Source organism: Trichosurus vulpecula, chromosome 7 (assembly GCF_011100635.1).
Source record: "Trichosurus vulpecula isolate mTriVul1 chromosome 7, mTriVul1.pri, whole genome shotgun sequence".
Lineage (NCBI taxonomy): Eukaryota > Metazoa > Chordata > Mammalia > Diprotodontia > Phalangeridae > Trichosurus > Trichosurus vulpecula.
The window spans coordinates 194,304,738-194,376,826 of NC_050579.1; positions in this window are offsets into that span (position 1 = coordinate 194,304,738).

Sequence of the window (72,089 nt, forward strand, 5' to 3'; positions counted from 1 at the left end):
CGTATTAAAAATATGATAGTGTTAATAGTGAGAATTATTTAAAAAAATGTGCACTGTGTGAGGGGAGTTATCAATTTTGCCTGAAGGTGAAGGGAAATGAGAAAAAGATTTTATGAAAGTAATAGTAACAGCTATGCTCAACTCAAGTACTCAGTTGGAGTGCCATTTTTTTTAAATGTGGACTTTCTTGATACACTCCCTTACTAGTGCCCCCCACCATTCTTTATATTTCTTGCCTTCTTAAATGGACAAAATCCTGAGAGCCCAGAATGAGATCAGAGAACAGCTAGTGACTCCACTTTGGCTTTAACACAGACCATGTGAAAGAGGAGCAGTATGAAATAAAGCTAGAAAGGTAGGTAGGAGTAATTATAGAGAGAGGCAAAAGCCAGACTCATTAGTTTGTTTATTCTACAAGTAATGAGGAGCCACAGCAGACCTTTGAACAAGGAAATGATATGGTAAGATCTTCTGTGCTTTAGGAAGATGGACTTTGGGGGTAACTATTCCCTATTTCACCATTATCTCATTATGACATGGTGGTGACTTTAATTTTCATAGGTTTTGCCAGAAGAAGTAAACTCTGGAATTTTGTACCATTCTGGAAAGGCATTGAGTATTGTCCTCATAATAGGTTAAGTCTGTGTAGCAGCAAGCACCCTAGCACACCCAGGAGAGCCTGCTAGCACAGGTTATTTAATCTGCTTTGAAAGGAAAGCAACTTTAAAAGGGTCAACAATCTTACTTTTAATTATATTCACTAATTCAGGGGAAAGGTCAGCACCCTTAATGTCAGAGAAAATATAAGCAGTGAAATTAGATGAACAGACAGGGGCCAACTGCCTAAATCAAAGCAATATTACCATACACTTTATATATACTACTGGATTGAGAGAGCCTTTACATGTGAGCAGTAGAAGGGGTGGGGGTTAGGGGGGTCTGAACATACGGCTACTCAGAGTCTTGACCAGGAAATCAAAAGGTCCTTCTCATAAGCAAACCCCCAAAGCAAAACCTCACCTCAGAGTAAATGTGCACTTCTGGCTAATAGGCTCTGAGCTAGAAGGCATCACAACCCTCATGACTCATTGCCTAATTACCTTAATACCAAAAGGTGTGAAAGCCTTCCTACAAGCAAGCTTCCCCCTAAGCAAGCTCCTGCTTAGGCAAGTCCCTCGCCCAGTGGGCTCTATGTAACTCAGGATGGATCACAGCTGGGCACATAGGCCTGTTAATGGTCAGGGAAGATCTTCCTATTCCATTAATGTTACAGCCTGCTATCTAAGGACCAGCTAGCTAGGTACAGAGTCTCATTACCAGGTTTAGTGATGAATCATTAGGCTCAGTGATAAATTCTTTGGCCATGACACCAAAGGAAACAAAGATAATAAATGACCCCCAGTCTCGTCTCTTTCTATTTTTCATATCACTGCGAATTGAGTATTTGAATGAAAGATGGATTTGAGGAGAGACTAGAATCAAGATCATATATAGAAGGCTATTAACGTAGTTCACATAAGAGGCAATGAGGTCCTGAAAAGAGTAATACTGCGAAATAAAACCACAGAGAATATATTTATGACTTTGCAAATGATGCACAGCTGGGAGAGGTTGCTTACACTGGATAAAAGAGTCATGATCCAAAATAAACTCTTAAAATGACAGTACAGTGACATAAACTGAATATGAAGAAACTTACTAGGGATGAATGCAAAATCTTACCCTTGGGTTCAAGAAATTAACTTCACAAATACAAAATATGGGGATATAAATAGACAACTTTTTTAAAAAAGATCTCAGGGTTTAAGTGGCCTCCAAAAATAGTATTAGAAGTAATAAGTGGAAGTTAGGCAAATTTAAACTTGATATAAGAAAATACTTCCTTGCACTTAGAGCCATCCTATAGTAGAATAGAGAGTAATGTAATGAATGGAGCGGGGGAGGGGAGAGCATTTATAAAGCACTTAATATGTTACAGGAACTATGTTAAGCACTGCAGATATGAATATAAGAAGGCAAGATATTCCCTGCCCTCAAGGAACTTATGCATTCTAATGGGGAAAGACAAAAAGGAATATGGGAAATTGGAAAGTGGAGAAGCAGCATAATGTAAAGGTGTCCAGGAAGTAGCATAGAGTCCTGGTTCCCAGCAAGATTTGGCAACTCAACTTTCAGAACCTGAGGCACCAGGGGTGAAGTCCAAAGTTCTTATGGGGACAACATGGAGATATCCATAGTGGCGGGAGCATATTTGGAGCTCATAGCCAGAAATGAGAGAAATGTTTGGGTGACAAAACAGATAGAACTGATTGGATAGGGGACTGAGAGATGGAAAAATCATGGTGGTTCTTAAGGTTTCAAACTTATATAACTGAGAGAATGGTACTGACATTATCTGGACCAAAACAATTGAGAGCAGTGGTAGGTTTCAAGGGTAAGAAGATAAATTCGATTTTGGATATGTTGAATTTGAGGTGCAATTGGAACCTCCAGGTGAAGATGCCAATCTATTAGTTGGATATGTGGAACTGGAAATTAGGAGAGGGATTGGAATTGGTGTAATGGAAAGCAAAGTGGGACATTTTGTTGTCTTTTGTTTTGGAGTGCTTCTCAGCACTAAGGCAATCAAGTACCTTTGATTGAGTCTTGCTTTTGTTTGTAGGAAGGCTCACATACTTTTGCTAGTTAGGTCACAAGAGGTGTGAAGCCTTCAAGAGATGTTGAAGGCTTGAGAGGTGTGAAATGCTCTGACCCTGAAGAAGTGTATATGTACTATGAGGTTAATATTTTGTTTGGGGCTCACGCATTGGAAGAGTGTAGGTGTGGAGACTCTGGGTAGCCATTAAGGAGTCCCCCAGCTTTGAAAACACAGATGTTGGTGCTTCTCTCTCTGGTAACTATGTATGTATAGCTTTGGTCAGACAGTGAGAAGCTTATCTGTTGATTTGTGTTGTTTGTTCTGCTTATATTTTCTCTGTAATTTCTGTTTGTGTTTTCTCTAAAGTTCAGAGTGCTAACTTTTAACCATGAACTAAGTGAATGATGTATGTATATTTGATTAAAGTGAGATTATAAATCACTTAAAGTTGCATTCCTTAGAAAAGCAGATCAAAGAACCTGTGCTAGCAGCCCTCCTGTGTGCTGGTGTTATTGGCCTTACGCAGTCACAGTAGCAGCAAGTAGCATTGTTGTTGCAATTGGATATGCAGATTCAGATAATCTGTGTGGAGATAATAATTGAACCCATGAAAATGTTTGAGGTTACCAAGGGAGACAAATCAGATGACAGAAACAGGTGGAGTACAGAATGTTGGGGAACAACATCACTTGGGTGGTACCAATTAATATGCTTCCAACATCCATTGGGAATAGCTTTTACTGGAAAAAGTTTCTAATAGAAACAAAATTAACCTTGTCTCCCTTCATAGATCTGTTATTTTTTAATTACTCAATCAACAAGTATCCATTAAATGTTAACTATGGTTCTAATAGCCAATTTAAAAACTCTCACATGGAGTTTCCACTTTCCTTTGTCTTCTATGTCTTTGTCATATATTTTTATATGATTGATAATGATTTTTGATTTTTTTAATTCTAGGACTTGCATGATGTATGGGGTACCCCAGGTGGATGGTTTCCTTTTTTTTCTTTTTTTTTTTTTTGCTATCCCAGTTCTTTTTTTTTTAATTTACTTAAAATAATTAGTTTTCAGCATTGATTTCCACAAAAGTTTGAATTACAAATTTTTTGCCCATTTCTACCCTCCCCCCACTCCAAGATGGCATATATTCTGGTTGCCCCATTCCCCAGTCATCCCTCCCATCTGTCACCCCACTCCCCTCCCATCCCCCTTTCCCTTCTTCTCTTGTAGGGCAAGATAAATTTCTATGCCCCATTGCCTGTGTATCTTATTTCCTAATTGTATGCAAAAACTATTTTGTTGTTGTTGTTGTTTTTGAACGTCTGTTTTGAAAACTTTGAGTTCCAAATTCTCTCCCCTCTTCCCTCCCCACCCACCCTCCCTAAGAAGGTAAGCAATTCAACATAGGCCACATGCGTATCATTATGTAAAATCCTTCCACAATACTCATGTTGTGAACGATTAACTATGTTTTGCTCCTTCCTAACCTATCCCCCTTTATTGAATTTTCTCCCTTGATCCTGTCCCTTTTCGAAAGTGTTTGCTTTTGATTACCTCCTCCCCTCATCTACCCTCCCTTCTATCATCCCCCCTTTTTTATCTTCTTCCCCCTTCTTTCCTGTGGGGTAAGATACCTAATTGAGTGTGTATGGTATTCCCTCCTCAGGTCAAATTCAATGAGAGCAAGATTTACTCATTCCCCCTCACCTGCCCCCTCTTCCCTTCCTACAGAACCACTTTTTCTTGCCACTTTTATGCAAGATAATTTACCCCATTCTATCTCTCCCTTTCTCCCTCTATCAATATATTCCTCTCTTATCCCTTAAATTGATTTTATTTTTTTAGATATCATCCCTTCATATTCAACTCACCCTGTGCCCATTGTATGTGTGTGTGTGCGTATATATATATATATATATATATATATATATATATATATATGCATATTCCTTTCAACTACTATGATATTGCGTCTCATGAATCATACACATCAACTTTCTATGTAGGAATGTAAACAAAACAGTTCAACTTTAGTAAATCCCTTATGATTTCTCTTTCCTGTTTACCTTTTCATGCTTCTCTTGATTGCTGTGTTTGAAAGTCAAATTTTCTATTCAGAAAACTTGAAAGTCCTCTATTTTATTGAAAATCCATATTTTGCCTTGGAGCATGATACTCGGTTTTGATGGGTAGGTGATTCTTGGTTTTAATCCTAGTTCCATTGACCTCTGGAATATCGTATTCCAAGCCCTTCAGTCCCTTAATGTGGAAGCTGCCAGATCCTGTGTTATCCTGATTATTTTTCCACAATATTCAATTTTTTTCTTTCTGGCTGCTTGCAGTATTTTCTCCTTGACCTGGGAGCTCTGGAATTTGTTGACAATGTTCCTAGGAGTTTTCTTTTTGGGATATATTTGAGGAGGCGATCAGTGGATTCTTTCAATTTCTATTTTACCCTCTGGCTCTAGAATATCAGGGCAATTCTCCTTGATGATTTCTGGAAAGATGATATCTAGGCTCTTTTTTTGATCATGGCTTTCAGGTAGTCCAATAATTTTTAAATTCTCTCTCCTGGAACTATTTTCTAGGTCAGTAGTTTTTCCAATGAGATATTTGACATTGTCTTCCATTTTTTCATTCCTTTGGTTCTGTTTTATAATATCTTAATTTCTCATCAAGTCACTAGCTTCCACTTGTTCCAATCTAAGTTTTAAGGTAGTATTTTCTTCAGTGGTCTTTTGGACCTCCTTTTCCATTTGGCTAATTCTGCCTTTCAAGGCATTCTTCTCCTCATTGGCTTTTTGGAGCTCTTTTGCCATTTGAGTTAGTCTGTTTTTTAAAGTGTTGTTTTCTTCAGTATTTTTTTGGGTCTCCATTAGCAAGTCATTGACTTGTTTTTCATGGTTTTCTCGCATCCTTCTCATTTCTCTTCCCAATTTTTCCTCTACTTCTCTAACTTGCTTTTCCAACTCCTTTTTGAGCTCTTCCATGACCTGAGATCAGTTCATGTTTTCTTGGAGGCTTTTGGTGTAGGCTCTTGCACTTTGTTGACTTCTTCAGGCCATATGTTTTGGTCTTCTTTGTCACCATAGAAAGATTCCAAAGTCTGAGACTGAATCTGGGTGCGTTTTCGCTCCCTGGCCATGTTCCCGGACAACTTACTTGACCCTTGAGTTTTTCGTGGTGGTATGACTGCTCATAGAGCAAAGAGTACTTTGTTCCAAGCTTGAGGGATTGTGTCATTGATTTCAGAGCTATTTCTATACAGCCAGCTGTGCCACCCCAGCACTCCTCCTTCCTCAAGAACCACCAACCCGGACCTGATGCAAATCTTCAGCAGGCTCTTCACTCCTGCTCTGATCTGCCACTTAATTCCTCCCACCACATGGGCCTGGGGCAGAAGTAACTGCAGCTGTAGTTCTGTAACTGCACCACCCCCACTGCCCCTGGGGCAGTGGCTGAACCTTGAACTCTGTTCCCCGCAGCTTTTCCCACTAACCTTCTCTGTTGTCTTTGGTGTTTGTGGGTTGAGAAGTCTGGTAAGTGCCACACCTCATTGATTCAGGGTGCTAGGACCTGTTCTGCCTGGCTCCTGGTCTGGCTGGTCCTGCTGCCTCCCACACTGAGCTCCACTCCCCCCCACTCCCTGCATGATAGACCTCATCCAGCGACCATCCAGGCTGTCCTGGGCTAGATCCCTGCTTCCCTCTGCTATTTTGTGGGTTCGGTAGTTCTAGAATCTGTTCAGATACATTTTTTATAGGTTTTGGAGAGATGTGGTGGGGAGCTCACTCAGATCCCTGCTTTGCAGCCACCATCTTGGCTCCACCCCTCCATATGTTTCTTTTTCTCAAATATAATCACTTATTGTTCTTCCCATTTCGATATTGCTTTTTCAACCTGCCCCTAGAGGACAAATCAGATACCCCTTCTGGGTAGAACATACAGAGTAAAGTTAGGCTTCATATAGGAAAAAGTAACTTCCCAAGAATAATAGTTGCTCTAAAACCAAATGGTCTGCCTTGGGAGATACTAAGCTCCCTAGGAATGGAGGTCTTTAATGAAAATCTCTGGGATTTTTGTAGAGGGAATTCTCTCTATTATTATCAGTTGGAATAGACAGCCTTTGAAGTTTCCTCTGGAATTCTGTGACACATATTATCCTTCAGGTTTTCCTATGACCTATCCTGAGTCATTTCCCAATCTGTACCATCACTCCTTCCAAAATCACCCCCTGGAGAATTCTCCTCATGTAGGAATCCTTTTTATTGCCAACTTATAAAAGAAAAATACTCACAAATCTCTCTTTCTATCATTTAGGGAGTGCATTGATTGAGGCTGTCTTTCATTACTCAAAGCTGTACAGTAGGCAATATTTCCAGCAAACATTTATTTTACAAATCTGGGTTAGTCCTCTGGAAGAACTGAAACATTTCATGCAATCCTTATGTTAAGCTATCACATTACTCAGATTGACATCTGAAAACAGTTTCTCAAGACACAAGGCAATGAGACACACCACAAACAAATATTTCCCATGCCTACTGTACTTGAGAGAAAGAACTTCAAAATAGAGCCATATTTCACTGTGACATACTTACATGGACTAAATGCAAATAATAATTATTGTAATCATTCCTAAATTTAGTCATCATACCAAGGGTCAGGTATTTTTACAATAGATTTTGGTCAGGTTTTTTCACTATTCAAGTGAATAGATCTAAATTTTTTGAGTTGATAAATAATTTCCAGATTGTTTAAATATATTGTGATTCAGGCAAAAAAAATAATTCATTTTTCCAATAATTATTAAACCCATGTGCATTGCGAGGAAAATTTATGAGAACACTTTTGTCTTATTTTGAAAACTCAGAGATTGATTTCTGAGCTTTTTTTAATATCCAATAACATGATCCATTATTTTAAAATGTTTTCAAATTAAAGTTTCCTTTCAAAAATACTAACAGAATTTAAGTATCTACTTAAAGTACCTCTGTTCTGGTCCTTGCTTAGCTAATCTTTCTGTATGTCTGGTCTGAGGCAAACAAGTTATATCTTTTGTAGTTGTTTTTCTGGTGGTCCTTCAGGATAATGAATGTGATCCACCTTCCAGAAGTGTCAGGGGAAACAAACGAATTCTAAGGTTTCTTTTTTGTTGTTCATTAAAATATTCATATGGTATTTTGCTATATTATTTTAATAACTAATTCCCAGGCTCATATATAGGTTTGTAGCCAATAAGTATTGATCATCAGATGTTTTGTGCTATCTGTAATTTCAATGCCCTCAAAATACCCCATCTACATCCCTTAGTTTTCCATGGCTATCATCTGTGTTTTACCATGAATCTTCCATAACAGATTTGTTTTTCCAGTTTAATTTCACATCTAGAAAATTATGCTTACTCCCCGATGACATTTTATAAGATAATCATCTCAGAGAAGCCCCATTGCAGATGCAAAAATGTGGATGTGAAAAAGACAAATTGGCCTTATTATTTTCTCCTTTAGAACTTGGAGCTTTTCTTTTAATATGAATTCTGATGGAAAATAAACAACTTTGAACACATCAGATTTAAGGCACAGAAAAAACCTCTCAAAAATACACTTCTAATTGTTTTTTTTTCTTATGTTTTTTATTTTACTTTTTTTCTTTTTTTAAATTTATTTATTTAATATATTTAGTATTCAGCATTGATTTTCACAAGAGTTTGAATTACAAATTTTCTCCCCATTTCTACCCATCCGCCCCCACTCCAAGATGGCATATATTCTGGTTGCCCTGTTCCCGAGTCAGCCCTCCCTTCTGTCACCCCACTCCCCTCCCATCCCCTTTTCCCTTCCTTTCTTTTAGGGCAAGATAAATTTCTATGCCCCATTGCCTGTTTATCTTATTTTCTAGTTGCATGCAAAAACTTTATTTTTGTTTTTGAACATCTGTTTTTAAAACTTTGAGTTCCAAATTCTCTCCCCTCTTCCCTTCCCACCCACACTCCCTAAGAAGTCAAGCAATTCAACATAGGCCACATGTGTATCATTATGTATAACCCTTCCACAATACTCATGTTGTGAAAGACTAACTATATTATGCTCCTTCCCAACCCATCCTGCTTTATTGAATTTTCTCCCTTGACTCTGTCCCCTTTTGAAAGTGTTTGTTTTTGATTACCTTCACCCCCATCTGCCCTACCTTCCATCATTCCTCCTTTTGTTTATCTTCTTCTCTCTTCTTTCCTGTGGGGTAAGATACCCAATTGAGTATGTATGGTATTCCCTCCTCAGGCCAAATCTGATGAGAGCAAGATTCACTCATTCCCCCCTCACCTGCCCTCTCCCCTCCTCCCACAAAACTGCTTCTTCTTGCCACCTTTATGCAAGTTAATCCACCCCATTCTATCTCTCCCTATCTCCCTATCTCAATATATTCATCTCTCACCCCTTAATTTGATTTAATTTCTTTTAGATATCTTCCCTTCATTTTCGACTCACCCTGTGCCCTCTCTCTCTCTCTCTCTCTCTCTCTCTCTCTCTATATATATATATATATATATATATATATATAAACACATACATATATACATACATACACACTTACATATACATATATATATACATATATATATATATATATATATATATATATATATATATATATATATATATATGCATATAACCTTCAGCTACCCTAATATTGAGGTCTCATGAATCATACACATCATCTCTCCATGTAGGAATGTAAACAAAACAGTTCAACATTAGTAAGTACCTTGCAATTTCTTTTTCTTGTTCTTTTTCTTGATTACCTTTTCATACTTCTCTTGATTCTTGTGTTTGAAAGTCAAATTTTCTATTCAGCTCTGGTCTTTTCACTGAGAAAGCTTGAAAGTCCTCTATTTTATTGAAAATCCATATTTTGCCTTGGAGCATGATACTCAGTTTTGCTGGGTAGATGATTCTTGGTTTTAATCCTAGCTCCATTGACCTCAGGAATAATATATTCCAAGCCCTTGGATCTCTTAATGTAGAGGCTGCCAGATCTTGGGTTATTCTGATTGGGTTTCCACAATACTCAAATTGTTTCTTTCTGGCTGCTTGCAATATTTTCTCCTAGATCATGGAGCTCTGAAATTTGGCGACAATATTCCTAGGAGATTTCTTTTTGGGATCTATTTGAGGAGGTGATCAGTGGATTCTTTCAATTTCTATTTTACCCTCTGGCTCTAGAATATCAGGGCAGTTCTTCTTGATAATTACTTGAAAGATGATATCTAGGCTCTTTTTTGATCATGGCTTTCAGGTAGTCCAATAACTTTTAAATTCTCTCTCCTGGAACTATTTTCTAGGTCAGTAGTTTTTCCAATGAGATATTTGACATTGTCTTCCATTTTTTCATTCCTTTGGTTCTGTTTTATAATATCTTGATTTCTCATCAAGTCACTAGCTTCCACTTGCTCCAAGCTCATTTTTAAGGTAGTATTTTCTTCAGTGGTCTTTTGGACCTCCTTTTCCATTTGGCTGATTCTGCCTTTCAAGGCATTCTTCTCCTCATTGGCTTTTTGGAGCTCTTTTGCCATTTGAGTTAGTCTATTTTTCAAGGTGTTGTTTTCTTCAGTATATTTTTCAGTATTTTTTGGGTCTCCTTTAGCAAGTCATTGACTTGTTTTTCATGATTTTCTCGCATCCTTCTCATTTCTCTTCCCAATTTTTCCTCTACTTCTCTAACTTGCTTTTCCAAATCCTTTTTGAGCTCTTCCATGGCCTGAGACCAGTTCATGTTTTTCCTGGAGGCTTTTGTTGTAGGCTTTTTGACTTTGTTGACTTCTTTAGGCTGTATGTTTTGGTCTTCTTTGTCACCAAAGAAAGAATCCAAAGTCTGAGACTGAATCTGGGTGCGTTTTTGCTGCCTGGCCATATTCCCAGCCAACTAACGTGACCCTTGAGTTTTTCAGCAGGATATGACTGCTTGTAGAGTTTAGAGAATTATGTTCCATGCCTGGGAGGATGCACCAGCTCTGTCACACCAGCACTCCTCCTTCCCCAAGCAATCCCCAACTGGGACTGGGCTTAGATCTTCAGCAGGCTCTTCACTCCTGCTCGGATCCACCATTTAATTCCTCCCACCAGGTGGGCCTGGGGCCAGAAGCAAGTGCAGCTGAACTTCTGTAGCTGCCCCACCTCCGCTGCCCCAGGATCAGTTGCCAAACCACGAACTCCTTCCACTCCCGCAGCTTTTCCCACTAACCTTCTCTGCTGTCTTTGGTGTTTGTGGGTTGAGAAGTCTGGTTACTGCCACAGCTCACTGATTCAGGGCGCTAGGGCATGCTCCGCCCAACTCCTGGTCTGGTTGGTCCAAGCTGCTCACGCTGGGCTCTGCTCCTGTCCATTCCCAGCTCCCAGCTCCCAGCTCCGTGTGGGATAGACCTCACCCAGAGACCATCCAGGCTGTCCTGGGCTGATGCCCTGCTTCCCTCTGCTGTTTTGTGGGTCCTGCAGTTCTAGAATTGGTTCAGAGCCATTTTTATAGGGTTTTGGAGGGACTTGGTGGGGAGCTCACACTAGTCCCTGCTTTCCAGCCACCATCTTGGCTCCACCCCCAAAAGAATTCTGAATGAAATGCCATACTGACAATGTGAGGATAGCCATCTTGAGGATTCAGGGATCTAATGGAATGAGAGGTAGCAAGAAAGTCAGCTTCCTCAACTTTCTCAATTACCAGAGATAGAGAAGCACCAACATTTGGGTTTTCTTCAAACCAGGGGGAGGGTGGGGCTCTTTACAAGGGCTACCTAGAGTCTCCACACCAATCTGCTTCCAGTGAGTGAGAGCCCCTACACTTCTAATTGTTAACAGGTTTATGCTGCTATGGTTGGTTCTAACTAGAGTCACAAAGCTTCTTTTCATGCCTAGAATAGTTGGTCTAAGTGCTCATTCAAGAGCTCTTTTTGGCTAACAAGCACAAGATGATCTTTAATTTTATTTTGGTTCCTGTAGGTGGATTCACATACATCATGAAGATGCTCTCTTTACTGGGATGACCCCCTCTTGGCTCTGGCCAAGCTGTGGAACCCAAGAGGACAGATTAAGGAGAATAAGGTACATCTCTATTTGTATTTCCCCTGAAGTCTTTGGCAAAGTATTGCTATACATCATCTTGAACTGGATGACAATTGTGACTCAATACATCCAAAACAGAGCTCATTATCAATCCCTCCCTCTTTCCCGATTTGCCTATTACCATCAAAGGTATTCCTATTTTCCCAGTCATTCAGGCTTATAACTATGCTGTCATTCTCAACTCTTCATAGGCACTCACCCAACATAGCCAATCCATGGTCAAATCTTGTCTTCTTAACCTTTATAACATCTTTCATTTACATCCCCTTCCTTATATATATGCTGCCTCTTGATCACCAGTTCCACATATCCAACTGCTAGATTGTCATCTTCACCTGGAGATCATGCTGGTGCCTCAGGCTCAACATGCCCAAAATTCAATTCATCTTCTTGCCTTTGAAAGCTGCTACTCCCCTCAACTTTTCTGGTTTAGATGATGGCAGTCTTTAATACAAACCCAACAAATAGGCATCCAGCCTATGCTTGAAAGACATCTTCCACTTTTGGACAGTTCTAGACATTGAAAATGTTTTGATTTTGTTTATTTGTTTTATAAAAGAAACTGAGATCGGTGAGGGGAGAGCTTGAACAATCCATTTCATTTCAGGATAGAAATTATTAGGAAGTTTCTCCTTATTACCAGCCTCAATCTGCTTCTCTGCAACTTCTACACAATGCTCCCAGTTTTGGTCCTGAGATCAAACAGAGAAAGTTTAATCTATCTTCCATATGATAGCTCTTTGAAGCCCTTAAGACAATTATCATGTAGGTTCTATTACTTCCAAGCTGTATGAACTTATGCAAACACACACACACACACACACACACACACACACACACACACACACACCATTTAAATATCTTTGCAGCAGGTAAAAATATTCCTAGTTATAGCTCTGTCTTTCTATTAACCTTTTTGTTTATCAGTCCTCTCACTCTCTCAAGCATGTTACCACTTCCTTCTTTCTTCCATCTATCCTGGTCTTAGCCACCTTAAATCTAAATATTATGCTGTGCCCACCCCTTGTTTCTCAACTTCCTCCGTTACAGAATATCAGATTTGGAAGGCACTTTAGAGATCATTTAGTTCAACTTATTCCTTTTTGAGATGGTTAGTCCAAGAGGAATCATAAAACCCAATACGATAGGAAAATCCAAATAGTAGTGACCCAATGCTCCCCTTTCTTGGAAGTGTTCAGTAGAAACATTGATAGCCTTCATAATTATCTCATTTTAGAACATCAAGCCATTTCAGCTCAGAGATTGTGGTCAGTTTCAATTCCACTTACACCATTACATGCATTAAATGGGGCCACCCTCAGCACTTATTGATGATGAAGCAATGAAAGGAGTTGAGCCAAATAGCAAAAACAAAGAACGCAAGCATGGAAACCCTCGATCAAAGAGCCAAATCTCAGAGCCTCATGTTGAGAACTCCTGCCAAGACCAAAGTGCAGCCTATCACTTAATAAAAAAGCAGCCTTGAAACAGGTTGAAGCAGAAGTCAAAACTGTTATCTCATGCACTGAGTGTGAAAAATAAATGGCTACTACTATTACAGACAGCAAAGTTATCAAATCTTAAGAGATACTTTCCATCATTCCTCACCAGCCCTTTTTTGGTACTGTCTTACACTTTCTTTGTCTGAACGTGCACACATCAATAGGAAGCTAACTTTTGTGTATGAAATGGGTAATAGAGTCATAGCTTTAGAACTAGAAGGAAACTGGGAAGCTGATTACTGGGGTCCCTTTTACTTTACAGATAAGGAAACTGAGGCCCAAGGAGGTTGTTGATTTGCCAGATGTCATACAAATAGTAAATGTTCAAGCCAAGTTTTGAACCCCAGTCTTTGAGCTCTAAATCCAATATTCCTTTCATAATCCCAAACTATTTCCTTAAACCTGTAGAAGAGAAACAAGGAAATTATCCACCCACTATATCAGATTGTCAGTGTCCTTAAAGAGGAGGATTTGCTAGCATTAATAATGCTTCTGATGCCACCAATGTGCAGGGCAGAGAAGTGAGTAGTGTGGCAATTTTTTTCTCAAATACTGGTTGAATTAGATGATCCTGAGGTTCCTTTTCTCACCAAGTTTCTGCAGTCTTATAAACATTACAAAAGAATCTGCCTTGATCCCTCCAGTGGCAGAGATGGAAAGAAATGTGTAGGATGGATGCATAGATGATGGTGGCAGTTAAAAGAGAAGGTGAGGAATGGAAATAAGACAGGCAAAGAATGCTTTGGCCTTGTTTTCAGACTTATGCTAATCCTATTAGAAAGTATTTTCCCACTTGTCATCTCCAAGAAAACAATGGATGTGCTATGTTCCAATTTGTTACAGCCATTCGGTTCTCTATTAAAACTTTTATAGTAGTTTAAAGTGATGGCAAAGAAAGAAAGGCTGGGAAAGGTATGGGAAACAGGCCAACGATTCAGGTTTCTATACTCATTTATGATAGTCTACTTGACCTTACTATTCAGATTTTCTCTAGCCATGACAGACAAACTTACATTCTAGACATACATCAGAGACTCAGTCTAATTTCAGACTCTAGGACCAATGCTAACATGATTTAGTGGGATGGGGTGGGGGTGCAGCATAGTTACAAATGATCTTGTGTCAGTAGTTCTCAGAACTGAGTCAGTCTTGCTGCTGGTCCCATTCGAAACTTGGGATCTCAATCCTCTACCACTTTCCCAATATCTAGTTTTCCTGGTCTTGACTTCCAGTCTCCCAATAGCCATATTCCTGATACCTGAAACCTACTAGATGTCAAGGGCTTATCCATTTGGAGGTCTGTTTATTTCTACTATTTGTATTTCCACCAGTCATTTGCTTTTTGTTTGTTTCCTTGTCACTTTATTGTATTCACATAACAAAACAAACATTTCCATAACATTACAATAAAAAAGATGATTGCACATAAAACTGCAAATCTACCATGTACAACTTGCTATTCCCTCCAAATATACAACAAAATTATTAGATAAATTTATTTTTTTCTTTTTTTCTTCCATCACTTTGATCTTCTAATTAAGAGATGACTACCATTAGACACAAATAGGTGTGTGTGTGTGTGTGTGTGTGTGTGTGTGTGTGTGTGTGTGTAAAATTATTATATACATACTCTATCAATTCTTTCTCTGGTTGCAGATAGCATCTTTCTTCATGTGTCCCTTATTTTTAATTTGTGTATTTATAATAGTCAAAATGACTATTCTTAAAGCAATATTGCTATTACTGTGTACAATGTTCTCTTGGTTCTGCTCACTTCACTCTTCATCATTTCATGCAAGTCTTTCCATTCCTTTCTAAGGTCAATGAGCTCATCATTTTTTACAGCACAAGAGTATCCATCATAACCATATACCAGAACTTGTTCAGCCATTCCCAAATTGAAGGAGATCATAGCAATTTCCAGTTCTTTGCCACCACAAAGAGCCACTATAAACATCCCATTCACATTCAAAATTATAATCACTATTTGTGAATTTTCTTTCTCAGCCTCTTTTTACTCTATCCCTATTACCTTATCTTTTCCTTCCACTCACCATTTCAACTATTCCTCCAAGAGTCCTCCCATCCCCTTTCCCCACCCAAACCTCAATCTACATTCCCCTCCAAATGTCTCCCATCCTCCCAAATCACAATGCACGCATCCTGCTAAAAGTCCCTCTTCCACTTTGTCCTCCCATTTTGCCACCTCTCCACATATTCAGAAGACTTCCACCCCCTTCCAGATGTACATGGTGCTTCCTCTTCAACCCAGATAAGAGTAAGGTTCCAACATTACCAGCCCTCCATCTCAACCTGCTTCTTCTGTATTAGTTCTTCCTTTCCTGCCCTATTTTTATAATTGCTGCCTTTTACCTTTTTCTACCCACTTTTATTTTTAGAATGACTCATCATACACAACTCAGCTCCAATCTTTCTTTCAAACTACCTTAGTAATGATGACAATTTTAGAAAACTGCTAACATTTTCATAGATAGATAGATAGACAGACAGAACAGACAGACATATATGAATATATAAATTTTCCATTGAGTTCTGGTGTTTTTGTTAAAAATAACTAAAAAGTTTTTCGGTTCATCGAATATCTTTTCCCATTGAAGATTATACTCTACTTCAATTGGACAGAACCCTGTGTTTTTGCTCTTCAAAATATAATGCTCCAAGACTTACAGCTTTTTAGAGGAGAAGTTGCTGGGTCTTATGAAATCCTGATAATATTTCCACAATATTTAAATTGTTTCTTTTCTTGTTGCTTGCAATATTTTCTCCTTAACCTGAGAATTTTAAAACTTGGCTACAATATTGTTGTAAGCTTTCCTCCTGGGATCTGTTGCAAACCCATCTGAACTGGGATCCTGAATCGTGGACTCCATCTAAATAGATCTTGGCTTATGGTATTCCTATTGTGCCTATACTTTTTTCTTAACCTGAACACCTGGTCCTTTCCTTTTCTAGCTTGTTCCTATTCATAGTACCTACTAGCAATATTAGTAGGAAATATAAATACATTTTCTATAATAAAAATAGATATTTCTTTCAGCAAAACATAGAAAAATAAGACACAGCTTGGCGTAGCCATTAGAGAATTGGCCTCATGTTCAGGAAGAACTGGGTTCAAGTTCCCTCTTGAACTTGGCTCTGTGACATAGTGTAAAACATTTAAATTTTCAGTGCTCTGGACAACTCTCTAAGTTTACTAACTGTAGGGAAAGTGATAACCTGAAATGGTAGAAGCAGTTTCCTTACCTAAGAGTTGCTTATTCCAATAAAATCTTAGGTTCAGTCCCTATCCCCTCATACTATATTAATGTAAAGGCACAATTACAGAGTACAATAGTTCACCTCCTCCATGCTATGCAAATCTTCAGAGGGAAGAGTACTTTACTCTCTTATCCTAACCCATGACCATCAATATCATACATACATAACTCCTCCTCAACTCTCTGGTCTGTTTGCTAGAAGAGTTCTTATTTACAGGATAGAATAATCCTCCTATGCCACACTGCAGGGACCAAACACATTTTAATTTACTGTGAAAGCAGAGAAGTAACTACAAGCTTCCAAGACCCATGCCTAGTACCACCTGCTGTATTGAGCCCTACTTCGAAATCGAAATACTCAACCCTAATGATGTAAGATCAGAATAATTGAATATCTGGTGCCATTATCCCATTCTTGGTCACATGTTTCCAGTCTCTATGAGTAGCCATTGAATATTGCCCCCTAGAGGTTAACTCAAGGTCCTTTACAGCCAAAGGTTTCAAACTCAGGTTCTTGTGAAATCAGGCTCAGTGTTCCAACTCATTTGGGTACAACTAATATAAGCATTGTTGGTGTGGGAGAAAAGTAACTTTGTCGCTATTCTCAAAAAAACATCTTTAGTTCATTGTGGTCCATTAGAAATTGGCATCACCAAAATGGCAAAATATTATTGATATTTTCTTTCATTGCACTTCTAATTAAACCAAGCACCAGAGAGGTCAGCCAAGTTGAGTTTCTTTTTTTTTGCCTTTCCTTTCAAGATATATAAACATTTCTTAGTTGACTATCTTCTCTGAAAAAATAAAATAAAATGAAAGTGCCTATTTAAAAGTATTCATTCCTTAAGTAGTTCTAGCTGTTAAGCTTACAATAATATGATTTTTAAAAATATTTTAAACTTAAATACACAATAAGAAAAGAAAAATAGCAATTTCATGTGTACAACAAAACATATGAGAAGATTGAAAATATATAGCAATAAATTTCCATATATAATATATACTATGCTAATATAGTATATATAGTATTAGTATTTATAGCCTATATAATAAATACTGCTCATTGTGTTCAAAACTGTCCATCTTTTCTTTACTTCCTTGTAAGTTTTCTTTTATCCTTTGCTGTGCACTTTTAACTTTGTTCTTTTTTCCCCTAATTCCCCTCCTCTGCCAAGATGGTACAATTAAGTGGGGGGATATGTGTTTATGTGTATACACATGTACATATATATATATACATATACACACATATACATAACATACCTACACATGTACACATACAAACATATATACACATATACACACCAAGATATATACATATATAGACATATGTGAATGTACTTACATGCATATATATATACTTAAATGTCTATAATCATACTCATATGTAGACATATACATTCATATGTATTTTTGTAGGACTATACTATACTTATTTGTCCTCTGATTCTCTGAGGGTGGATAACCTCTTCCTTTATAGTTCCAAGTGTTTCCATATTTTTCTAAGTCCACCAGCTCATTATTTTGTACATCACAGCAATATTCCTACCTTATACTCTCTCATTGTTTTAAATAGTCTAAAACAATATTGATTAATATGGTTGATACATAATACAGTTTCCCTATTTTTCTCTTGTGATTAAATCTATTTTAGATTTAACTTTGTCTGATATCATGATTACTACTCCTGCTTTTTTTCCTAATGAATTCTAGTCCTGATCTTTACTTTATGTTTGCATGTATCTCTTATTTCCTATCCCTTCTAACTCCTCTGCTTTACTGCTACCTGCTACCTTGCCCTCCTATTACTTAACCTACTCTCCTCCAAAGATCCCTCCTTTATCCTCCCATTCCTGTTAATCTAAACACCATTCTATTACCCCTAATTTATCCTAGTCCATCACCCTGCCCTCTAAAAATCCTTCCATTATTCCCCCTGCCACTTTCTATTCCCTTGGCCTTTTATTTCTTTCTGAATTTAGAAGACTTTTATACACCTCTAGATATAGATGTATTATTCCCTCTTAAACCCATTTCCAGTGAAAGTAAGGTTCCAGAACTACCAGCCCTCCTCCATCATCTAACTTCTCTGTGTCAGTTCTTCCTCTGTCACCTCATGTATATTAAATAATTACTCTTTTTACCTGTTCCTAAATAGTTTTACTTTTTTTGGACAGGGGAAGGCCAGGCAATTGGGGTTAAGTGACCTGCCCAAGGTCACACAGCTAGTAAGTGTGTCAAGTGTCTGAGGTCACATTTGAACTCAGGTCCTCCTGACTTCAGGGCTGATGCTCTACTCACTGCAACACCTAGCTGCCCCAACGGTTTTAGTTTTTAAAATCATATATTAATCAGGTATATTCCAATCTTTATTGTGAACTACCCAATGACTAATAACAATTTTAGACATACATTTCCTCATATAAAAGGTAAACAATCTGTCCCTATTAAGTGCCTTTTAATTTGTCTTTAATATGTACCTTATATTGCTTTTTTATCTTATATGTCAAATCTTCTATTAAGTTCAGTTTTTTTTAAAAAATCCTAAAAGTCTGACAATTCATGATTTTTTTTTTCCTTTTTTTCATCCAGGATTATACTTAACTTTGCTGGGTATAACATTTTTAGCTGCAGCTCCAGTTATTTTACTCTTCAATATATAGTATTCCAAGACCTGTGGTCTTTTAGTGTCACCACTACTAGGTCTTCTGTGATTCTAATTGTGGAACCTCTATATTTGAATTGTTATTTTTCTTGTTGCTCATAATTGTTTATCCTTGAGCTGGGGGTTTTTAGAATTTGATATTCCTCTATGTTTTCCTCATAGAACCTTTTTAAAGTGGTAATAAGTGATTTTTTTTCTCTTTCTACTTTCCCTTGGATTGTTCTCATTTTTATTTTTATTTTTTCCTCAATCTCTCCCATTTGATTTTTAAGGTCTTTTTTTAAGTTCTTCTATGAATTCTTTTTGGCCAGGTGACAATTTGATGTTACTCTTTAGGGTAGGAGAGCCTTTTTTTTTACTTCAGTATCCTGCTCTGAAAATGAACCCCAGCCTTCTCTATTCCCATCCTAAGTTTCTATGGTTGAATTCTTTCTCCTTTGCCTGCTCTTTTTTTTGTAGCAGCTTATTTTTTGTAATCACCTGTGTTGCTGGGGTTTGGGTGATCGTGCCTCTAGCCTCAGGTCCTCCTTCAGTTCTCCCCTCTGGCTTGAAATCTAAACCAAGAACTCTGCCTTCCTGTAAGTGTCAATAGCCAGCAGCATCCCTGCCCCTCTGCTTCTGCACTCAAACACTGCTTCTCCACTTACCAGGTGTGTGCTGGTTCCTTATTGCCCCAGGGCTGTGTTTCAGCAGCATAGCTGGGTCTGCTGTTCCTTATCAGAAGTTCCCTTAATCTTTCCTGGGTCAGATGCCTAACTCCTGACACTGTCCAGGAAGTAAAAGTTCCTGCAGCTGGGCCTGAGGCTACCTCCCAACCCAGCTAGCCTCAAGGCTGGCCACTTTCTGTTTCAGGGGAACAAAGTTGAAGGTGTTTACTCTTCACAGAGGGCAAACCTCAGTCCTGGGATTTTTCTTCAAATCTTCTGTGAATATCCCAGGATGACCACTATTTTCCCCCAACACTTGTTTATTTTTACTGCTGTGTTCACTCTGAGGTGCTATTTTATCTTGTTTATGGGGGAAATCTGGAAAGCTTAGAATTTTCTGACCTACTCTGTCATCTTCCTAGAATGCTCCCAATAATAGGATTTTTAAAAATTACCACAAACTGGGGGTGGAGCCAAGATGGCAGCTGGTAAGCAGGGACTAGCGTGACCTCCCTGCCGAGTCCCTCCAAAAACCTATAAAAAATGGCTCTGAACCAATCCTAGAACGGTAGAACCCACAAAACAGCAGAGGGAAGCAGGGCTCCAGCCCAGGACAGCCTGGATGGTCTCTGGGTGAGGTCTATCCCACACGGAGCTGGGAGGTGGGAGCTGGGACCTGGGAGCTGGGAACGGAGTGGAGCAGAGCCCAGCATGAGCGGCGTGGACCAACAAGACCAGCAACCGGGCAGAGGATGCCCTAGCACCCTGAATCGGTGAGCTGAGGCAGTTACCAGACTTCTCAACCCACAAACACCAAAGACTGCGGAGAAGGTTAGTGGGAAAAGCTTCGGGAGTGGAAGGAGTTCGCGGTTTGGTTTCCAGCCCCGGGGGCAGCAGAGGTGGGGCAGCTACAGCTGTTGTTGCTTCTGGCTCCAGGCCCACCTGGTGGGAGGAATTAAGTGGCAGATCAGAGCAGGAGTGCACAGCCTGCTGAAGATTTAAGCCCAGTACGGGTTGGGGGTTTTTGGGGAAGGAGTAGTGCCAGTGTGGCAGAGCTGGCACCTCCCCCGCAAACGTGGAACATAGAACTCTGTAGTCTACAAGCAGTCATACCCCACTGAAAAACTCAAAGGTCAAGTTAGTTGGCTGGGAATATGGCCAGGCAGCGAAAACACACCCAGATTCAGTCTCAGACTTTGCATTCTTTCTTTGCTGACAAAGAAGACCAAAACATACAGACAGAAGAAGTCAATAAAGTGCAAGAGCCTACACCAAAAGCCTCCAAGAAAAACATGAACTGGTCCCAGGCCATGGAAGAGCTCAAAAAGGAGTTGGAAAAGCAAGTTAGAGAAGTAGAGGAAAAATTGGGAAGAGAAATGAGAAGGATGCGAGAAAACCATGAAAAACAAGTCAATGACTTGCTAAAGGAGACCCAAAAAAATACTGAAAAATACACTGAAGAAAACAACACCTTAAAAAACAGACTAACTCAAATGGCAAAAGAGCTCCAAAAAGCCAATGAGGAGAAGAATGCCTTGAAAGGCAGAATTAGACAAATGGAAAAGGAGGTCCAAAAGACCACTGAAGAAAACACTACTTTAAAAATTAGATTGGAGCAAGTGGAAGCTAGTGACTTTATGAGAAATCAGGATATTATAAAACAGAACCAAAGGAATGAAAAAATGGAAGACAATGTCAAATATCTCATTGGAAAAACCACTGACCTGGAAAATAGATCCAGGAGAGAGAATTTAAAAACTATTGGACTACCTGAAAGCCATGATCAAAAAAAGAGCCTAGATATCATCTTTCCAGAAATTATCAAGGAGAACTGCCCTGATATTCTAGAGCCACAGGGTAAAATAGAAATTGAAAGAATCCATTGATCGCCTCCTCAAATAGATCCCAAAAAGAAATCTCCCAGGAATATTGTCGTCAAATTCCAGAGCTCACAGATCAAGGAGAAAATATTGCAAGCAGCCAGAAAGAAACAATTTGAGTATTGTGGAAACCCAATCAGAATAACCCAAGATCTGGCAGCCTCTACATTAAGATATTGAAGGACTTGGAATATGATATTCCGGAGGTCAATGGAGCTAGGATTAAAACCTAGAATCACCTACCCAGCAAAACTGAGTATCATGCTCCAAGGCAAAATATGGACTTTCAATAAAATGGAGCACTTTCAAGCTTTCTCAGTGAAAAGACCAGAACTGAATAGAAAATTTGACTTTCAAACACAAGAATCAAGAGAAGCATGAAAAGCCAATCAAGAAAAAGAACAAGAAAAAGAAATTGCAAGGGACTTACTAAAGTTGAACTATTTTGTTGACATTCCTACATGGAAAGATGACAAGTATGATTCATGAGACTTCAGTATTAGGGTACCTGAAGGGAATATGCATACATATATGTTTATGTATATATATGGGTGAATGTGTGTGTATGTATATATCTATGTGTGTGTGTGTGTGTTTGTGTGTGTGTGTGTGCATATATATATATATATATATATATATATATATATATAGAGAGAGAGAGAGAGAGAGAGAGGAGCATGGACACAGGGTGAGTTGAAGATGAAGGGAAGATATCTAAAAGAAATAAAATCAAATTAAGGGATGAGAGAGGAACATACTGAGAGACGGAGATAAGGAGAGATAGAATGAGGTGGATTATCTCGCATAAAGGTGGCAAGAGGAAGCAGTTCTGGGGGAGGAGGGGAGAGGGTAGGTGACGGGGGAATGAGTGAACATTGCTCTCATCAGATTTGGCCTAAGGAGGGAATACCATACATACCCAATTGGGAATCTTACTCCACAGGAAAGAAGAGGGAAGAAGAAAAAACAATGGGGGGGATGATGGAGGGGAGGGCTGATGGGGGTGGAGGTAATCAAAAACAAACACTTTTGAAAGGGGACAGGGTCAAGAGAGAAAATTCAATAAAGGGGGATGGCTTGGGAAGGAGCAAAATATAGTTAGTCTTTTACAACATGAGTATTGTGGAAGGGTTATACATAATGATACACATGTGGCCTATGTTGAATTGCTTGACTTCTTAGGGACGGTGCGTGGGAAGGGAAGAGGGGAGAGAATTTGGAACTCAAAGTTTTAAAAACAGATGTTCAAAAACAGAAAAAAATGTTTTTGCATACAACTAGAAAATAAGATACACAGACAACGGGATGTAGAAATTTATCTTGCCCTACAAGAAAGGAAGGGAAAAGGGGATGGGAGGGGAGTGGGTGACAGAGGGGAGCGCTGACTGGGGAACAGGGCAACCAGAATATATGCCATCTTGGAGTGGGGGCGGATGGGTAGAAATGGGGAGAAAATTTGTAATTCAAACTCTTGTGAAAATCAATGCTGAAAACTAAATACGATAAATAAAAAAAATTACCACAAACTAAGATTTGAATAAAAAATCTCGGATATCTGGAATCACCAAGATTTCACTCTCTAAAAACCTTATTTGCTTCACTGTTTCCATGTAAAATGAATCTTAAGACAATTCAAAATCTGCTGAATTAATTTTCCATTTTCCTTCTCCATGATCCAGTAATTCTTTTCATTTATTTCTGCTTTCTTTTTTCTTTTCCATTCTAGTTGTTGTTTAAATTTTTTCTAATATATACTCTCAAATCCCAAAATGAGTTTAGGAAGTGGGAATGTGTTAAATATTTTAATCCTGATGGCTAAAATCTCTACTTGAAAAGTGTTCCCAAAATATATGAGTCATATCTCTATCCATGTGGTAAACAAGAACAGAGAATATATGTCTATAACTGTTTTATTCACCATCCAGCCAGGTTCCTATATAGTCAAGGAAGTGGTAATCATCCATGTCACCCATGAAGGATGGCAGGATTGAAACATATAGAACATCACATCTACTCGTAAATGGATAGGATTTGTTGGCAGTATAAATTTCCCATTCCCCTCTGCTTTTCTACTTGATGAGGCCCACGCATGTGCCTAAATAGGTTTGCCCCTTTACCTTCAGGAGGTCTAATGAAGTATGAAGAACTTTTTGGTTCTTATGTTTGAAGAAGTAACCCATATAGTGGTAATACCCATAGCCTGAAGTATAAGGATTTAGGATTTCAGAATTCATCTGGGCACATGGAGACTCAGAATCTATAAATCAGTGGAATTGCTAAGGCTGTAACTGGCACAGAAGTAACCAGCAGAACTGAGATCCCACTTTGTGAAATAGTTAAAACTACCTATAGTCAATGACTATATATAGCACACTTTATATAGCACATTTTAATAACCACACTTTCCAAAATGAAAACTGAGATATGTTGTAACTCCTTTAGTGAAGTCTCATTTCTTGAAATTATTGCAAGAGTTATATCTCATTGTTTGGTCATTTCAGTCATGTCTAACTCTTCATGGCCCTATTTGGGATTTTCTTGGCAGAAATACTGGAGTGGTTTGCCATTTCCTTCTGCAGTTTATTTTATAGATGAGGAAACTGAGACAAACAGGATTAAATGACTTGCCCAAGGTCTCACAGTTAGTAAGTTTCTGAGCCCAGATTTGAACTCATGAAGGTCAGTCTTCCTGACTCCAGGCCCAGCACTCTATCCATTCTGTTACCTTCATGTATTAGTCTACAGTTCAGCAGATATATCATTTAATAGTGTGTCTATTAGAGAAGGAGAAGCTAAGGGGTAACGGATTTGGAATCCAGAGACCTGGTTGGAAACCTAGCTCCTCCACTTAACATCTACACAATCTTGGATAAGGTACTTCCCCTCTTTAATCCTCAGTTTCCTTATATGTAAAATGGATGTAATAATTACCCTGCCTTCTTCACAAGGTTGTAGTATGGATCAATGGCATTAACAAATGTAAAGTACATTGTAAACTCTCCCATACCATATCAGTATGAAATGCCACTAATCTTTTGTAGTCCATGCTTATTAGTCTTTGGTAGCCCTCAGGATGGGTAGCTAGATGGTTCCGTGGATAGAATCCTGGGCCTGAAGTCAGGAAGACCTGAGTTCAAATCTGGCCTCATACACTTACTATCAATGTGACCCTGGGTAAGTCACTCAACCTCTGTTTGTCTTAATTCACTGGAAAAAAATGGCAAACCACTCCAGTATCCTTGCCCAGAAAATCACATGGACTATATTGGCCTGATATGGTCCATGGTGTCTCAAAAAGTTGGATGCAACTAAATGATTCAACAGCCCTCAAAAAGTACAACAATTTCTCGCTAAATTAAATATTTATTAAGGAATTTATTATCATTTGCTCTTTAGAATTGAATATTAAGCAACCTTTTACTTTTTCAATTAAATAGGTAAAAGTGCTGGGTCAGAATTCTCAAGATAGAATTATTCCTTTAATAGTGACAGATAAACTTTGCAAATAATAATAATAAAGGCTAGCATTTATAAAGCTTTTAAGTCTGTAAAGCACTATACTTACATTATTTCTCTCGATTATCATAACAAGGCTCTGAGGTGGGTGCTATTATTATCCGCCTTATAAATATGAGGAAAGTGAAGCTGAAAGAGATTAAGTGATTCATTCAGAATCAAATACAAAAGGATTTTAACTGAGGTTTTCCTTACTCCAAGTCCGACACACTATCTGCTGGACCACTTAACTGCTTTACATAAAATGTTAATACAAGTTGGTTGAATGAATGAACAATAAGAAACTATTTTTTTAATTTTTACATTAAAATATTAAGGCCTGTTGCTCAGCCTTACATTTGAAACCTTCTCTCTCAGCTGTCACTCCTAATAACCTCCTTCTAACAAATCATGACTACCATTATCACCCCTGCAAGTACTTCACAAACTTTTCGATTTAACAACACCTGTGCATTTCTAAATGATACTCAATGCACTAAAAAAATTGATACAGGCAGGAAGAAAGGATTTTCAGTTGGTGAGGAAGACAATAAAGTGATTGAGTAGGTTGTTAGTCTCTACAAATAAGAGAGAGATTGTAAAAATGCTAAATAGGAAGAGAGGAGGAGGAGGAGACAGAAGAAAATTCAATAAAAGAGAGGCTCAGATAATGAGGGAGATAAAGAAGAGACCCAAAAGTGAGGAATCATAGTAGTTCTTGGCCCAAGATGAGAGTTAAATTGGGATCCAGTATGGGAAGATGGAGGAAAGGCTATAGACTAAGAAGAATGAAAAGGACCATCGAGCACATGGTTAAAAGTGGTACTACCATCAGTAAAACACACTGAAGAAGATCCAGGATTACAGGGAATGGCCCTATTTACTAAGATATGTTGGGGAAGCCTCAGTAATGTCTTGGCTGAAAAGCACTGTCCTACATTGTATTTGTTAGAAGAATGAATGGATAGATGAATGGATTTCTAAAGCTGTCTTCAATATTTTTATTCAGAAATAACTTAGAACTTACCATTAGGTTGGAAAATTACAAGTCAGATATTACAATTAGCAGCTGGATCATTTTCTAAATATATAATCGAACTCCATCAAGTAAGTATTTTATTTGTGGTATGATTTTATTTTTTCTTCATCATCACCACATTGGTGCAACCCACCACTCTACCCACTTAAAGAAAATCCATCTGGTAGAAACCTCCTTTTGTTGAAATAACAATGCTTTTAAAAACGCTTAACTACTACATTTAGCCTCTCATCACCTGTCATTCACCTGCAAAATACATCCTTCTCTTTACTATCTACCTCTTAGTTATAAGCTTAGTGGCTGTTTTACTGACAATCCTGGGGAGCTAGAAATGGCTGTTAGAAAATATCTTCATTATTTTTCCCAAAACTAGGTGTACAAGTTTCTTTTCATCCAAGGGAAGTCCAAGGGCAGGACAGGCCTGCAAGTGAAAGAACTAGCCTTGCAATTGTGAATTTTCACTAGGTGTTTCCAGTGGCTAGAATGTGCTCCTTCTTTGACACTGTCTCCTGGTTTCCTGGGCTTCCTTCAAGACTTAGCCAATATTGAACCTTGTGTAGAAAAGCCTTCCCTGGTCTCCGTTAATGCTAGTATCTTCCCTCTTAGATTGCCTCCAATTTACCCTGGTTATGTTTTGCATGTTCATCAGTTGTCTTCCCCATCAGAATATATGCTCTAAGAGGAGTATGTGTTTTTGCCTTTATATCTACAGGATTTAGCACTTAGTATAGTTCCTGGCACACAGTAAGTGCTTAGTAAATGTTTGTTGACTTGACTCACCTTCAGCTTTGTATACAATGATTGTTATAGATAGGTTTGTAACATCACCAGGAGCCTGAAAAATGAAGTTTTCTCCCTACTCAAACTTCCTACAATACTCTGAGGGCCCACCTTGTTATACTGCTATTAGAACATAAGCTCCATTTCATCCAGCACAGGGCCTTGTGCAAATACAAAATTTACATATCTGTTAAGTGAATGAATGAACCAATTCTGGAGCTTGTATCTTCACTATGCTCAGAATCAACTTTGAATTTGCCAAAAGATTGAAGTACAACTGACATTACATATGATGGTTCATCAAATTTCTAGGTGTCTATACACCATTGATTGACTAGGTACGTACCAACAATGTGATTTTATTTTTCTCTTCTATTCAACAAAACCATTTTGCTGCTCCCCAATTAATGGAAACCCAAGGAGTAGAAACATATGTTTTCAGAAATAATGATGTTTTTAGCAGAATTGATATCTCAATGTGCAAAAAGAAAAACCAACCTTGTCAAAATAACTCTGGTGGAAACTAAACAAATACCAAAAGCTATTAAGAGCTCCAAGTCTGCTTTTTTAAAGTAAATAATTAAGAGATATTACATAAGATAACTCCCTTTAGAAGGAAAAGTTAAAAGCTTGAAGTTTTCATGGGAAATATTGACCTTGTAATACAGATAAAACTATATGACAAATTTAATAGGCTACATGCTCTTTTCTGAGGATGTAGCTCTAGGGAAACATATTTCCTGCTATTATGTTTTATATGAATGTCAGTATAATGAATATACTTTCTAACTTCTATCAGAAAATCTGCATTCTTTCTTCTCAGTATATGAATTTTTAAAAGATCTAATGGAGTGATAGGCTTAGAATAGGGAAGACCCGAATACAAATTCTGTCTTTGATGCTTAATAACTATTAACTAATATTTAATAACAATTAACTTAGTAGCTTAAGTTAATATAATTTGTTATAACTTATTAACTTAATTATTTAACTTGTTAATTTAATAATATCATTTAAATTAATACTATATCATACTATTAGCATATTAATTTAACCTACTAATAACTTGATAGTCATTAACTTAATTATTATCTGATGATTAATAACTTCTAACTAATGGCCATTAGCATGTTACTTAACCTTTTGGAGCCTGAGTTTTCTCATCTTTAGAATGGGATACAATAATAATTGAATCAAAATAATACCCACCTCATAAGCTAATTATGATGTCCAAGTGAGATAATGAATGTAAATAGCTTATAAACTTCAGAGTGGACAATTAGCATCAGTTATACTTAGGTAGACTTATCTTTGAGCCAAAATAATTTCCCATAAGAATATATCTCAAATTTTAAAATGAAACTGAAGATCCAGTTTACATAAATTTACATATGCATTACAAAATGTGAGGCATATCTGTATACCAACAGTCAAGTTAAAATAATATGTATTTTAAATTTCTGGTTCTTCTAGTAATTTGTTTTGCATGATCTATCTAGTTATGTGGCTAGTAGGAGATTAAAATGGTGCCACAGAAAAGAAGAGCTATAGTAAATATTTTCAGATTATAAGGGTCTACATTCATTAAGCCCCTTGCTGCCTGTGTGACCTTAGCTGAGACACTTAAAGTCCATGGATTTCAATTTTCTAATTATTTTGATGAGGGTTTTGTACTAAATGACTTCTAAGGTCCTTTCCAACTCGAATATATAATTCTATGATCTTCCCTTGAGGGAAAAAAGCTATGTTGTTAGGAGTAAAAATATTTAAAAGTTTAGGAATTGGTGTCAGAGTACATCTGTATAAATAATGAACAAAAATTGACCTAGGGATTAGAGAGAAGGAAAAAAGAATTACTAACATTTGGCTTGAGATTTTGTTATATATGCTGTGGTCTCACTGAAGAAGTTAAAAATAGATGTATTTTTTTGGTCAGCATAGAATTTTTGGTATATAATGTTGCACTTTGTGGGTCAGGAATAAAAAGCTGCAAAGTTGACATCTAAGCCACTGACTTCACTCAATTCATCATTTCATTGTCTGGGGACAGAGAATGACATAGATATTAATATTTTCCCCCTCTCAATAGCATGGTTTCTGTCCTGTTCTTTCTAGCCATATACCCACATCACAAATACCAGTTAACCCATAATTTGAGTTTCCCTGGTTATCTAAGAAGAGAAGCCATATGTTGAATAATTCCATACCCAGAAACTCCCTCCTGCCCAGATGATGACCAATGAGCCCTAGTCTATGAGATTTATTATTATACACAGCCCTTTTTAGTGTATGGTGGACCACTTTTAAATGCTTGTACTATTTATATGGACAGCTAGGTGGTGCAGTGGATAGAGTATCAGGTCTAGAATCAAGAAGACTTATTAACATGAGTTCAAATCTAGCCTCAAACACCTACTAGCTCTTTGACCCTGGGCAGGTCACTTAAGCCTATATACCTCAGTTCCCTCATCTATAAAATAAGCTTGAGAATGAAAAGGCAAATCACTCTGGTATCTCTGCCAAGAAAACCCTAAATGAGGTCATGAAGAGTCAGACAAGATTGAAAAATATCTGAACAACAACAAAACTAGTTTAAAAGCACCACAATATCTATGATAGACTGAGTGCTGCCCATAGGGTCAGTAATACTAGGGTTCAAATCCTGTAGGTCACTTAAGGTCTTTGATACTGGGACAATTCCCTATGACTTTGCTATTAAAGTGCAGATCTACCTTGATGGAATGAGTTCCCCTCCGGATTTTTTGTGTCCTTACCATTAACAATAATTCTTTTAAAACCCATTTCCTGGCTGATCTGGAAATGTATTTTGCATGACTTGCCATTTATAATGGGCATCATATTGATTAATTTCTCAGTGGATAGGGGAAGGACTGGACAGAGGGAGAGAATTTGGAGCTCAAATTTTTTTAAAGTGATTGCTATAAATAATTAAATAATAAATAAATTAACAAATGGAAGATAGATAAATAAAAACATATTTCCTGTATGATTTTGATTGATAGAATAGTTTCACATGATGCCAATATAGATTTAAGGAAGCATTGTTGGGTTTTTACAAATGCCTACAGGATTAAATTAGCCTTCATTTGCCATGTAATCAAGGACACTTTCACTTCCTAGAATGCAATATCAAAAGTCTAAAGTATAACACAAAATATGAGCAAAATATTGACTTGGAGATAATGAACAGCACACAGATCTATCAGGAAGATGCTTTTTTATGGGTCATCAGACCTTGTATAACAGTGCCTACAAACCAAAATAAACACCCATTGGAAGGTCTTAATCATCATGGGCTTGGTTTGACTTAAAGGCATTAATAACTGGACACTGATCTAAAGAGAATCAAGCAGATGTTTGGAATCATATAAATAAAAAATCTGGATACTTGCCTACATTATTCACTTTTCATCTGGGTGTTGGTTTCAGAGTTATGTATATACAGTCTGATTATGAATGTACATATGTTGGAACAGAAAGGTTCCAAGAATTATTCTCTTTATGCAGCAGGCTAATCAGAAAAAATATATTTACTGCCTTTGCCAATTGTGCGTCAAAAGACCAAGTTAATCATTTGACCAAAGATTACAGTTCTGATGCCCAGCAGACTGCTGCCTGCATTGCCCCACCTTCTCTTGCACTGAAATTCAGACCTTGATTCACTAGTTCCCCCTACTGGTAATTACTTTTACCACCTTTTTGCTTAACCTGTGCCACTCTCACTGAGTTTGCAATGAAAGAAGATACAGGTTTTTCCCTTCATCCTTACCCAACAATTTGCTTGCTTTTAAAGTTGTTAATATACTAATGCACCATAGAGGAAAAAAACAACAGGGAGAGTTAAATTTACAAAATTGAGAAGCTAATAAAAAAAAGAAGTATCAAAAGCTAACCCTGGTTTTCTATACAAAGTAAAGAAGGAAGAGATTAAGCATTTATATGGCACCTATTATGTGCCAGGCACTGTGTTAAGTGCTTTTTACAAATATTATCTTATTTGATCCTCTCTATGAGGTAGGTATTATCATTATCTCTATTTTACAGTTGAGAAAACTGAAGCAGACAAAGGTTAAGTAACTTGCCCAGTAAGGATCTGAACTAAGGTCTTCCTGACTCTAGGTACAGTTTTCTTTCTATTATGCTACCCTCTGCAAAAAAAGAGGGAGAAAAGCTTGCCTTCCTTCTTATCATCCATCTACTTGGAGATATTCCAGAAGTTCTTGGAGTAAAATGTTAAAGTAAATCCTTGTGCTCCCAGCCAAGATAGATGCAAACTATCAAGTATTTTTAGAATCTGCTCTTAGTCTCTTCTCTGAATATAGAAGCCCAATCTTAAAGAGGATAGCTGATTATAATAATGGCATAATGAAAAGAATACTAAATGCTATTATGGCAGACCTAGGTTCAAATCCTGCCTCTTTCTAGGAGCATGACCATGACCCAGTCATTTAACTTCTCTGATTCACAATTTCCTTATCTGTAAATGAAGATATTATTATCTAAAGTATATATATATATATATATATATATATATATATGTATGTATATATATATATATATAGATATATTAAAGGGTTATTGTTAGGATCAGATATGTTAATGTACCTGAAGTGCTTTGCAAACCTTAAAGTACCCAAAGATTCATCCCATGGACTACAAACCAACCTACAAGAACTTTGCAACCACCACCTTCAATCTAATAATTTAATGTTCCTATACATCTCAAGAATCTCTTAATTTCATCCATGAACAGCTAGATCAAAAGGTATTTTTCTCCTTGGAATATGAAGATCCCGCCCACGGGTTTAAGACTAATTTTTACCAACCTTTAAGTTACCTGCTTCAGTTCTATTGGATAATGTATTGATTCTGACCCCTTAGAAATCACATTCCACCACTTGACCCATACTTTACTATTTTGGTCAGTTTGTCTAAATCAAAGTTATTTGCCAGTCATTAAGGCCATTTTACCCTTTCAATGAAACTTAGCTTCTCTACAGGATCACATTCAGGTCTTGTTGTCCTTCAAGAGTCATGTAGCCAATGGCCATGAGTTAGATCATTCTTATTTTCATTTTCTTGAGACTGCCTTACTTATGTCTGCTCTCTAAAAGGGCCCTTAGCAACTGGGAGGGCAGAGAAAAGGCAGAGACTCACCTGAGCTCTCCCACAAATCCATCTGAATAATTTCAATCATGCAATAAAATGATTCCTGGAGCAGCAGAACTGACAAAAGGACTGGGTTAAATATACTTTACCAGCCAAAGACAACTTAGAAAGACAGCAGGAAAAGTCTGCTGCACCTGAATGAGAGTGGAGCACAGTCCAGTGAAGGCCATGCTAGCACAGATTCAGCCCCAGCAAAACAGGAACAGGCCTTGGGAGCCACTGAATCAGCAATGCACAAATGGTAAGGGGGTCAAACAACTGATCAGAAGGAGATTCCAAAAGTCTCTTTTTTGGCACTGAAGGCAGCAGTATTCTGTTGCTTTGCCCATACTTGGATTTGGGTTACAGCCCTGGGTGGCAGTTCAAATGCAAAGAGGAGCACTAGCTCACCAGAGCTTGCAGCCATAGCAGAGTGAGGACCCCAGTCACAGTTCCAGAACAGAAAAGAGTATTTGTGGCCACTCACAGAGAAGAGCACAGGCCAGGAGAGTAGTAAATATCTCTCCTTAGATCATACCACCTTGGAAGAACTGAAAACTTACAAGTCCCTAGAAGCATCTCTGAAACATAGCTGCACAAAACTCCTAACACTTGGGACGGTGTGCCCTCCACCCTGGAAACAGAGCTCCACTTTAACAAAAAATTAAAAGCCAACAAATAAACTGGGGAAAATGAGCAAACAACAGAAAAAATTCTGACCATGGGATGTTACTATGGTGACAAGGAAGATCAAAACACACACTCAGAAGACAACAAAGTGAAAGCTCCTACATCCAAAGCCTCTAAGAAAAAGATGAATTGGTCTCAGGCCATCGAAGAGCTCAAAGAAGATTTTGAAAATCAAAAGAGGGGATCCAAGATGGTGGCTGGAAAACAGGGACTGGTGTAAAGTACCTGCCAAGTCCCTCCAAAAACCTATAAAAAATGGCTCTGAACCAATTCTAGAACTGCAGAACACACAAAGTAGCAGAAGGAAGCAGGGCTCCAGCCCAGGACAGCCTGGATGGTCTCTGGGTAAGTTCTATTCTGCACAGAGCTGCGAGCAGAGCAGAGCCCAGCATGGGTGGCACAAACCAACCAGACCAAGAACTGGGCAGAGCATGCCTTAGTGCCCCGAATCAGTGAGCTGTGGCAGTTACCAGACTTCTCAACCCACAAACACAAAAGACAACAGAGAAGGTTAGAGGGAAAAGATGATGGGAGTGTAAGGAGTTTGCAGTTCAGCTTCCAGCCCTGGGGGCAGTGGAGGTGGGGCAGCTACAGATCTACAGCTGCAGTTGCTTCCGGCTCCAGGCCCACCTGGTGGGAGGAATTAAGTGGCAGATCAGAGCAGGAGTGCAGAGCCTGCTGAAGATCTAAGCCCAGTCTGGACTGGGGGTTCTTGGGGAAGGAGGAGTACTGGTGTGGCCGAGCTGGTGCATCCCCCCAAGCTTGGAACACAGAACTCTTTACTCTACAAGCAGTCATACCCTGCTGAAAAACTCAAGGGTCAGATAAGTTGGCTGGGAACATGGCCAGGCAGCGAAAACACACCCAGATTCAGTCTCAGACTTTGCATTCTTTCTTTGGTGACAAAGAAGACCAAAACATACAGACAGAAGAAATCAACAAAGAGCCTACAACAAAAGCCTCCAAGAAAAACATGAACTGGTCTCAGGCCATGGAAGAGCTCAAAAAGGATTTGGAAAAGCAAGTTAGAGAAGTAGAGGAAAAATTGGGAAGAGAAATGAGAAGGATGTGAGAAAACCATGAAAAACAAGTCAATGACTTGCTAAAGGAGACCCAAAAAATACTGAAAAATATACTGAAGAAAACAACACCTTGAAAAATAGACTAACTCAAATGGCAAAAGAGCTCCAAAAAGCCAATGAGGAGAAGAATGCCTTGAAAGGCAGAATCAGCCAAATGGAAAAGGAGGTCCAAAAGACCACTGAAGAAAATACTACCTTAAAATTGAGATTGGAGCAAGTGGAAGCTAGTGACTTGGTAAGAAATCACGATATCATAAAACAGAACCAAAGGAATGAAAAAATGGAAGACAATGTGAAATATCTCATTGGAAAAACCACTAACCTGGAAAATAGATCCAGGAGAGAGAATTTAAAAATTATTGGACTACCTGAAAGCCATGATCAAAGAAAGAGCCTAGACATCATCTTTCAAGAAATTATCAAGGAAAACTGCCCTGATATTCTAGAGCCACAGGGCAAAACAGAAATTGAAAGAATCCACAGATTGCCTCCTCAAATAGATCCCAAAAAGAAATCTCCTAGAATATTGTTGCCAAATTCCAGAGCTCCCAGGTCAAGGAGAAAATACTTCAAGCAGCCAGAAAGAAACAATTTGAGTATTGTGGAAACACAATCAGAATAATCCAAGATTTTGCAGCTTCTTCATTAAGAGATTGAAGGGCTTGGAATATGATATTCCAGAGGTCAATGGAGCTAAGATTAAAACCAAGAATCACCTACTCAGCAAAAGTGAGTATCATGCTCCAAGGCAAAATATGGATTTTTAATAAAATAGAGGACTCTCAAGCTTTCTCAGTGAAAAGACCAGAGCTGAACAGAAAATTTAACTTTCAAACACAAGAACCAAGAGAAGCATGAAAAGGTAATCAAGAAAAAGAACAAGAAAAAGAAATTGCAAGTGATTTACTAAAGTTGAACTGTTTTGTTTACATTCCTACATGGAAAGATGATGTGTATGATTCATGAGACCTCAGTATTAGGGTAGCTGAAGTGAATATGCATATACATATGTATATATATATATATATATATATATGTATATATATATATATATATACACATATATATACACACACACACATACATACACACATATACATATATATATATGTTTATGTGTATATATATGTTTATGTGTATATGTATATGTGAGTGTATATGTATGTATATATGTATGTGTATATATATATATATATATATTGAGAGAGAGAGAGTATTAGAGTGAGAGAGAGAGAGAGAGAGCAGACACAGGGTGAGCTGAAGATGAAGGGAAGATATATAAAAGAAAATCAAATTAAGGTGTGAGAGAGGAATATATCGAGAGAGGGAGATCGGGAGAGATAGAATGGGGTAAATTATCTAAATTATGTCACATAAAAGTGGCAAGAAAAAGCAGTTCTTTAGGAAGAGAAGAGAAGGCAGGTGAGGGGAAATGAGTGAATCTTGCTCTCATCAGATTTGACCTGAGGAGGGAATACCATACATACTCAACTGGGTATCTTACCCCACAGGAAAGAAGGAGAAAGAAGATTAAAAAGGGGGACGATAGAAGGGAGGGCAGATGAGGGTGGAGGTAATCAAAAACAAACACTTTTGAAAAGGGACAGGGTCAAGTGAGAAAATTCAATAAAGGGGGATAGGTTAGGAAGAAGCAAAATATAGTTAGTCTTTCACAACATGAGTATTGTGGAAGGGTTATACATAATGATACATGTGGCCCATGTTGAATTGTTCTACATCTTAGGGAGGGTGGGTGGGAAGGGGAGAGGGGAGAAAATTTGGAACTCAAAGTTTTTAAAAACAGATGTTCAAAAACAAAAAAAAAGTTTTTGCATGCAACTAGAAAATAAGATACACAGGCAATGGGGCATAGAAATTTATCTTGCCCTACAATAAAGGAAGGGAAAAAGGGATGGGAAGGGGAGGGGGGTGACAGAAGGGAGAGCTGACTGGGTAACAGGGCAACCAGAATATATGCCATCTTGGAGTGGGGGGGAGGGTAGAGTTGAGGAGAAAATTTGTAATTCAAACTCTTGTGAAAATCAATGCTGAAAAGCAAATACATTATATTTAAAAAATTAAATATAAAAAAAATCAAAAGAGTTACAGGAAAAATTGGGAAGAGAAATGAGAGTGATGCAAGAAAATCATAAGAAAAGAGTGAACAGCTTGCTAAAGGAAACAAAAAATACTGAAAAAATAACTCCTTAAAAAAAACCAATAGACCTAATGCTAAAACAGGTACAAAAACCCTACAAGAATAAGAATGTCCTGAAAAGTGAAATTGGCCAAATGGAAAAGGAGGTTCAAATTCTCACTGAAGAAAATAATTCCTTAAAAATTAGAGTTGAGAAAATGGAAGCTAATGACTGTATGAATAATCAAGAAACAAACAAAACCAAAGGAATGGAAAAATAGAAGACAATGTGAGATATTTCATTGGAAAAAAAGAATTGACCTAGAAAATGTACCCAGGGGAGATAATTTTAAAATTATTGCACTACATGAAAGGGATGATCAAAAAAAAGCCTAGACATAATTTTTCAAGAAATTATCAAGGAAAACTGCCCTGATAATCTAGAACCAGAGAATAAAATAGAAATTAAAAGAATCCACCAATCACCTCCTGAAAGAGATCCCAAAATGAAACTCCCAGCCAAATTCTATAGCTCCGAGGTCAAGGAGAAAATATTTCAAGCAGCCAGAAAGAAACAGTTCAGGTATCATGGAGCCACAGTCAGAATAACACAGGATTTAGCAGCTTCTACATTAAAGGATCAGAGGGCTTAGAATACAGTATTCTAGAGAGCAAAGGACCTAGGATTACGACCAAGAATCACCTACCCAATGAAACTAAGTATATTTCTTCAGGAGAATAACATCCATGTTCAATGAAACAGAATAATTTTGAGCTTGATGAAAAGACCAGAGCTAAACAGAAAATTTGACTTTCAAAGACTCAAGAAAAGCATAAACAGGTAAACTGGAAAGGGAAATGATAAAGGATTTAATAAGGTTAAATTATATATTACTATATGAGAAGATGATACCTGTAACTCATAAAAGGGTCCCTAGCACACTGAATTTCTTTTTTTTCCAATACCTTTTGGACTTTTCACTAAGTTCCTTCCTATTTCTAGACTGGGGGTTGTCTATTGCTCTCAAGTCATTGTCAGTGCTTATATATGAGACTTGAGCCTAGGTCATTGGCTTCTCACCTTATCTAATGATGGCTCACCCCCAGGTGTCCTTTCTACCCAACTAGACTGATTTTCTAAATTTCAGTTACTAAACATTTATAGCACTTAAAAATACTTTAACTATATGGAAATAATAGAGACAATTTCTCAGAAGCATTCTGTTAATATATCTGATACAAATACAGCCAAGATCATAGATCTGAAACTGGAGAAGACATAGAAATCACCTAGTTTACTCCTTTGTTTTACAGGAGACCAAAAAAGTTCATAGGGATTACATTTCCTAACAAAGTCATACAAGCAGTGCACAAGAGAGCTTGGATTTGAACCTGTCTTCTAACTTTAAAAAAAAACCAGTGTTGCATTTTTAATTCAGCTGCATGAGTTTGCAAAATGCGAAGTGACAAAGACAACTGAAGCCCGTCATTTTTATTTGAAAAAAAGGAGCTAATGTACTTGATAAAGGCTTAAACCTGAATATTTGGGACAGGTTAATAGAAATGAAACAAAGAGTACATTCTATTTTAAGTAGTTTGGGGCTGTGAGACATTCTGAGAATTTTGCTTGATTTTGTCTTCTATGTCAGCAATAGTTTCTGAAGGAGTGATGAATGCCTTTTTGAAATTTAAAACTAGTGAATCCATAAAGAAGTGAATATATGCTAAATGGCATTAAACTATTGTTAATAGAAAAATCCAAAGAATGAGATGACTGATCATACAATACCCAAGTTGATGAGAAGTTGCTATATATTACATACACACATGATTTTCAAGAAATTAAAACACCATAGATTATACTGTATATCTACTATACTCAAGATTAAAATCTCATTTGGATGACCTAAAAGGAAGCTCAAGATCTTACATGAATTTTTCATTCTTGATATCAGTCACCATTATGCTAAACTATAAGGCAATTTTATTTCTTCAAGTTTTCTGATCATTTGGAGTCTATATGAATGGAAATTTATTGTATTTCCTTAGGTATCATTTCCATCATTATCCAAAATTAAGGAAATTTGAAAGTTAACAAATGAGGTCTTACTTATAACCTAAAGACAACCAAATTTTATCAACCAGAACCCAATATAAAAGACACTCTGGAATATCATCTCAGGGAATTTAATTACTATATTAACATAAAGACTTCACTGTTCAATTAAATTAAGCATATGCTAAATAAACCACCATGCTAGAAATATACAGATGAAAAGCAACAATGTCTCAAAGCAGAAGAAAAATATATGATCTATTTGGAGGAAAATAGATGTATGAGATATGAACATAAATAAGTCTGATACAAAGTAAAGCTTAATGTGGAGGGGGTACCTATACAAAATTCTTCATGAATATTTATTGACTGAAATGTTCACTGTCAGCTGGAATAATCAGGGAAGAGTTCACGTAAAAGATAGCATCTGAGCTTAAGAGACCTATCTTCCGCTAGGGATGATATTAACCTGAATGATTGTTGAAAAAACACAAACAATCCCTTCATCTCATGGAGTCTTTAACAAAATATGAATAACTAACAAAATAAGAATATCATTTGACATTGATAAGTATGAATTTTTTTTAATTTATGGTAAGGAAAGAAGGAAAGTATAGGCTTTGAGCTTGACTCAAATTGGTTTGGGATCAAGTTGGATGAAGGTGATCCTTATAAATACTAGGGTCTCCTCTAGGCCTGGCTTATCATTCACAAATGACTGAACAACAAACTTACTGGTATCCTAAGATAAAATCTAGAGAGAAAGTACAATTTTAAAGCAATTAACAGCTATATAATTCCTACCTTAGTCTACATTTTTAAATCTACAATGACATAATAGATTTTGAAAGTATCCTAAGAAAACTCTATACAATATGAGAAAAATATAGGACATATCATTCTAATGTAGCTATAGAAGATTGTTTCCTCACCAAAAAAAGGGAAATGGTTGGTAGATATTTTCAGGGAACATGACAATCAAGTTAAAGAAAACATAGAAATACTTTTGGGACAATCAAATACCATGTTATTTAGAAGTAGTATAGACCATTAGATTTGTCAAATGTAACAAAGCAGTTTATCTATGGATAATGCCCATGAAAAGGCTATTATCCGAGAGTGGAATCAAAAGAATAACCAGATTACCCAACAATACATTAAGGAAAAAGCACTGACCAAAAAGTTGTCATGTACATTTTTTTATGGAAATGGAGAACTTTATTATAGTAATTCAAATAAATGCCTGCTGATTAACTGAATTCATTACTAAGTTATCACCACTAGAAATTATGGACAGGTTATCTTTAAATCAGTCAAGGTAAAATTTGCAAGGGTATTTTAGAAAATGCAAAACATCACTATAGATTGCAAAAATTTTAGCACCTAACAAATATCTAACAAAACACAACCTTAGTACCTTTTATAAATTAACAGAAGAAAAAATTCCTAATGAAATACAGTATTCAGAATGTCACAGAGAACTCAACCAACCAACTGTACTGGAAATAGAGCATCAACACAAACCAAACTGTTACCCATTTAAAAAACCCTCTAATAATTATCAGCACACCAAATATTCATAATATGCAGGACAATTAAAAACATTCAAAAATGTAGGCTTCTAGCAGAAGAAATTAAAAAAATGTAGAAATGAACCAAAGAACATATCAGCCCCATCATATTGTCTGCTATAGGGTTACACCAATGATGTATTCAACAAGTCTACAAGGGATGATCTTACATCCTAATAGTCATCATGCATTTATTAAGCTCTTGTTATCTACCAAGCACCATACTAAGCAAAAATAAAGGTACTCTCAAGGAGTTCACAGTCTAATGAGGGAGACATCATGTAAATAACTAGGTAAAGTATATATACATATAGAGAGAGAGAAGATGAAGAGAGAAAGGCATTAACATCTCAAGGGAATGGGAAAGACTGTGTGTAAAAGGTAGTACTTCAACTACCATTAAGGTAGTTAAGTGAGCCTTTAAGGAAGTCAAAGAAATCAAGATGCAGAAATGATGATCCAAATTATTCCAGGTGTGTGAGAAAATAGGCACAAAAGTGCTGAGTTGTAAGATTGATTGTCAAGTTCAAGGAACCATAAGTAGGCCATTGTGGCAGGAATATAGAATGCATGGAGGGGAATAAAATGCAAGATGACTTAGAAATGATGGAAAAACTCAGGTTATGAAGAGCTTGAAATGCCAAGCAGAGGACTGTATATTTGATCTAGAGGTAACAGAGAGTACTGGGAGCTCGTTGAGCAGTGACAAAACATGGTCAGATTGATAGACTAGAAAATTCACCTTAGCACTTGAGGGGAGGATGAATTAAATGGGGGAAAAGTTTGAGGCAGGAAAACAAGGTAAAAGTCTATTGAAATAGTCCAAGCAAGAGATGATGAGAGCCTGAACTAGTGTTATGGTTGTGTGAGTAGAGAGAAGTGGATGTGTATAGAGATGATGTGAAGTCAGAAAGGAAGAAGATTTACCAATGGATCGGCTATGTGCAGTGAATGAGACTAAAGAGATGATACTGAGGTTGAAAGCCTTGGTGACTGGAAGGTTGGTGGTGACCTCTATGGTAACAGAGAAGTTCAAAAGAGTGGAAGCCTTGGAAGTAATGGTAATCAGTTGTTTTTGGACATGTTGAGTTTGAAATGCCTACAAAACATCTAGTTGGAGATATCAGATAGGTAGTTTTGTGATGGTTGACTATCTAGCTCAAGGGAGAGACCAGGCCTATATATCTAGATTAGAAAACACCTACATAGAGATGAAAATTGAAATAATGGGAGCTGATGAGATCATCAAATTACATAGTAGAAAGAGAAAGAGAAGAGGGCTCAGGGCAAGCCTTTGGGAGAAGTCCACTTAGTGAGTGAGTCATAGATTAAAAAGTTGTGAAATAAGTGATTGGACAGAGAAGAGGAGACTCAGGAGAGATTGGTGGAGTGAATACCAAAAGAGGAAATAGTCAAGAAAAAGAGGATTATAAATGCTGCAGTGAAGTCATGAAGGAGGAAAATTGAGAAAAGATTAATACATTTGATACTTTAAAAAAATTCATTCTCCTTATTAACTTTGGAGAAATAAGTCTCAGTTGAATGATGAAGCAATGATGAGAGTTTAGGAGAGAGTTAGAAGAAAAGTGAAAGTGCCCAGTGGAAATGCTTCTTTGAGGAGTCTCACAAGGAGAAAAGAGATATAGAACCATAGCTTACAGAGTTAGTGGGATTAAGTGAGGAATTTCAAAGGATAGTGAAGTCATGTGTATATTTGTAAGCAGGAGAGAAAGAACCAGTGTATGGAGAGAGATAGAAGGCAAAAGATAGAGCAAGGAAGATAATGAGAACAACTTTTTGGAGTTCCAGGATCAAGGGTCCATGTAGAAAAGTTGGCTCTTTTGCTTTCTGGAATATCATATTCCAAGCACTCTTCTCCTTTATGTGGTACTTGCTAAATCTTGTGTGATCCTGACTGATTTCATGGTGTTTGAATGTTTTCTTTCTGGCTGCTTGAAGTATTTTCTCTTTGATTTGAGAGCTCTGGAATTTTGCTATGTAATTCCAGGGAATTTTTATTTGGGGATCTTTCCCAGGTGATAATGGGTGGATTTTTTCAATTTCTATCTTACTCTCTGCTTTGAGGATATTGGGGCAGTTTTCCATCCAATAATTCTTAAATTATCTCTCTTCAATCTATTTTCTACATCAGTTTTTCCCCATATTTCGTATTATCTTCTATTTCTTTCTTTTCCTTTGCCTTTGTTTTACTACTTTTTGATATTTTGTCATGTCATTAGCTTCCACTTGCTCAATTTAAATTTTTAAGTAATTATTTTCCTCAGTGACCTTTTTTACCTTTTTTCCATTTGTCCAATTCTGCCTTTTAAGTGATTGTTTTCATCAGTGGAATTATTTTTCTCCCTCTCTTTCCATTTAGCCAATTTTGTTTTTAAGGTGTTTTTGTCTTCAATATTTTTGTGTCTCTTTACCAAGTTATTAATTTTTTTCATAATTGTCTTTTTTCCTTTCGTTCCTTTACATGATTTTTCCTCTACCACTTTACTGAATTTCGAAAATCATTTTTTAGCTCTTCCAAAAATTCTTAGTGGGCTTGTGTCCATAGGATTGTTTTGAAGATCAAATGAGATGACATGTACAACACTTTGAAAGCATTCAAGTGTTATGCAGATATGAGGATGGTGGTGGTGGTGATGATACTACCAAATTATAAAGGCTAAAACCAGAGATTACAACAAAGGACTGGTTCTAATTCTGATCATCTCATCCAGAACTTCAATGATAACAGCATCTAGATTATAAAAAAGGATAGGAACAAATACTGTAAACATAGGAACAAATGGACCTTGCCTTAATATTGCAAAAAGTATATAAACAATATTTATCTAAATATTAAACATCTAACATTATCCATGAAGCAGAAATCCATGAAGCTTTCCCAATAAGATCAGGGTGGGGGAAAATATTTCTACTGTCAACCCTATTGTTTGGAAATATAAGTCCTAAAAATGAGACAAGAAAGACAAATTGAAGGAATAACCATACATAAAAAAGAAACAAAGTTATCATTTTCTTATTACTTAAAAATAGAAATTAATTCAATAATAACCCTTAAGATTAATTGAAACAATATCTTCAATAGAGTAGCAAATTATAAAATAAACACTAGAAACTATCAGCCTTTATATGTCTTCCTAAAAGACCCAAAGGAAGATACAGAAAGAAAAATTCTATTCAAAATAACTACAGAATATATAAAATATCTCAGGTTCCACTTACAAAGATTTAGAAAGGAATTATATTAATAAAACTACAGGACATTTTACAGAAATAAAGGAAGGCAAATAACTGGAAAAATATTCATTGCTTATGACATCATGTTAATATCATAAAAATGATAATACTATCTCAATTAACTTATAGATTCAGTTCATCACCACACTACCAAAGGACCATTTTATAGAACTAGACAAAATAACAACAAAATTCATCAGAAGAAACTAAAAGTCAAGGGTCTCAGGGAAAATAATGGGAAAAAGTGAGAAAAAATGTGGTCCAATTGCACTAGATTTGTACCAGAACATAAAGATGTAATTACCAAAACAATTTGGTAAGAGTCAAAAGATAGAAAATTTGATCAGTAGAGCAAATTATATAAATCGGGATCAGAAGCAATTAAACATAGGCACATAGTGTTTCAAAAAACCAAGGACACCAACTACTGAGAAAAACCCACTATTCAATGAAAACCTTTCGGAAAAATTAAAAATATTAAAAAAGAAATTAAATTTAAACCAGGGATTCTTCATTTTTCTTTGTCATGGACCATTTCAGGGGTCTGGAGACACCTATGGACCTCTTCAAAGAGTAATTGCAAAGGAAGATGGCAGTGCAGAGTTTAAACAATTTTAAAATAGTACTTCAAATCAAATTTTGGAGTGACAGACAACAAAACGTCAGAGTGAGACATTCTTCCAGCCCAAGAAAATGTAGGAGCTTGGAAAGACTAATCTGTGACATGGGGGTAGGACCTGGCCCAGAGCCCACATGGATGAAATGCCAGTGGTACCACAAGTGATGGCAGAAGCAGCAGCATCTTTGAGAGTGGAAGTGGTGAGGGGATCTGGCAACTGGTCACAAAAGGTTACAAAGTACCCCTCAGCTACCATTGGTCAGAGGGCCAGATCCTGTTTCACAACTGCGTTGCATTTACCCATTCTGGATCACAATTCAAGGGCAGAAAGGAGCACTATTGTTCAAGAGGGGGGGTGAAGGCCCTAGGGAAAAAAAAACAACAAACAACTTCACTATAAAAATCTGCTGTGGTGAAAGGATGTGTTGATAAGCAAAATGGGCCCTTAGCACTCAGTTCAACCAAGTGCCCTTGAAGAGTTTGGCTTTTGTTTCCTTTGATTAATTCAGTGTATTTCACTTAGTCTTACTAGGTGCTAAGCCCCAGGCCCAAACCCCTATTAGGTGCTAAGCCTATGTGGGTGTGAAGCTCGCAGGGTACTAAGGGGAGGTGCTAACTAAAGAGCCAATCATAGGAGTCTAAGTTCTGGTCATTCAGATGACATTCAATGATGTCTGAGACAGTATAAGAAGAGAAGACAGAGCTATTTGCTCAGGGCTCTCACTCTTGGTAGCTTGCTGATGCGGAGACTCTGGGCAGCTGTAGCTAAGAGCCCTCCAGCTCGTAACTCAGATGTTGGAACTTTCTTAAACTCTGGTAACTATGTATTGGGATTTGAATCAGACAAGGTCTGTCTATGGATTGTATTTGGTCTGTTTGTAATTTGTTTGTATTTGATCTGAAGTTCAGGGTGCTGGCTTTTTCCCCTCAACTAAGTGAGCAATATTTGTATGCTGGATTAAAATAAGCTTGTTAAACCCTTAACACTACTTTCCTTAGTAAAGCAGATCAAAAGAATCTGGGCTTTTGCAGCGTGCTGGTAGCATGATTGTTGTTGGGCTTGTGTTGGTCTTTCATCCCCACAGCAGCTGCTAGCCGGATTGTTGAAACAAAGGAAGAATAAGACACAACTCATAAGAAGAGGATGAAGTCATAACAGCTACAAGGAAGCAAAGCCTCAAAGAAAAAAAGTGTAAATTGGACACAAGCCCAATAAGAATTCCTGGAAGCATTAAAAATAATTTTTAATATCTAAAAACAATGGCAGAGGAACAATTATGTAAAGAAATGAAAGAAAAAAGGAAATTATGAAAAGATAATTAATAGCTTGGCAAATGAAGCACAAAAAATGCTGAAGAAAATAACACTTTAAGAAACAAAACTGGACAAATGGAAAAAGAGATAGAAAAATAAATTCACTAATAAAACAACTACTTAAAAGCAGAATTGGACAAATACAAAGGTACAAATGTTCACTGAAGAAAATAATTATTTAAAAATTAAAATTGAGCAAGTGAAAGCTAATTATTCTATGAAACATCAAGAAACAGTAAAACAAAGTCAAAAGAATAAAAAAACAAAAAATGTGAAATATATGAAATACAACTGACCTGGAAAATATATAGAAAAGAACTTTTAAAATTATTAGGTTACCTAAAATCCATGATCAAAGAAAAAGCTTAGAAATCATATTTCAAGAAATTATCAGGGGAAACTGCCTTAATATCCTCAAACCAGACAGTAAAATAGAAAAATAAAAAAAAAACAATTACCACCTGAAAAAAAGATCCCAAAATCAAAATTCCCAGGAATTTTATATTGAAATTCCAGAGTTCCCAGATCAAAGAGAAAATACTTTAACCAGCCAGAAAGAAACCATTTAAACACCAAAAATGTCATAGTCAGGATCACAGAAGACTTAGCACCTATCACCTAAAGGAGCAGAGGGCTTGGAATATGATATTCCAGAAGGCAAATGAGTTGGGATTATAATTAAGAATAAGCTACCTAGCAAAACTGAATATAATCCTTCAAGGGAAAAAGTAGATATTTAATTAAATAGAGGACTTTCAAGCATTCCTAAAGAAAAGACCAGACCTGAATAGAAAATTTGACTTTCAAATAAAAGACTCAAAAGATACATTAAAAAAGGATGCAGCACTACTGGTGGAGTTGTGAACTGATCCAGCCATTCTGGAGAGCAATTTGGAACTATGGCCAAAGGACAATAAAAATGTTCATGCCCTTTGACCCAGCAATACCACTCTTGGGTTATGTCCCAAAGAGATCACACAAGTGGGAAAAGGACCCATATGTACAAAAATATTTTTAGCAGCTCTTTTTGCAGCAGCAAAAAATTGGAAATCAAGGGGATGCCCATTAATTGGGGAATGGCTGATCAAGTTGTGGTATATGAAGGTAATGGAATACTATTGTGCTATAAGAAATGGGGAAGATACGGACTTTACAATAACTTGGAAAAAACCTACAAGATATAATGCTGAGTGAGCAGAGCAGATCCAGTAGAACACTATACACAGCCACAGATATATGGATTCTGTGATGACTAACCCTGATAGACTTCACTCTTCTCAGCAATACAAGGTTCAAAGACAACTCCAAAGGACTCATGAGGGACAGAGCTATCTACATCCAGAGAAAGAGCTATGGAGACTGAATGCAGATTGAGACAAACTGTTTGCTCTCCTTTTTTGGTTTTTCCTTTGTTTTTTTTTCTCTTTTGTTTTTTTTTAAATTTGTTTCTTGTTTCTCATGATTCATTCCATTGGTCATAACTCTTCTTTACCACTTGACTATTGTGTAAATAAGTTCAATGCGAAGTTATATGTAGAAGATATATCAGATTACATGCCATCTTGGGGAGGGAGGCGGGTAGGGGAGGGAAGAAATTTTAGAACTCAAAATTATGTGGAACTGAGTGTTGTAAACTAAAAATAAAAAATCTTAATTATAAAAAAGTATGTAGGCAAGAAAAATCATAAGGGATTCAACAAGGTTAAATTGTTAAACTGCCACATCCTGAGAAAACCCAGTGATTCTGCTCACTTTCCACTTCCTGCTCACTCTCCAACTTGCTCCACTTCCATACTGGCCCAGTAGTCCCTTGAGTGGATACTTTCCCTAACCCCATCTGCTAACAAATGGTCAAATCATATAAAGAGATAGTTTTAAAATAATGCAAGCTATCAATAACCATAAAAATTACTCCATTCACTAATAATAAGAAAACATGGATTAAGCAATTCTGAGGTTCCATTTTCATCCATTACATGGTCAAGGGTGACAAAAATGGAAAATTACACTTGTTGAAGGGACTGTAGGAAGCACTATTGGTAGAACTGTGAATTGCTCCAACCATTTTGGAAAGCGATTTGGAACTATGCAGCAAAAGTCATGAAACTATGCCTACCCAGCAACCTTTTAAAACAACTTTTGCATGCGTACACATACACACACATACCATTTTTGTAACAAAGTGAATTCAGAGAAACCTGGCAAGATTCATAGGAATTGATACAGAATGAAGGGAACAGAGCCAAAGGAATAATTTTCAAAGACTACACTAAACTAAATAAAAACAATTTTGAATGATTTAAGAACTCCAATCAATTCAATGACCAATCATGATTGTAAAAGACAGATTATGACTCCTGTTTCCCATCTCTTGGCAGAAGATGACTAAAGGTACAGGACAAGGTTTAAGTTTTCAGATGGGACCAACGTGTGAATTTGTTTTACTTAGGGACATATTGCTTGTTTTTGTTTTGCTTTCTTTTGTTTTTACTTTTATTTTGAGGTCATAGAGGAAAGTTGTTGTGGAAAACATGGGAATGTTTTGCTTTTGATAATAATGTGGGAAAAAAACTAAAGAAAGAAAGGATCATCATAGAATCATTTTTAAAAGTACAGAGAGCAGAACAAAGTTCGGCAAATGATATATACAAGTGAGAAAATGTTGTCATATTATATTTAACATACTTAAAAACTATGCATAATAGGGATTAATGTTTTTGTATATATTCCTTTTTCTATTGTTAGTATACAGTTTTCATTTGTTGATATTTATAAAATTCATTTTAAAAAGAAAGAAATAAGAAAAAATGTGGATGAGGTAGAATACAGTTCTGCTATATTCATCTGACAAAAAATGAAGGACATCATTGCCAGCCACCCAGAAAAACATTTTTTTTTCCTCGTTCAGAAAAGGAAAGAGCCAACAAAAGCAAATATTTGGTTGCAAAGTTCTGAAAAACAACAAAACAATAAGAGAGGCACAATCAACCAAAATTGCAGATTAGGAGTGGCAAGTTAGAATTTCTTGTGTTTGACAGTGAAAATAAGTAACTTAAAGCTAGGTGGTATAGTGGTTAGAGTGCTGGGCCTGGAATCAGGAAGACCTAAGTTCAAATCCTACCACAAACACTTAGTAGCTGTGTGACCCTGGACAAGTGATGTAACTTAACCATGTTTGCCTCAGTTTCTTCATTTGTAAAATGAGGACATACTGGAGAAGGAAATGGCAAACCATTCCAGTATCTTTTCCAAGAAAATCTCAAATGGTGTCATGAAGAGTCAAACATGACTGAAACAACTAAAGAACAACAACAAAGCTAAAAAGGCTAAACTTCAAAACGCTAACAGAAAAAAACTGGATATAAAAACAGACTGCTGAAAAATACAAATCATGGAATCTACTATCTCATTTAGAGAGGGCATAACTTCCCCACATGGCTGAATGTGGTAGCAAAAACAGGGAAGACTGAAGATGTGAACATATCCAATATGCCTCCCTTGGATTTTCCATGCCCTGCATTTCATTTCCTAGAAATCTGAGGATCTTTTGCAAAGACGTTAAATGATTTGGCCAAGTCTCCATGATTCCAGGTCCAGAGCTTTATCTACTAAGCCACCAAATTGTGTGTAGCTCACATTTATATACTGCTTTAAGGTTTACAAAGCACTTTACATTATCTCATTTGAACCTCTTGGTGACCCTATGAAGAAGATGCTATTATTTCTCCCATTTCATAAATGAAGAAACTGAAGTTCAGAGAGGTTTACTGACTATAAGAAATGCACAGCCACCGTCAGAGATGGGATTCAAACCTGGTTTTTCCTGACTCCAAGGCTATTACAATCTTCCCTGTAGAGATAGCATCCCAGTATCACAAGACTACTAAATTTAAAAAAAAATGCATGAAGAGAAAAGCTACAAAACTTAAGTAATTGGGCAGCTTTTGAATGAAGTCTTCCATTGTCATCATTCCATTAGTACTGCTGATAAACACTCACAAAAACGCACACAGAAATTTGCCAAATATCAACACATGCATGCTAACTAACGTACGGGCAGCTCCAGAAACAAAGAGGACCACAAATAGGGGCAGGCTTTTTGACAAATGGGTGAGGGCATTTTCTCCAGATTCCCTGAATTCCACATGGGAAATGCTTTAGGCCACCCAGTTCTCTCTGTCAAGATTCAATCATACCCTAGGAAGGAAAAGCATATGGGCAGAACCACATCCATGAATGGAAAGCAAGAAAAACTTTGAACCATAGCCCCACCCTCCTAGATAAATGAAAGTAGTGTTCAGGTGATATTTCAGCAGAGTATGTATGCTTTCCATACCTGAGTTAAATGAAAATTGCATTGGTGAGATTTCACATAAGCATAATAAAATGAAATCCATCTGTCCAAAGATATTTGCATAGGGATATTTATTGGATAGTTTTCATAGAAGATTTTTTTTATTTTTATTATGCACCCAAGCATGTGTGGGTGGGGTCAATCTGAAGGTAGCAGTAATGACTAGCTCTGTGTAGAGAGATGAATGGCATTGAAACTGTGGTTGCAATGTTTTCTGATTGAACCTCAGCCAGGAATATCCTGAAACCCTTCTGGCTGAAATGATCATTAATAAAAACTGTTTTCCTCACAATGTCTGTTTGTTTCTAGAAATACTTAGAAAACTACAAGGCCCATAATTGGCCTCTCTCTAATGCACTTCAGGTCTAAGGAAATTCCCAGATATCAGTTTTCAAACAGAACCAGAAGAACTTCAGAAATCATAATAGAATAATGTGGCAATAGAGAAAACTATGGGAGAAGGGAGAAAATTTGGATTAAGTTCCTCAGAGTGATTGATGATTTTAGCTTTCAATTTATTTTGCAGGCAGTTGGGTGAAGGAATCAAAGGACCTGGGTTCAAATCCTAGCTCTTTCACTTAATACCTGTGCAACCTCAGGGAAATCAGTCCCTAGGTCTTAATTCTTCATCTGTAAAAAGAAAAAAAAAGTGGGGGAAGGGAGTGTTATACTATATAGCCTATCCTATCCCTTCCTTTCTTTTTTTATATCCTTTCCTTTCTATATTTATGAACCTATTATAGAGCTCTTTCTCCCACAGGAATTGCCAAAGACATCTAAATACATGAGCCTGCAGGGGCTGTCAGAGATTTTTCCATCACATCTCTCCTCAGTCCTCTGGACCATCTTGCTCTAACGTTGAGGTTAATAAGATTCAAGAGTCTTGGGTGAGTCAAACATTAAGAAGGATTTTAGAATTCCCAGACTTTAGCATAGTGCCTGTCGTGTAGTAAACACCTAATAAATGCTTATTGATTGACTGATTGAAGCATTGTGGCATGGCATTGATTTGGAGTACTAGGCTTGAAGTCTGGAAGACTTGGGTTCAAATTCTGCCTAGCTGTGTGACCAAAATAAATCATTTACCTTTCTGAGACTTAGTTTCTTAATACGAAAAATGAGAATAATATTATCTGTAGAACTTGCTTTGCAGGATTATTATGAATCTCTAATGAAATCGTGTGCAAAATGCTTCTCAAATTTTAAGGGATTGTGTAAATATTTTTATCAACAGAACTTTCACCAGCTTCCTTCCCTTGTGCATTTTCACACTTAAGGCAATGAGTAGCAACCAATAGGTTGATGGAGTTTGGAATACCTTATCAAGGTCTTTATGGGATGTTTCTACTTCATCTTCTGCAAAAGACGCCCATACATAAGCTAATGTTGTCTTCGTGGTGATCTGTTTGATTATTGCTCTTTTTTGAACCCTGTGAGCCAAGAAGACCAAGAATCCTGGGAAACAATATTTATTATTCCCTTGGGGTGAACAACAAAGGCAATTCCATGAGTTCTTTCATTCAACTTTAAAGAGAATCTCTGAGGATCCTTACACTTAGCTTTATCTTTTTTCTTATTCCTTCTGGTTTCATTTACAGTGAGAATGTCATTATAGCTGTGCTTAGGTTTCTCCGCTAGTTTGGTTCCAGGTGAAGATCACCCCTTGAATACCAATGATTCAATTAATGCTTGTGGATGGTCAAGATACCATATGATTCTTAATACTCTCTGACTCTTTTGTATCATCAACACTAAGGAAGAAGAAGATCTGAGAGTCATTTTAAAGGGTATTTGTATGTATCATATTAACTGTGGTGGGGGAGGGTGGAGAGGATCACCTGCTAGTCATCCTCAGTTTCTGAGGTTTGATACCATATCTAGAGTTGAGGGGTGGGGTAGAGTCTAGTTTTGTGATTTGATCAGAGTAGTGAACTCTCAGGGTGGAAATTTCCTCCAATGATGCAAAGCAGCAAGCCAGCTGCAATCTAGAGCTGTAGAGTGCCTCTTTGAGGCTATTTATCTCTTAGGGAAAAAAACCACAACTTCCTATTTATAAGAAAGCAGCTCAGGAATATCCTTGGCATACCATTTCTCTACTAAAAGCATTTTGATCAGGAAATAAATTATAAATATATGATAAATTATATTTTCTCAATACATATTATATATATTAAAATTTTAAGCTGGGAAACATTTTTTACAGCTAGTGTCTCTGATAAAGTCCTCATTTCTAAAATATATAGATGAGTCAAATTTATAAGAATACAAGTCATTTCCCAATTGATAAATGGTCAAAGGATATGAACTGGTAGTTATCAGAGGAAGAAATTAAAGCTATCTATAATCATATGAAAAAATGCTCCAATTCACTATTGATTAGAGAAATGCCAATTAAAGCAACTCTGAGGTACCGCATCAAACCTATCATGATAACATGATAAAACGGGAAAATGATTAATATTGGAGATATGGGAAAATTGGAACACTAATGCATTGTTGTTGGAGCTGTTCACTGATCCAACAATTCTGGAAAGCAATTTGGAACTATGCCCAAAGTCAACCAAACTGAGCATACCTTTTGATTCAGCAATACCACTACTAGGTCTGTTTCCCAAAGAGATCATAAAATAGGGAAAAGGACACACATGTACAAAAATATTTTAGCAACTTTTTTGTGGTGGCAATGAATTGGAAATTGAGGGGGATGCCCATCAATTGGGGAATGGCTGAACAAGTTGTGATATATGAATATAATGGAATACTATTGTTGCATAAGAAATGATGAGCAGGTGGACTTCAGAAAAATCTGGAAATATTTACATGAACTGTTGCAGAGTGAAGTGAGCAGAACAAGGAGAACATTGTATACAGTAACAGCTGATGACCAACTTTGACAGACTTAGCTGTTCTCAGCAATGAAAAGATCTAAGACAATGTCAAAAGACTCATGATAGAAAATGCTATCCACATCGAGAGAAAGAAGATGGACACTGAATGCAGATTAAAGCATACTATCTTCTCTTTTTTGTTTTTTCTTTCTTTCTCCTGGTTTTTCCCTTTTGTTCTGATTCTTGTTTCACAACATGACTGTGGAAATATGTTTAATATTATTGTACATGTATAGGCTATATCAGAGTGCATGCTGTTTGGGGTGGGGAGGAGAGAGTGCGATATTTTAGAACTCACAACCATATAAAAGTGAATGTTGAAAGCTAAACATTAATTAAGATTTTAGGAGCTAATCAATAGAACTTAGAATTCATGCAAATTAGGTAGATTTCAGTCTCCTAATTCTTGCTTGTTTTTTAATTGTTTTTAAATAAAGGCTTCACAGGTAACTACTGAGGCAGTATAATAGTGAAATGGATTGTGCTAAGCAGAGTGTATTTCACCATAAAATAATTGGTAAAACCTGAGATTACAGGAAATTCCTGTAGTAAGAGAAATCCCTATTGTAGCTAGTAGAGAGCAGGGGACATGCATTTTTTTCAGCTGTTTGTTTAACCTATATGTACCACCCACTTGCTCTGAATTCACTCAGTTACTTTTCAGTCCATGCAAATCCATCAGACTGTTTATTTCAACACAATCTCAAGAGAAAGTGATGAAATAATTATTGGCCAGAGAAACCAGCCCTAATATGTAATGAATGAAGGATAAGCCATAGAATCAGAAAGACCTTGGATCAGCTCCTGCTTCTGATGCTTAGTATGTGACCATAAACAAGTGCTCAGTACTCCAGGCAACTTAGCCATCTGTATAAGTGGAGAGAATTCCACAACCAGAGTTCCTTGCATAATTTAGATCACAAAGATAGAGGAAAAAAATCAACAATAAAAGAATATGCTAATGAAAATTTTCATCCATAAAAATATTAACATACATAAAAATTATGGCTCCTTTCTTCTTTTTCTCCATTTTAACTTGAGTCTTACAGTTTAACTCAGGCAAATCTGTCTCTTAAAATGGCAAAGAAAACAGAAAGAATTGGGCTCTGAGGTTCTGAAATTCACTTTTCCTAACACACTAAAACTTTTGCTGGCTAGTTATGAAAATAAATTCTTGTGTGTTCCTTGAAAATGAAAAGAAAATACACATCCAAGAAAAAGAATGATGGAATCTGAGTGCAAATTGAAGCATATTATTTGTTCTTTCTCTTTTTTTCTTTTTTTTGTTTGTTTCTTCTTTCTCATGGTTTCTCCCTTTCATTCTAATTCTTCTTTACAACATGACTAATGTGAAATAGGTTCAATATGAAAGTATACGTAGAGTGTATATCAAATTACATGCCATCTTGGGGTGGGGGAGGGGAGAGATAGGGAGAAAATTTGGAACTAAAAATCTTATGGAAATGAATGTTGAAAACTAAAAATAAATAAATTATTTTCTAAAAAATGATAAGCAGGCAATTTTCAGAAAAACCTGGAAAGACTTACATGAAGTGGTGCTGGGTGGAGTGAGCAGAACCAGGAGAACATTGTACACAGTGACAGTAACATTGTGTGATGATCAACTACGATAGAATTAGCTCTTCTCAGCAATACAATGATCCAAGAAAATTCCAAAAGATTTATGATGGAAAATGCCATCCATATCCAGAAAAAGAACTGATGTAGTGATGTAGACCAAAACATATTATTTTCACTTTCTTTGAGGGTTTTTTTTTTGGTGTTCTTTCCTTTTTTCTGTTTCTTCTTTCACAACATGACTAATGTGGAAGTATGTTTAACATGATTGCACATGTATAATCTAAATCAGATTGTTTGCTGTCTTGGGGAAGGGGAGGGAGGGAGAAAATATTATAAAATATGAATGTTGAACACTATCTTTATGTGTAACTGGAAAAAGTAAAATACTATTTACATCAAAAAAGAATGAAAAAAGTTGAAGAAAAATAAGAATGAGTTGTAATCCTTTATTAGCACTAAGTATTATTTTGGTCTGTATGTCAAAATAAGGGAAAGTGTTAGGAACAGACAGGTGGCACATATGCTTATGGAAATAAAAAACACACATCGTTCAAGACCTAAGGTAATCCCTTGAGTCATTCCCTTCCCAGGTCATATAGAGTGAGGATATGAGAGCTTAGCCTGGTGTAGCATAGCAGCAGAGTCACAGTCAATGGAATTATATACCCAGGCTAAATCAATTTCCCCCACAGGGAATCTAAGACTGAAGTTCAGTGATTTGTTCCATACTAACAAATCTATCTTGGTGTTATGAAACAGGACCTACTCCGGGCTCCTCCTAAGGGATTAGGCCGGGCAGCTCTACTCAACCCTAGCTCCACAGAGACCATTTGAGTAGATTTCTACTAGATATGGCTTGGTCAGCCAACAAAGAAAATACTATGAACTGCTTTCTTGTATGACAGAGTAAGAAATGTTGGACAGTGCCTTCCGGCAGCCAAGATAGGGGTGCTTCAATTAACACTTGGCTGTTATTTCTAGTTTGTTCCCTTTAATAGCATTTTCTTGGTACTCTTTTCTAGTAGTTTCTTATAACTTTTGAGACAATATACCATCAGACCATGCTGGGAAGGACAAGCCAGGGAAACCACAGACATTTTCCACAACCACCAGGTCCAGTGCACAGCAAATTTTACAACAGAGACCTCAGCTGTAAGGTCTAATGTGTCTGCTGGCAATCCACAGGCAGTATATTCTCTCTTTTCTTGTTGCTCCTTCACTGGCTTCTTCACAAACTCACAAAATCCAAGTGTCTCATAGCACTTTATTCAATTCTAAACCATTTTCCATAAATCACTTTCACAGTCTCAGCTACTTTCATCTCCAACTTCTGGCTACCCATTTTAAACTCTTCTTTTTTTTCCTTTTGACAAATTTCTTTTCTGGTCACTTTCCTTATATAGGCACATTCATGTATAATGACCTCTATTAGCCTCAGTTTCCTCATTTGTGCAATGAGATCATTGGATGAGACGATCTCTGAGGTCCTCCTTTCTAGCTCTATGGCTCTATGAGATTCAATATTCCAATGCGTTACATAAGAGCATGCACGTAGAGCACAAAGGGACCTCAGAGACAATCAACATCGAACCTTTCATTGGACAGATGAGGAAACCGAGGCCCAAGGAAATCAAGTGACTTGTCTGAAGTTACATAGGTGGTAAGATTCAGAGGTAGGATTTCATTTAGCCTCTCTGACTAGAACCAGTTTTTTTTTTTTTTTTTACTTTTTGAAGGTGTTAAAAGTATAGGTTTTGGGAAACTTGTAAGTGGTAGAAATGGACTCTAGTTGCAATCATTATTCTAGAGGTTTCTGCTAATAATAGAAATGTCCTCTGCCTACTTGGGAGATTATTTTAACCCTGAGGTGGTAAGGAAAAGCACTTCTTCCTGTGACATCCTCAATAGCCAGAAAAATTGCCCACTAACATGTGAGGGTCATGAAATGTAAATATATCTCCATTTAAAACCCATGCTATTCCATATATTATCCCTCTTCTCTAAGGATTTCAATCACCTATGCTTAGCTGATGGCAAAAATTTTTTTTTCGACTACTTTTCCCAATGACAAGTCGTGGTAATTGTGAATCAGAAAACCAGATTCTTCTTTTCCTAAGACATCTGTGTCATTCTCTGCTAAATTATTTCTGAGGAATCTTAATTGCTGAGGAGTCTTGGAATTGGAGAAAAAAAGCATTGGACTTACATGGTCCTGGATGAATGACTCTCAAGATTAAGGCAGACACCTCTCTCTGCATGTCAGCAAAGAAAATGACACATAAAAGGCATGAAAGAGAGTAAGTCAGGAACCTTGCTATCCCATTCTTACAGTACTTTGGTGATAATTACAACATTCAAAAGGATTTGAGGCAGTGTGAAAAATTGGAGAGAGAGCTGGCCTTGGCCTCAGTAAGATCTGGGTTCAAGTCCTACATCTGACACATAGTGACTTTGTGATGGCGAAAATCCACACAGATCTTTTTTTTTTTCAAAAAAGAACTTTCTACTATGACACCCAGTATGATCAGGAAACACCTCATTAATTGATTTCCTTCAATTACATAGTTTATAGTTGGAAGGGGCCTGAGAAACCATCTAATTCAAACCCCAGCCACCCCCACCATTTTACAAATGAAGAAATTAAGCCCGAATTGGTGAAATGACTTGCCCAAGGTTACACAGTTACTAAGTACCACAGTCAGGATTCAAACCAAGGTCTTCTGACTCAAAATATAGTCCACTACACCATGGATTATCATATAGATAATAATAGCCTTGGACAAAAATAAGGAAAAAGGCTTTTTTTTTCTTTAGCTAGTTTATTTTCCCTCAGTTCAGGTGTGCCTTATGACCTCCATTCCACTCATGCCCTTCCATCACTCCATGACTCCTGGGGGCCCCTAACTTCAATGTCCCTGCACTTCCCAAACAATTTCCCATGATCCAGTCAGTGAACTGACAATAATTAAGCACCTACTATGTGCCAGGTATTGTGCTAATTGCTGAATCTCTTTTCCCTGCCTCCATCAAAATATCTACTTCTGGTATTCTATTCTCTTTGAGCTTTGCTATAGATTAGGTGATAGCTAGCTAGTCTCATAACTAACTTGTATTCATAGGTTAGTGGCTATTTACGACTAACAAGAACTTTAACTCCAAAAGGTTACCTTAATGTCACTCCAGCAAGAAAAGTAGAAGGGATATTTGAAAGATAGGCAGTTTTTTGTCAACTCTTAAATAGATTTTCATAAAGGCAATTGCTACCTTGCCTATAAAAATGTCATGAACAAATTTGTACATTACCCTATGGGAACGGTTTCCACTTTAAAATGAATAAACAGTGGTGAATGTAAGTAATATCATAAAGTAGCAACCCTGACCCAAAAACTCACTCCAAGAAGATAATAAGATTATAAATTTGGCACTAGAAACAATTGTATTATAACATATGATCACTGTGTTGATGAGAGAAGCTGCCTTTCACAATTAATTACCATTACAATTTTCTAATGTGTATGATGTTCTCTTAGATAATATGAGTTTTCACAATATAAACTCTTACTCATAGCCCCTGACATTAGCACAGTGTACTTATTATATGGTCTCATACTACACTGATTCATCCGGAACTATGGACCCCATAAATTTCAGCCACTTAGGAAACTATGCCCTTTTAGTGATTCTAAAATTGCAGTGCTGGTTTTGCACTGATCAAATCATATCCTTTTGCTCAGTTACTCTTGCAACCAATAATATTTGTGAGCCTGGATAAGATTTGAGGTGCAGTCATGGTCAGGGGGTAAAGTGAATCACTCACTGGCTCATTGGTCCTTTCCATTTGGATGTTTCATCATAATCACAAATTCAATATGTCTAAAATCTAACTTATCATCATCTTTCCAAAATCTCCCTGCTCCTGTCAACCTTCCTATCCCTATCTGCGGGATCACTATTCTCCAAAGCCCACAGGCTTAAAATTTTAGAGAAAACTTTGACTTCCCTTCCTCCTTCGCATCTCGTATATAGCCAGATAGTTGCTAAACCCTGTCTATTTTTCCTTCAGAACATATTTAACAGCATTTATCTTCCATTCCCATTGCCAACACCATAGTTCAGGCCTTCATCACTTTATACCGATGTTTTGCAGATATGCCAAGATGGCTTGAACAAACTCTTTCCCTTTCAAATGAAGATTCCCAGAGTACATGACCAAAGAGCAGGGTTAATTCCTTAAGAAAAAAACCGTAATATTTTAGACAGAATATGCATATAGAGATACAGCATGGACCTTGAAGCAATGTTTGAAAAAAAGGAAGGCGATGCCAAGGCACACACACTTGGAAAGAAGTCTAGCCTGAAGGCTACCTCATACATGTATCTCAGGAGAGAAAAATTCAGTGGGAGGAGATACCAGACAAATATAAAGAAAGAAGGAGGGCTGTGCAGAAGGGGAAACTTAAGAGCAGTAGGAAAGAAGATTGTACTTTAAGCCCTTGTTTTAGAATATCATTCCTAACACAGGGACTTGGGTAATTTTATGGATGATTCTCAAAATAACTTGCTTGTGGCCCTGCCCGGGGATATCTGGAAGTGCCAATATCTGGCTTGTATTGATAATCTCCCTGACTGATGCCACCAGCAAAAACAACCCTCCATGAATATAGATGGAAACCTTGGGGAAAACAATATCTGATTTATTTTCCTCCCCCAAACCATCCTTCCTCTCCTATAAGCACTCAGGCTCATAAGACATTAAACAGAGAAATAGTATTTATATCACAAAAGAATAAAAAGGGCTCATGGTTGAAGCCAAAGATGGTTTAAAAAATTACAACCCACAGACATTTACCCATCCAATACAACATATAGTAATATAATAATCTGCTACTAAGTCTGAGTTTTTTCCAGCTATTTCTTCCTCCTAGAAGACATTTCAGTGGGGATAGGAAACTACAGTTGTAGGACTCTCACTAGATCGTAAGGAGCCCAGTACTGACCATCAATTTCCATTGAGTCTTTCCCTCCAGAGTCATGTAAATGTGACATCCTTCATTGTGGACTTCCCCAAGATTCACATGTTCTTTTTCATCTGCTTATTAGGCCTGTCACAGCCTCCAGAATGGTGCAGCATGGGAATTTTCTAGCTTAGCCTTCTGGTTCTATCTCACTTCTTGTGAATGTGCATGTGCATGCCCTCCTTTGGTTTTCCACCCAAAAGTTTAGAGGGGACAGTCCAACTACTCTTGGGAGAAAGTGGCCAAGTATTCTTGACTGCCCATGAGCTATATGCAAGTTATTTTTAACATCATTGTAGAAAGTGGGAATATTTCTTGACTATCTAAAGATTTGGCTATAAGTCCTTGTAGGATAGATAAAACCTTTTCCCCCATTTTTATTGTCTTTAGTTCCAGTACTTGCAACGGAGTTAAAGATTCTTTTCTGGGAAGAAAATAAGTCAGATATTGACATTCATGAAGTTTCCCACTTAACATCCATAAAAGTCATGACCAAGTAAGTCACATCACTTAAGTTCCAATGATTTAGAAATTATTTACACAGTGACAAAGCAGGACTATGTGAGGAAGAGCAAATAGCTATTTTCCAGAGTTCCCAGAATGTTCCTAAGGTGAAAACAAGAGCAAAGGGGATATAAGACCGAGATGCAAATAGCACAGATCTACCACCCACTTGTCAATGTTTGTATGTCATACAAGGCTATGACACATGTGCTAATCTCATCTCTCTCTTGATCTCCACTTTTGCATCTCCACCTGCCTAATAAACATATCCATCGATACCTGTATGTCCCATAGGTATCTCCAAACTGAAATGTCCAAAACTCTTCCTTTTTCATCCTTCCCCAACCCTGATTGATATTCTTTCAAACTCTCCCATTTCTATTAGGGATGCCACCATGCTTATAAGCACCAAAGTTCTCAATCTCAGAATCATCTTTGAATCATCCTTCTCTTTCAGCTTCCTATCTAAAGAATTGTCAAAGCTTTTCTTTCATCTTCAGCCTGCATTCTTGACTCTCTAGAGTTTCTCCACCATGCCGCAGAAATTTCTTCATCCAGTAGATCCCCTGACTTCTCATACTGGAAATACCCTGTGACCCTGCATCTTCTCCCTGTGATTGTCTGGTTCCTCCAAGAACCTCAATTTTAAGATGGATACCTAGGTTAGCCACATCTTCATTCCTTTCCAGGATGCACTCCTGTCTCTCCAGATTTTCTCTACCATACTCATCTGTGGATATTCTCCTCCCTTTTTGTCCCATTTTAAGCCTCTTTTATGAGTTGTCTTCACCCATTAGAATATAAGCTCCTTGAGGGAAGAGACTATTTTTCTTTCTGCTCTTATTTGTATTACCAGTGCTTATCACAATTCTGACATATAATAAGTACTTAATAAATGTTTGCTGGCTTTTCTTGACTTGTCAATTTTTCCACCACAGTATTTCTAACACCTACCCCCTTTCTATCCATTCACACAATGTCTGTCCTATTTCAGAGCCTCACCACCTTTCACCTAAAGTCAGAGAATGTGGGTTCAAATCCTAACTGTGTCACTTACAATCTGTATCAATTACTTTGCATAACTCCTCTGGGTCTCCTCTGTTTCCTAATCTGTACAAGAAAGAGTATTGCGTAAGATGGTCTCTAAGACCCCTTATAGCTCCAAAATCAATGATCCTATGAATACTGTAATAACCTCCAAAATGATCTTGCTATGTGCAATCTCTCCATGCTCTAATCCATGTTCTACAGAGCTGCCAGATTTCTAACCATTAGGTCAAGCAACTTGTCTAACTTTTACACAGATGCTTCATAAATGCTTAGTTAACTGAATTGAATGTTACCTGTTAGACCGTAAGCTCATTCCATGTAGGGATTGTATGTTGTTTCATTTTTTGTACTTGTATTCTTAGCACTGGTCCAGTGTCTGGCATATAACAAATGTCTCAACCTTTGCCTGCCTCAGTTTCTTCAATTTTAAAATGTGGATAACAATAGCATCTATCTTGAAGGGTTATTGTGAAAAGAAATGAGTTACTTATAAAGCACTTAGCACAGTGCTGTCACAGAGTAGATTCTTGTTTTCTTCTCTTGGGCAGCTAGGTGGTTAGTGGTTAGAACACTGAGCTTGCAATCAGGAAGACTCATCTTTATGAATTGAAATCTAGCCTCAGACACTTACTAGATGAGTGGCCCTGGGCAAGTCACTTACCTGTTTGCCTCACTTTCCTAATAGGTAAAATGAGCTGGAGAAGTAAGTAGCAATGGCAAATCATTCCAATATCTTTGCCGAGAAAACCCCAAATGGGGTCATGGAGGATCAGATATGACTGAAATGACAAAAAAAAAGTCTTCTCTTAGTCACTTTGTCACTTTGAAGACAAAGTATAATTCTACAGACTTAACTTAGTGTGAATTCTTATATATGAGCAGTAATTAGCAGTCCTGTGGTTGATTAAAATGTAATTACAAATACTACTCAGAGTATCCTTGCCCTTTTAGAAGAGACCTTGGCAATAAACCAGTAAGGGAGCATTTCTTTTAATTACTAGCATATGCACTTCAGTGTAGGATTTTTATGTTCAGCCTGGACGTACTCAATTTAGCATGTTGTTAACACCAGTGACTATAAACACCAACCCTCAGTCCATATGAGCTTCTAAATTTGGCATTTACCATCCTTTCCTTAAAGGGCCAGATGAGACTATGTAAAGCTGTCAGATGATTCTTCTGAGGCATAGTTTTTATATGTCAGGGAAGTAGGAGAAAATACCATTCATCGAGAGAAGTAATCATACTCAAGAAAATCTAGTATAACAGTTGATCATGATGGACTAGAATCTGAAAGTCTGCTACATGGGCATGGAAAGTTGAGCCTGCAGATGGATACCCTCATTCAACCCCACAGAGGGGTCCATAAAGTTAGAAGGTGCATCATTTTATACATGAGAAAACTGAGATGAGAGGTAAAATCACTTGCCCATGGTCACATAGCTAGTAAGTGGTGGAGCTGAGATTTGAATCTAGATCTTTTTGTAAGCTCCCTGAGGTATAACGGCCATGTGTAGGACAATAACCCAAACATGATATGCACAAGTAAGTTAAGAGCACCATACTCATCACAGATCCTTATTACATCCCTGTAAATATCCCCAGAGTGAATACTGGGGCTATGTCTCAGATATTACAGAGACCTAGAAAAGTTTATAGTCTTATGCTTCGGTAGTGTGATGCTTTTAGCACCTAAAGTTGACCTAGGAGAGTCTCACTGTCCCAGAGCTTACCAAGAAGATCCCTTGATGCTCTTTTGGGGAAAATGAAGACCAAGGAAGAATTCCATCATCCTATCCGCAATTTCTAATGACTGTGCTGGGATTGTGAATAGGAGGAATATCCCATGCCAGGAACAGGAGCCAAACTGTAGTACAGAGAGGCAAATCTTAGACTCAGGACTTTTCATATCAGTGACTTCTGTCAACAAAACTTATTAGGCCAAGACTAGCCAAACTGGGCAGTCAGGGCAGCTGGGCTCCACAGGCCCTCTATTCTCCTTTCACATACAAACCCTGTTGTTGCTGTTGTTGTTCTGGGCTGGCCTAATGCAGAATGGCACTTCGGTAGTTCATGTTCAATATTGGACTAAGTTGATGTTTCATAAGTTATCCAATAGTTAACAAAATGACAATCACTTAGGCACTGTAGGGTATTCAATAAGTATAAACATTAAGGACATCTTGAGTTAATTCAGCTAAGCAAAGCTCCGCCACCTCTGAGTTGACCAGTATAATCCACCAGCCAAGTATCACAAAGAGCCTATAGCTTTTTTATGACTGTACTATAGAGGGGTAACCAAAAAGTAAGCAGCAATAGCATTTGTATATCACTTTAAGGTGTACAAAGTACTTTTTATTCATTATCTCATTTCATCCTCACAACAGTCCTTTGAAGTAGGTTCCATTATTATCACCATTCTAAAGATGAAGAAACTCAGTCCTCCTGAGAAGCCAAATGACTTGCCCAAGGTTAGACAACTTGTTAGTGTCTAAGACAGGAATCAAACTAGAGTTTTCCTAAATCTAAGTCTAACATTCTATCCCCTGAGATATTTAGCCATTTCTAAGTGGCAACAGACTGAGACTTTAGTACCCTTATTCAATTAAGTCTCTGGGATAGTTTTAATACCTTTTATGGAACAAATCACCCACCTTGTATGGAGGTACATTGTTAGGCTATTGCTAATACCAGGCTCTCCTTGACTCTTTCCTGACGTACCTCATGCCAGCAAGCCTGCACTTTCCAGTGGTTTCTCATCCTTTCTGTGTTTCTTTTCCCTCATAATTGACCATATATTACTTACTAAACTTAGGTTCCATGAGTCAACAGGAACCTCAGAAGACCTCTACCTCAATAGGAACCTTCAATGGAGCTTCTCTGACCAGCAGTCACCAGGTCTGCACTTGGAGACCTCCGTAGAAACTGAATATTTTACCTCCCAAAATAACAGCTCTCTACATTAGGAAGTTTTTCCCTTAAATTTGGCCAACATAGTACCCTGAAATTGTTATCTTTTCTACTAGTTCTATTGTCTGGGGCCAAATAGCATCAGCCTAATTGTTCTTCCAAATGGTAGCCCTTCACATATTTGGGGCCATTTGCCCTTTTGTAGTATGTCTTGCTTATAAATGGAAGAGGTTGAAGAGGGGAGTTCTCAACTGGATGAATTTGTAGGTGAATGTTTGTATAGGAGTTTTGAAAACTCCTCCCCTTAAAAGATGTGTTAGCCACGAGCACCAAGGCAAGGATAAAAAGCACTCTTGATTAAGTGTAAATGAATGGGTCTGGGCCAAGATGAATAAGCTAGTTTGGATCCACCTCTGGAAATCTCCTCAGGGATAGGTTAACTCTGGTTCTTAAGCAAACTCTAATTGTAAAAGCCACATCTTTTCAATTACCTATAAAAGAAGTCTTCAAGGAGGACTCTAAGCTTCTTTTCACCATTTCCTTTCCACCATTCTTTTAGAAAGAGAGCAACAGGTATATTGTGGCACGTGTATGTATGTATGTATGTGTGAGTAAGGAGAATATAGTCCTTTTCCTTCTCCTCCACTCCAGAAAGCCAAGAGCCATTAATGATTGTCTCATGGCAGCTATGTAGACAGAATGTTTTGAATTTCTGAACCCTGACTTAATGCGCAAGTTCCTAAGGATTATCTCTCTAACACCCTCAAGTTCACTAGTTCTGGAACCAAGCTTTTTAGCCAGAGAAGGGAAATTTCCTGGACAATGCCTGCCTTGGGAGAGGGGAAGGGAAGGGTGAAGAGAGAGAATTTCCCCAAGTCTAAGAATTCAGTGATCCAGTTTTCTATCCAGAGAAGATGTTGAAATTTCCCACCATTACCAAATGATTCCACTATACCAGGTTTCTGATCTATTCTCTTAACTCATTATGCATTGCCTCCTTCTGGTTCAGTGATTGGTAATACGCTCTTACCATAATATTTCTTAATTTTCTCCTTCTGTTGATCTTCATCAAAATTATTGCTACCACCACCCCCACCCATTAATGAATTTATCCAAGGGCATATAATTAATAACAATGTTATTCTATCATCTCTTTTTAAAATGCTTTCCTTCTGAAAAAGATAGTCTTCCATGCCGTATTCCATTCATGTCAATTCCAACCAAATCTCAGTAATACATATGAGATTGAATGTATCTCCATCTTCTAACTTTAGCTTTATCCAAGAATGCTTTAATACTGTATTTCAAAAGAATAGGTAAAAAAAGAAAAAAAAACACCTTACATTCATATGCCACTTTACAGTTTGCAAACTGCTTCCACATCCATTATCTCATTTGATCCTCTCAAAGACCTTGAGAAGTAGGAAGGGAAAATTTTATCCCCATTTCACAGAATATAAAGGAGAGATTTAGGGAGACCAATCTTTGAACTTCACACAGAACAAACTTTAGCAATGATCTAAAGTTTGACCAAATATACAAAGCCTAGAACTACCACAGGACACTACCAGATAGTCCAAGCCTAATTTTAAGATCCAACAGACAGGCCCTTCCAAGATTGTAACCAAAACCATATAGAGAATGCAACCATACTGAGACTAAGGAAGAACTATTGAGCTATATCCTAGAACTTCTACTCACCAGGCATCAGCAGCAGAGCTGCTCTCCTCCACTGTTATTCTTCCTGAAGTCATGCTCCATGAAGGAGCAATCTTACTAATTCAGTCCAAGTGATACTGAATCCCCAGATGCTTAAGAGTAAAAACAATGGCCTTTCCTAATCCCCTGTCCTCACATCCCTATACATCTCAGTCCTGCTCTTCCTAAATCTCTATCAAGTTTTGTCTTCTTTTCCCACTGTGTCTGTTCAATGACCATAATTAACAAAGTTATAATTTCAAACTTTCTCTCACAGAGACCTGGTTCCTCCTGAATAGTACTAAAACCCCAGGTCAATCGTTCCAATCTTGGTTATTCATTCTCTCAGACACTCTCTCTCCCTTGTTCCCCAACAAATTGTCCCAAAAGGGAAGGAGGAATAGTCCATGCTCCCAAATGCCACTTTGAGATTCCCTCTCAACCATCATCCCTTAGCAACCTCTCCCACTTTGAGGCTCACTATATCTAGAATTTTCACTCAACCTAGAACCTGGTGTTAACTACCAGGACAACATTATTTATCCTGTCCCTGTCCATATCTGTGTCTATTTCTATCTCTTTGCCTGTCTGTCTCTGTCTGTCCACCTCTGTGTCTCTGTCTCTGTCTCTGTCTCTCTGTCTCTGTCTCTGTCTCTCTCTCTCTCTCTCTCTCTCTCTCTCTCTCTCTCTCTCTCTCTCTCTCTCTCTCTCTCTGTCTCTCTCTCTCTCTCTCTCATGTTTTCTACTTCCACAAATTTGTATACATGTTCTTGAAAATTATACTTGGAATATTCATGACAACTTCATAAGACATTAAACAAGGCATTTATCTCAAGTTATTTCCCTGTTGAGTTTTATATTACATGCATGTTGGGCAATTTTTTAAATCACAAAAGCAAAAAAATGTTAATCTGATGAGTTTTGTTTTGTATTTTTACTGCTATGTTTCATATGGGATATCAAGCAAATGATCTTTAGGGCATCTTTGCTTGTGTATTTATCCCTAAACATTTAAATACAAATAAAATAAGTGTAGTAAAAATAAAGAAAGTGGACAGCAGGTAATTTTACTAACAATGGAATATAAACCATTTTTGCCCTTCTCTAAAGTAAACTAAGGTAATACTTTGTCTTAAGGAACACTTTTGAAACTGTTGTAATGAAGTCATGTGATATGATATACAATATCTATGTTTTTGCCATAGTACTTCAGACCTAAAGTAGCCACAATAACTACTCCTGTGGTTAGAACCAACTATCCTTTTTCCACTCCTCTCTCCCACAACAAGCCAATATGTAGGCAGTTTTCTTTGTTCAGGCGCACAAGCTGTTTTGACACTGGTCTTGTGAAATCTAAATGTAACAAAAGTGCCATGCGAATATATATAGAATCTTGAGATTACAAATGCCCATGTGTATTGGTCACCACAGATAAAAACAGATAAATCCTCAAAAGTTAACTAGCTCTACTCCCCTAATATTAAATATCAAAATCATACAGGGAAGATAGAAATAACTACAATTTATACAGTGCTTGAAGGTACACAAAATAACTGAGAAAATTTTCTTGTTTTATCCTCACAAAAACTCTAGGATTTAAGTTTGAGGCAGGGACAAGTTGATTGACTTGACCAGGATCACACAGCTAGGCTGGATTTGAATGCATATTTCCCCAATTTCAGGCCCAACACCCTATTTACTACAACACCTAGTTGACTCATACAAGAGTAACATAAACCTGTCACAAATCATAAACAAAAACTATTTGGAGGATGCCATGGATGGCAAGTGTTCTACTATGTAAATTTTAGAGTAAAGCAGACTAAAGTTGAAAGACTGCCCAGTACTCCTGTCATTCTCCTGAATCAGCCTCACCTCCTCAGGTTTCTGATGTCCACAATGTCAAGTTGTTTCACAATCATTGCATTATTAGTGTGTTTTACTTGTGTGATTTTCCATTTAACATATCAAGTTTAGCAATGGCATGTGAAAAAGCTATCTTTGCAAGGGAATGAGTAAGCTTTGTGTAGGAAGTTCAAATATTTGCGATAGAGCACAGGGAAGTTCAAGATCAGACCCAGTCATATACAATAGGTTAGTTGAATGTCTTTTTTGCTTATTTCAATTGCTTACTGATTTACTTGTGATTAATCCACCATTCCTTCCTTGTTCTCACCAGCAATAACCTAAGCCAAATGATTGGAATCTTTCAGTTTCAAATAGAAAACTTTGCTTTCTTCTTATGAAGCCATAGGAACCAACAACTCTTCTGATATTGACTGTATATCTTTGCTTATACATACAAGCTCAGACTCAATTTTCTCTCCATATTCTCAAATTATCTGCTGTTTTTTTTTTCCTTTCAGTATCTCTGTCTTTTGCTCACTACTTGAGAAGACCCTGCAAAATGATATCCAACCTCCAACAATGTTTTGTAAGCAACAGGAAGAAAATTCATTTCTTCCATGGTTAATTCATCTCCTTGCTCAGTTAAAGACTTTAAGCAGATTGCCATGTCGTCATATCTCTCAGTCTCCTCAGCCAATTTGGCCATTTGCAGCAGATCATTTTTATGAATTCTGTGCCCAGAGTGAGAGGTGGTGACAGACTGATAGTTGGAAGTTCAGTAGTCTTTGGATAGTGTCAGTGGCTGCAATAGAGCTAAAAATCTGTCCCAATATCTCACAGGTTCTAACCTCTCAATCAATTCAATGTCTGTCTTATAGTCTTCCCCTTCACTATATTTGCACCTTTATGCTAGGGAACTTCAAAAACATTTTACTGTGCCTTTAATAACTATACTTCCATTTTCCTCAGATGACTCAACTCTAGTGACTCTGGTGCATGTTAGCCAAATGCAAGGATGGACGTACACTTAATCTTGCAACTATCCACAAATGTTCAACCTCCCTGTTGAAGAATTCCAAAATTCTTTATTCAATCATAGTCTTCTATCATTCTATTTCTCCATGTTCCTCACTCCAAAATCTATTCTGTGTCCTCACTAAGACCTTAAATCCCTATTTCCTACAACAGGGATTAGCTTTTCCTTGTTTCCTAAACGTGGAATAGTTTTTTTTTTCCTAAAAAAGCAACAAAATACCCTCCGAATCTGATTGGCCCCTACTTCCCTGGAGTAACTTCCTGAGATCACCTAAGAGCATTAAAAAATCCCATCCACATGCAGTTGGGGCCCCTTAGACTTAGTTGAATTCTTAAGACCACTCATGTCACCATATCCTTCACCATATTCTGCCTTACTGAATAGATGCATTTCCATATAGAAATGAAGAGGTTCAAATCCAGAGAAACTAAATGCCATGTTTCCGTGTTGCATATCCTCGCAATATCAGGGCAAATGTACAACTCCTTTTGTTAACTGTTCAGTGACTTGTGAATTCCTCATTCTGTCCCAATATGGAACTGATCTAAGAGAGTACAGGCATTAGATCTGCCTCTAATATTTGGCACAGTTGGCAAGATTTAGTGAAGAATATAAGAACTACTTCAATGGTTTTAAGAAATACCTGAATGGTGCAAGAAATTTTGAGAGGAAGAGATGAATATGAGAAGTATGAAAAAGACTTACATGAACTTGTACAAGGGGGAATAAGTAAAGCCAAGAAAATTTATGGAAAGGAAGGAAGAAAGAAAGAAAGAAAGAAAGAAAGAAAGAAAGAAAGAAAGAAAGAAAGAAAGAAAGAAAGAAAGAAGGAAAGAAGGGAAGGAAGAAAGAAAGGAAGGAAGGAAGGAAGGAAGGAAGGAAAGAAAGAAAGATAGAAAATAGGATAAGGAAAAGTAATTGGTCTAAAGACACAACCTTTTCACAAACACTAAAAATGCAGCTCTGATTACTTGTAACACTCATTATTTTTTAGGGATTTCCACTGTTCCATCATGATTTATTCAGCAGTAGAGTTCATTAGTGTCTTCTTGGTGTTCTTTCAGTGACTGAATCCTGCATCCTCAATGCATTGTTAATGTAATTTTGTTAATGGTTACTATCTTTCATTTTATTAATGTCATTTCATCATCTGTTGCAGCAACAGTGTTAAGATCATGGAAATCACTGAAATTAAAAATTAAGACCATGATGTCACACTCTCATCTTCCTATGGTAAATGGAAACATAATATTCATAATTTCTTGAAACTATTAAAGAATAGGTGTGTTCTAGTAATGCTCTAATAATTCACTTTTTCAAATATCTCTTGTTCCATCAGTGTGGGTACCACCCAAAACTGAGGAATGTCACTACCTCTCCATGACTTAATGGATGGGCTTCATGAGTTGTTCTAGCCAAAAAACTGTATCTGCTATTGGCTGAGCTTCTAGTAATGACAATGCAAACTCACTGGATCTCAAAACAGAGATGTACAGTTACCAAATTCTCTCAGATGTTTCATTTAAATTACAATAAAAATCATAGCACAACTCAAAAACATTGACTCAGAGTCATGGATTATTAAGAGAGAGTCATAGATCATTGAGAATTATAGAATCATGGATTATTGCAAATATGTTGTGGAGAGAATAGATGCTTAATAAATGGAAGGGGCCTTGGGCATTACTTATTCCAATCTACTCAATTTTCAGTAAAGTAATTGAGACCCAGAAAGTGAAGCGACTTGCTCCAAACCACACTCTAAGTCATTGTCAGAGCATGAACTTGGGCCTTGTCACTCCAGAACAAGGGTTCTCTCCAGGAGGGCACATTGCCCTTTCCCAGTGTTCTTTTTGAAGGAATAATAATAATAAAGCACATAGCTAGCACTTCAATGTTTGCAAAGAACTTTATAAATGTTACATCATTTGACCCTTAATAACAATTTTGGGAGGTATGTGTTATTATTGTCCTCATTTTATAGAAAAGGTAACCAAGGCAGAAATCACTTTCCCATGGTCACAAGAATAATCATGCCTCTGTCTCTGATTACAGATCTTCAGCTTCACTGATCATATCACTTTGATACTGATAAATTCCCTCAGACTGCTCTTGTGATATCAAGTGGAGAACAAATACCTTTTTTCAACATGTAGCTAGTGTAGAATTTAAAAAAAATAATTCAATGTGCATGTAGAAACATAAACAATCACATGCATAAGCATTGGAAGTCAGTATGCTATGCAAGAAAGAATAATGAATTGGAAGTCAGGAGACCTAGGTGTTTCTTACCAGCTCTGACACTATCATGTGTGAGTATAAGTTCTATAAGCCTCAGTTTATTCATCTGCAAAATGAAGGAGTTGGACTAAATGATTTCTTAGGTTTCTTTCAATGATAAATGTCCATGATTCACATCAATCATCATGTTTCCATAACAGTATCACACAATTTAATTTCACTAGCATTTTAATTAACATATTAATATGGATCTAAAGGCAAGGAGAAGCAAGTTTAATTAATTGTGGAATCCAATATTAATGTAGATGAAATTTTGAGTGGGATGAAAAATAATGAAATTTATGTTGTTTTTCCCTATCATCTATTACATGTCATGGACAGTATTAAGAAAAGGGAAATCCAATACTCTTTTGTTTCTCAGTATGTTCATCAGACTTTCCAGGAAAATAGGATTGCTTAACTTTTCCAAGCCAGCTTTGTTGAAAAGAAAGTGCATAGAATCAAGGAGATTTAAAATCTAATCTTAATCCCTTTTTAATGGTCCACACAAAGATCACGGAGGAATACAGCCAGAAAATACATACACCCTTCTCAATAAAACCACAAAGTCATTACCCACTCAAATTTAAACTGAGACCTTCTTGTTTTACACTGCTCCCTTGGAAGGACTTCTTTTATAATTGAATGAATTTTTCAATAGAAGTCAGTATTTTTTAAATAGTTTTTGGTCTAAATATTTAGAATAAAAATTCAGTATACCATTTCTTGGGATACAGTCTCAACATTGGCTTTCAGTCATTATTTTTTTATTTTTTCATGCAAATTTGTTTGGATTGTAACTGCCAAATATTAGCATGAAATAAAGCACCCAGAATCAAGTAAACTACCCCTTCATGTATAACTCAGCCAGTCTAGTTTCATCTCAGTCCTGGAGACATGTTGGGTCCCATTTGACCTCCAAAATTCATTCTGCAAAGGTAGTCTCAAAGTGGATAAGCTCAAGAAAATTTTAAAAACAAAATTTCAATCCCCTAATGAACCTTTTTTGAATAAAGTATTTGGCCTACCTATATCACCTACCTTTCATTTCTCCTCATCTCTGTGTTCCTGGAACACAGAAATGAGAACTAGAAGATGGTCAGAAAACCTCTGCGAGTAGCCAAGGCTAATGCTAGTCAAACTAAGGCTTTATGATACTGAGCAGTCTAAATGAACTTTTTTTACATACTTTTTGTTCTTCTGTCATGACAAATATTAGAAAAGTATCTGGTTCAATTTGGCAAACATTTAATAAATGCCTAATTTTTGTTCTAGGGATACAAAGACAATAGAAAAAGAATTCCTGTCCTCAAGATGCTTACATTGTCCTAACAAAGCTTCCTTAGAAATTGAGCTAATATGAAATTTTACACCATCCCTTAATGAGAGGCAGGATTGAAACTCAGTTCTTCCTGATTGGAATTCCAGGACTTACTTAAAAGAATGACCACCAAACCTCAAGTAAGTCAGCAATCTAACATGAGGACAAGAGACAGCCACATATTTTTATTGCCTTTCTGCTCCCACTCAATGGCAATCCTTTAAAAAATACCTAGCTATGTATTAACAAATCACTTAGACCTCATAGAGGACAATAGTCATTTCCTTGTAAAAGCAATCATTATAATGCCAGTGCAATGCCATCATTGGCAAGCAACACCTGTCACCCTAAGCAAACCATTTCCATTTCTCCCAAACTCTCTGGAACAAAAGGTTGGGAATCTAGCTTCACTTCAGCTCACTGTCCATTAGAGTAATTTAACTCCTACTAAGGGAATATCAAGTTTTAAGGGTCTGGAAACTGAGGCTGCTCAACCCAGGATTTTGGCTCAATATAGTAACTCTGTTTCTGCCTTTGAGGTGATGGGCTTAGGGCACAGAAGAGCATAGGCTAAAATAGACAGCAATGGTTTGAGCAACTGGCAGTAACATTTGGGTTGTGTTGATAGGTTTGGCTTTGCAAGATGGGAATAAAGTACCACAAAACTGTTC